General features: G+C 42.3%; 1 protein-coding gene across 1 annotated transcript; it reads right to left on the reverse strand.

The window, feature by feature from the left end:
* Positions 1–17715: 17715 nt before the first annotated feature.
* T265_04922 (hypothetical protein) lies at positions 17716–52382 on the reverse strand (the record flags this gene model as incomplete). Its single annotated transcript, XM_009169790.1, is given in 18 exon segments — positions 17716–18757; positions 19159–19276; positions 21273–21390; positions 23112–23245; positions 25924–26219; positions 29142–29355; positions 30180–30515; positions 32381–32737; positions 34781–35024; positions 35810–36207; positions 40277–40338; positions 40356–40589; positions 41647–41785; positions 43326–43430; positions 49029–49111; positions 49231–49248; positions 51935–52053; positions 52172–52382. 17 exon segments carry the CDS (start codon positions 52050–52052, stop codon positions 18729–18731), a joined length of 3003 nt encoding a protein of 1000 aa, XP_009168054.1.
* Positions 52383–65480: the final 13098 nt, after the last annotated feature.

Below are 65480 nucleotides of genomic sequence, written 5' to 3' on the forward strand. Positions count from 1 at the left end.
GATGGGCATGCATCTGTACACAAAATAGACAGATCCATTGTTTGCAACAAGGTTATCGTTCACTTTGCAATACATCACTTGACGCTGACCATCCCTTTGTGCGGGCGCGCAAGTGCGGATCGTCTCTGTAGCTCGAAAGTATCAACCTGGTGTTGTATCGTGGATGGCCGTCTATTGGTTTCGCCTTCACTGACCCCGCCAGACTACGCGATAAAGAGACAGAGAACTCGGGACACGGCTGTATTGTCACAGAGCTTCTGCGTAAATATATAGGATGACTAAATGGCCAAATATGGTCGTTCACTTGTTCGCTCTGTACAGCCAATGGCGGTGTTCCGGTCGTGAACACTTTCAGGCCCACTCCGCTGGTCGTATGTTACTAAGCCGTGTTTGGTGCGCACCGCCAACGCACCTGCTTTCCGAACGTGTCGTACCGATAGTGACTTTGAGGATGAGTCACTCTCTGCACATGTAATTTTCCATGTCTGAGTGCGTTCTGACACCTGAGTTAGGTGGAAGGATCCTAGAAACCGACAAACGGTACACTGTTAATTGTGACTTTGCCGATGACAGAAAAAAGACGAAAGAAGCCATGCTCACAACTTCTCAAAGCATCCGACCGAAGCCCCTTGCACACTTTAAGAAATCTGGATCGTGTCAAGATCGGAATCTGTGACTGATGTGTGAGAACAATTCCAACAACGACAATCATAACGGTGCACGCAGATCGCTCGAAAAGTGCAAAATAATAAAAAGCCTAATGGTTGACGCAGATCGCTTGTGAATAGGGAATGCCTGAAAGATGGAGAAGGCTCTTGTAATAGAAAGCACTCTCACTATACTCCAGCCAATGGAATCAACTGGTCTATCAACGATCTTTGGAAAGGATGGGATTTCAGTTCATTCAGACAAGCGTCCATTTGATTGGACTGAACAGCTTGAACAGCATCACCTTCGGAACAGTTTGGGCAACTTTTCGCTCTTGTCACAAAAGCTTCGTCGGGCTAAATGACTAGGTTGCGTGATTGGTCGGGATTCAAGGCGAGAGCAGAACCAATAAGCTAAGTCAGGCTAGATCTCGACCGGGGGATATTGTGTGTTAGGGAGGGCTTCTGTGAAACTTGGTCGGGTAGGGATTTCCACCCCCTGTTTTGCTAATGATAAGTGAAATGACAACCACACACAGTCACGTGTCACCTCAGCTTATCCAGGAGCGTTTCCAATACGTTCGCCAGTTCCACACCCTCGATTCTGTTCACGCTATGATACTTGGTGCTTTCCGCCGCCTTGGCTATCAGCCGCTGTGTTATGAATCGCAGCCCACATATCAAAACTTCACATTATCCAGATCTATTCTGTCCCGTGTCTAAGGCATGTACCACCATCGCTGGGCCTTTGACCAGGGTTTGGTATTCTTCCGCATTCCTTGTTCGTTTGTTTATTCTTTTTCTATACACGACAATTCTGGTATGCAATTTCCTGACAGTTTGTCGTTGCAATGGATTATATACACACACTTCCTAGTCCTTTCATCCGGGAGGGGATCTTGCAATTGCACCAAAACTGGGTGTAGCGTTTTCCCCTTCTGGAAAGCTATCTACTGTTGGCTAAGTTTAGCAGTCTTCGAATAACCTCCAACGTTCCTGCTTTATATGTAGTGACTGCCGTGCCAACCCGACAGAAGCCCTGTTACCCTGTTACACAACCATCGTAGCACCAAATCAACCACACAGACGGACGGAAATTGCGAACGAAGTTCAAGAGGGATCACCACGTGAACCGAACCAGAAGTACTAGACTTTAGGTCGAACCCAAATCCATGTAGGTTTCCCAATCGGCCCAACACTTGGTCACCCATCCTAACACACAATATCCCCCGGTCGAGATCTAGCCTGACTTAGCTTATTGGTTCTGCTCTCGCCTTGAATCCCGACCAATCACGCAACCTAGTCATTTAGCCCTTTTGTGACCGAGCGAAAAGGTGCCCAACAATAAATCTACCGATTTTCACCAAACTGTTCCGAAGATGACTACTCAACGTTTCCAAAAGTTGTTTTTACCTGATTTAACTTTGAGCAGCAGTTTAGTTGACCCCAATCAAGTCAACCTCTGGGAGAACCATATGACACAAAGTGAATATCGGCACAAGTGCCCTACTGATAGCAGCATTACAGAGTGGAATTCTATAATTTCAGTGTAACAAAGTTCTTGGTCCATTCTGAATTCTTGCTGCCGTTTCCTACTGTATGTGTTTCTTCCAATGGGCGCGCAGGTATCAGGCGGATACTCTCAGGCCTTGGTGCATTTTTAGCACTTCGTTTTTAAATTCGTAAGTGATTTCTTCAGTCTTTTTGGTTTTTTATCTTCATACAACACCTTGTGGATCCGGAGGCGTTAGTTCAAAGACGTCGAGTGCATTGAAGATGTTGCCCTTCTTGAATCAAACCCTTTAGAAATGCAATTTATTTTGAACTACATGAATTGTTCAGCTGAACGGTGCGGTATTCTTCCCACGCCTGTAAATTGTGAAATGCCACTATAACAGTGGGTGAGACAAAACTCAAATATCGCGCTTAAGGATGAACCGACCGATGCGGTTTGTAAGTTCGTTAAATTTGGTAGCTGCATGAGTCCCGGCGAACTGGCGAAAAATGGTGTCACTTAGTGAATCGGGAAGGCCATGGAAGCCTTGCCAATCTCCGACATTTGTGGCGTCGACGTGACATCGGTCTGGCTATGAGGGGTAGAGTTTAAAATGCCGCGGTCTGATCTGTTTTACTTTATAGATCTAAGACTTTACTGGTGCGTGATGAAGATTTTCGGAGCACCAGAACAGTAGGAGGGTGGTGCACCAGGCAGCCACTGCCGACGGATAAGCTCGTCATGTTTTATGGGTTACATTGACTTCCAGAGGACCGTATACCTCGTAAAGCCGTCTTCGTTCAGCCTTGTGTTGGATGAACACGACGACGAGGCGGACGAGGTGGTTAGTCCACGACTTGGCAACCAAGTGTGATAGCCCTCACCGACAAGCTTAGTCACTTTGTCAACTACCGTTACTCGGTGTGGACCCCGGAATGAAACGATGACAGGTATCGTAATGTCCCGCAGCCAACTGTGAACTTTCATCAGACCTATCACCTTTATCGCTCCTTGAAACATCGAACAAACAGAAACATGTAACATAAATTTACTGATCCACGGCCTCGAAAGCATGGCCGTTATTTCCTTAATCTCCTTATCCTCGATTAACCAGGCTATGGCTGTTGGAACCAATGTACTTCGGTAGACGTTTTGCAGCTGAATAACCCACAAAAAGGGGACTACCTGAGCAACCGACCCACAACCACCACATCGTGATCAACTCTGCTATTTAAGAGGTATGGCTGCACAAGAAGGAAATATGACAAGGATTTTTAAAAGTAGGTAGCTGGGTCGGTGGGAGGACGTATTTAGCTCGTCCGGTTGTAGCTCGAAGGGATTTAGCGTGCCACACAACCCAGATAAAACGCTCAACAGTAGTCTTATGTGGAGTAGATTGTTACGTGGATAATACAGATTGATGAATGATGAATATTTCTCTCACTCCAACCATGTGTATACAACAGAGCAGTAAAACACGACTTTACTGAGAAAGACGGATATCAATCACGCACTACTTCTAATACCTTACTTTAGTGATGCTAACTTCCTACATCCTAAACTTCATGTCAGTGAAAAACAACCCGAAATTTCTCTTATGATGCCGAATTTACGTAACTAGCGTTCTCGTCTCTACCTTGTGACTTCAAACTCTGTCAAAAAGAGTAACTTTATCAAGTTCATTATGTCTGTCAACCAAATATGCGTACGAGATGAGGTTCGTGTGTGTCAACAAAACAGATCACAAACTCACTTTAATGTTTTGTGTTAGATCATGCCAGGGTAGGTCTAGTACAACCGCAGTTAGCTCCTTCAACATTCACAGCAGTGTTCGACGCCTGAGGCTACCAAAGTCTGTGCGCTTGTCACCTGCCCTCGACTAAAACGGAAATGTCTTCGGCGGCATATGACTAAGCGCCAGAAAAGGTAGGCCACAAACTCTCCACCAAAAGTGTTGAGAATTGTGACCACATTTTATACGGTCTTCTGGACAAGTCGCACTTTGGTGCGATTGGAATGTCTAAAGGCTCAGCCAATCAGTGATTTCCTTCGGTGTATGCGTTTTCCAACCATGTATCGATTTTTAGTTGAACAAAAATCATGATGACGTCACGGTAGTACAGCTGTTTTGAGTGCTCTGGGGTTATATCGATCAGCTACTAGTTTGCTCATGAACAAGACTCATTGGATCGATCGGTTAAAATTAAACGACAATGTCAAGAGAACTGCTCGTTATTGCTGATCAAGAGTTTGGGGTACTGATGGGTGATATATTTTCATCCAAGCAACTAGAATCCAAGGGCCTGGGAAAAAGGACTGTCTGAATGACCAATCAGCTGAATAGATTGTACAGACGGTAATTGCCCCTACGTGTCCTCCGTCTGAAAAATGCAGGTGCAGTGGTTACTCGCAAGGCTGATATGGCCTTCGTTTGCTGATTACTTTGAGTTAAGAAGATTTGAGTAGAAGTTTTAATGTCCGTAATTGAGTGTGCCATTCCTACTTGGTTATCTACCAGCTGCAATAGCTCATCCTCATCCTCCTCATCATCATCATCATCACCGTCATCATCTTCATCAGTGAGAACGACATCAGCGTTCGAACACTGATGAATCTATGCTTCTCAGCTGAGTGAAACCAAGTGATTTCTTCGGTGCACTTTGGATCATTGGAAGAAAGCTGATTGCGAGTATGCCGTTACCTACTATAGGCATCTTTCTGAAGAAAGTGGATCACGATGATTAAAACTTGGGCGTTGTATTTGGTATTACTTCGGCACATTTATTATTGACACTGGAATTTTGAACAGCATTTCATAATAAAGTAACATATATTTTACTTGACACCCTCCGGTCCCACGGCTTCACTCTCATTGTGTTACGATTACGTTACTAACACGTTTTCCAAAAGACTTCCTTTAAGGTGAAACTCAAGAAAATGGTAGCTTTTGCTCAAGCTTTTGGAAGGTAAAATTTTGTAGAAAGTGGTTAGTAAAGAAATACATGATGTTGAAAATTAGTTAGCTTGCAATGTGATGCTCGATCCAAGAAGTGTAAGGAATCCTGCCATAAAGTTACTCCAAGAATCGATGTCAGATGGATGCACACATGTTGCATACTCCAGCACGTTCAATACTTCAGTAGCGTTCATAAGATAAAAATAAAAGCTTTATTCTCTAGTGCATAATGGTACTCCACATGAACAGTAAGAGATTCATCTAAGGAACAGCACGCGGCAAATTTTTTTGGGCAGACAAGAGATTGCTGTCCTTTAATCTGAAACTGGAGTCTTTCTTAGGAAGGATATCATCCGGCTCTGTTACATTTCAAACACAACAATTATGAATTTGCATTTCAGTGTGTAGCTGATGTACTTGTTGGCCAATATGGTGCACTTCCCCGATTTCAATCGATGAAGCACTTAGTCATCGATTACGCACCGGTAACCAAAGTGCGACAAATCCATAAGTGTGACTGATAGCCGAAAGACCGTGCGTCTTCTGGTGGGCCGAGAGCACAGTAGCTGAGTGATAACATATATCCCTCTGAAATTTTTATGTTTAACCGTCCATAGTTAATTTTAAAGAATAAGGGTTTTCGTCTCTTGTTTTCCATAGTATTGATTCGTTCGTTAATAGGCAGTCACATTCTCATTTCACCGCAAGTGACATTTCGGTAGAGGGTGCAGTTATTGAAACGTTAACCTTAAATAAGGTAAGAAGCACAAAATGTTTTTTGTCTGCTATTGTTCACTCAGTGTGGTAGACCGGTATATGAAGGTCCCGGAATAATTTACAGCGGTGAGCTAGCAATGTAGCATAAACAGTATAGGTATTTCGATTACACAGCGAGAACAAACATATATTACGTCAGTGTGAAATTACCTGGTGTCTTCCGGAAACGAACACCGGTCATTTAATTTAATAGAGTGAACAGAAATCCATGAAGCGCACCTGAATTTTTTTTGCACGCAGGATAATCTAAATATTACCGTGCTAAGTTCCACTTTTTTGCTCATAACGACAAAACCTTGTCTCTGGTGGAGNGTTAAGAAGCCCCTGAATCTGTTTCACCTTTATCGGGAATCACCAGCATCTGGTGGAACTCTAGAGAGTCTCGAACCAGCGCCATATGGTCATCAGAAAATCTCTAATGACTCCACGAACCTCATGCGGGACCTGATAGGTGGTGACGCATGGCAAGTGGTAACGACGCAGTGGGACTGGCTGGTATGGAAATAGCCATCCAAGACGCGTTTATACTAATTAGATCTCATCAGATGAGTAGTATTTGGTCGACCTCCTGAAGCTCACATGTTTGGCTATTTGGTAGTAGCCAGATTTCCGGCACATTTCGATGCATGAATTCACATACACCAAGGGCACGATTGCTTAGCCTCGATTTAAGGACCCTGTATTTTGATCTGAGCGATCAGCCTAAACACAACGAAACGTCTAGTGGATCGCTTTTACAGAACCGCAGTCTCCTATGCCCGAAGTCCCACCGTGATTCATCAGCATGTTAATCACTCAACAGTTTACAAAACTAATAGAGAGGGGAAAATTAAATATTTTAGTCTATCGTCTCAGTCTATCCAGGATAATTTGCCGCACATATCAACAGATGAACATAGGAGATGCACCAGAAAGAGAAATTAATTAGAAACATACGCGACGGATATTTGCTTTTGTTGGTCAGAGTGCTAGCTTCTTTGTGCATAGTCAATGTACAGTTAGTTTCCAACTCTGACTGGCAACAAATCTACTCCGCTATTCACCTACATACGAATGAGGAGTATGCAAAAAATGTAAACAGTATTTGTCCAGCACTTGATTTTCTTCATGACTTTCCTGACAGACATAAATATCTTTTTGAAAGCTTTTATGTGCCATTGTGTTTTCCATCGTTTGGCCGTTGCACTTCATTGGTGGACTGCATATCACACTGTGCGCTAGCTTTCCAAGTTGCCTAGAAAAAGAGGATCGATTTTATTTCAGTTCATTACGTCGGCGCCTATAACACCAGTGCACCAAATGCTTTGATTACTGATCCATCGATCTTCCAAAACTGGGGCTACAATCACGTGATTCTCAATAAATCCTTTACTGTTCAGTGCATCCACTGGCTGATCACACGCTGTGTAGTGGTGTTATAATTGGATGCTAGTCATGGCATGCAAAATGGAATCTGCTGCACAATACGAACAAAAATCCAATTTCTATCACTACATCAGCAATCAACTTTGCTAAATAACATTCAGGCTCACTGATACGCATACTCGCAAATATAGAATATTAACTGTGCTCTCTAACTTATGTACTTGCAACGAGGTTAGATTCAATGGTCATGAACACCACACTCCATAAAGTAGAACTAGGCTCAGACAGTACGCGACCGAGTTTTTTCTTGCGCGTAACTTATGTACAGACTGCGTTAACAGGCAAAAAGGAACACGGTCAGAATTAGCCACGAAATTTCCCACTTTCATGGTGCGGCATTCCCTAGTAATAAATGGTGTTAACAATCGTTCAGCTGTAACACTCACTGTTCAGCTGCTATGCCGTCCAGAGGAGGCACGGGGGCTGAGGTACAGTCAGGTTGTCCAAGACTAGACAGGAGCAATCGAGATACATCGGTTCGGTTCGAACTACGAACCTTCCTTTCGCACCTTGACCACTGAGCTCTATCATATCCAGCAGCCTCTTACTTAAAGATGAATGAGGGTGTTCGAAGTCACTTCCTGACTTTGGGAGTAGGTAAAATCGCGTCACCGGTAGGTCACTTGGTATGCTGAACCACGAAATGCACAAAGAATAACTCACTTTATGAAATTTGTCACAGCAGAACCGTGATTAGAAGTGGATTGCAGAGAGGGAACATTTTGAAGCAGTCTCTTTGGGCAACTTTGTAAACCTAGGGTCCTTGAAATAACCCTTTGAGTCGTTCAGATGGGTGGGAAATAAAATTCAACTCAAAGAGGCTTATTTACAAATGTAGTGTTCATTCTGGACATATACGTTCAATGCTCTTATGATTTATTCTGTTCTGCAATATTCCATAGTGAATATATAATATTCAACAATCTATTTTATTCTGGATAAATCCATGTGGACTAACATGTTATATACTTTTAAAATTCAGGTAAATATTGGAGTCAATTATGAACATTCTTCCTCAGGTCCTGCGCTGACTGTTCTAAAACATTTATCTCAACACCATAGATTCATGTTTCAAAAATTATGGTGGTGTCCGAACCAGTAAATTACAGTCATCTTTAGTGACCACTGCTTTGTAGTTCAGTTTTTAGTTCGATTTTGACTCACTCCTCACTCTGACCGGCGTGGTATTGTCATACCAGACTCTCGAAAGCAAATGTTCAAGGAAAATTGTGGGGTTTTGCAATGCACGGTCTCATGTCTCTTCAAGTTAAAGAATGTTTCACCAAGAGGGCGTTTCATTCTCAAAGCCTAACCATTTGATTGATTTCAACATACATATTTGATAGAATTTGTTTTCAACAAGGAAGAATACTAGTGAATCGTACCGTCGGAGCTTAGCTCAACACAGAGGAGTGAGGAGGTAATCTTTTTTAGACGGTTAATACTCACTGGTTTCGATCTAGCTAAGGAGCAAAGGCGGACGTTGTAGTTGACTTCTAAGCCAAACTTAAGGTCTTTTTAACTAGGTTACACACCGGTTACCCATGGCTTATAAAAATTCCCAACATATGTCAGTCGAAGGAACTCTCGAGTTGAGGGGGAAATTCTCATGGAGGTATTGAAAACCTCTGAGTAATACCGAAATGAAAAAAACTGATTTCTTCTTTAGTGAAGGTTGTGTCTCACTCTTTCATCCCTGTCACAGTTGAACTATCGGTATGCGGCACGTCTACTTAGAACAAACACTCAGGGACGGCTTTAAAGGATTCGTGTCGAATTTTTGAGGTTGTTAATTTTCAGGTTTCCGCATTGTGGTGAGATGTGGCAAGCATCCGTCAACAATTTATGACGGTGGCAGAATCTCTAGCGTCTTCAGACATTCAAACGGATAGCTCACAACTTATCAAAATGTGGAACGCCAAACGGTAATACGGGACAAAATTTCTGATCACGCTGGGTGAGATTAAGAATTAAGTACCAGAAAGTGACGTCAAATATGCCTCACCTCCATTCGACGTTTGAGATGGGGACACTCATACTGAACCGTAACTTATGAGAGGTAATGTTTTGTTTCTGCTTTTCCAGGAACAAATGACGTAGAAGTAACCGTTTTTGTTTCATACTTGGAAATACGTAGTTCTCCGGAAATGCGCTAAGGAAAAGAGATGACGATTGTTTTTAGTGGCATCTAGACCTGGGGTCCAAAATTTGCTCAGTAGATCAGTTTGCTTTTGAGCGACTTCATTAGGACTTTACTAGAAAGACTAGCTAGTAGGAGTATCTTTTCATTTAAGGAATGGGCACTTCGTGGGAGGTCGATGGTAAAAGTTACCCTTGGGTGTGATTTTAATTCATCCGTATTCACTCTATAGTCGTACTCAGAGTAAGCCCAGTGCATCCCACCAAATATCCGCAGTCGTCCGGTGTTGGAATCGAGTTTGACTCCAACTAGAACACACCAGTGGTGAAGTTCCAGCATTTGAACCCTGGATATCTAACGTGCTGCGGGCGTGTTACTACCAATCACAATTGGGTGATGTGATTGATTTGTCCGAGGTCGTAAACGGCGATTGACTGACCCGTCTGTCAGGAGTTCCCAGTCAGGTTGCCTCAGGAAGACTACTGGACAACATCTAATTATTAGTAGTGTGGGGGAATTAGGTGTTTTCCGATTGAGATTTCGCCCTGTAAGTGGGACCAGTCTATGCGAACAAGTTGAGAAGCTCTGTATAACTGTTTCACTCTTATTGAGAATTAGCAACAATTTGGACCTCACGAAACTCCATTAGGGAGTCTGGAATCCGTGACCCCCAGGATAGTGTTTGAACACTTAACCGTTAGACCACCAACGGCTGTGAATATCTGTGATCATTTCACACTCAAAGAGAATATAGTGCCGCTCATCCTTCACTGACGGAAACCGCATCACGTGATCCCGTATTGACTGGTTCCTTGGGTGACGACTTTTCAGAAGGACGTTTCGGTTATCTTATGAAACTACTCTTCCTCTGAGGTACATTAGGGACAAAGTAGTTGTTAGATGCTTCTCGGCTCAGTACAAAATCTCAGTTGATCAGTTTTGGTCAGGTATGTGTGGTTTCTGATTGGTAGAACTCAAATTCCTGTCCAGTGGGTTCCTTCTTTGATATGGGCTTACCAAAGTATTTGCGCCAAAACAGGAGGAAGACTGGCGAGAGCGAGTTGAATCTCACAACCAACTACATTCACGTGTGTGGAAAAACTGTCACTTGGTCATCGAATAGACATCCCAACAGATTCAGTGGGCAGTCTGGTTAAATCGATAAAGTCTATTCTTTCCTACTGATGGCGACCGATCAGGGTGGTTTGGTCTGAAAAAAGCTAATGACAGCGGATTTGGAAACATGCAGTTTCGGTACAGTCTAGGCGTTATCAAAAAAGTCTAGTTCCGTTTTTTTGTCTCTTAATTTGACCACTTTTGCGAAGCTAATGACAAAAATGAAAGGAGCGTAATTTCTGCCATGCAGTTTAATGACGTTTTCAACCAGTCACGTTTAAATTGATTTTATTTCCTTAGGAACAATTTGAATATGTATGCAACATTTCAGTTATTGCTGTGACCAATATATTAAAACACAGTGCAAGCAAATTTGTCCCTTCTGAAAGCTTTGAAGGGTTCTTTTTAATGCACGACATTTTTCTGTTGACGAAATTTTCATTCTGATTCAGGAGTTCAGATCATCGCACCTACGAATAACTGAGCATTTTTGTCGCATTTTGCCCCATTCATTGAATCCATCACTTTGACTTTGATGTTAAAAAAACAGGTAAGTATATCAAGAAAACAGAACACTCGGGAAGTAGGACTCAAAAGAACACTTAGTTCAACTGTTGCTTGAATAAGCAGGTGCGGAGCTTCCTCACTAGGTGTGTTGACGATTAACAAACACTGGATGCATGAAAGGCGCTATCCTGAAGGGTGGCACGCAAGCGTTTCAGGTTCTTTAGTTATTTTCACCTAGTAATTAGGCCCCACAAATAGTTTGAGCCTGGTGAAGGTGTTTCTTTATAAGTTTACCGGTAACCGAACAATACCCAACGATCGTTTTATTAAGTTGCTGGGCTAAAATCATATTACGACCGAGTCACATAGAGACGGCTCAAGAGCAAACCGACGGGAAATTATAGAAAATATATGAACGCATAATAGATTTAATGAACATATGGCTGAAAACACGCTGAAAGACTGGTTATAGGACAACTGACCTTGGGACGGCTACCTTCAAGACATCTGCATCCGGAAAATTACCCTCCTAGATATTTACCGCTCGTAACGAAACGGTTAAAAGAACATTTAACTTTGTTTTTGCCCAGACAGTTAGGCGATCACGTGTCCACTAATTAATCTCCAATTCTCGTCTCACCTTAGACCGCGTAAGTTTATTGGTTACTTCATTCGGTTTTTGGTGGAATGATACTTGTTCATCAAGCAAAGTACCTCACTCCTGTATTTAGTTGGTATTCAGACACATTGAAGGTCAGAAGCAAACCGGTGTTTCCCTCCTCCCTCAGCTAGCTGGTTTGAAAAAACCCGAAAAGCTAAATTCTTCGGCAGTTGTTTCTTCTGATATTTTGAACGATGAGCTATGGAAATATTCCCGACAGCAACAGCTGATCTAGACTGGATTTTAAAAAAATTAGGTGGATCTCTAAGTGGTTTTTCAGTACCGAAATAAAATCAAACTATAGTTTATGTCATTCGTACGGTCATTCACCTGGATAAAGTGTACGTCGCTTGTGATTTGTTGATAGTCTAATGATATTTTGAAGTTTTCAGCGGAGATTTCGTCTTTTAAGTGTAACTAACCCATCCAATAAAAATCCTGGAATCCCACACTACCAACAGTAAAAAAGTAGCTCAGAGTAAGGATGAAATTCACTCGACGAATGAAACTTCCATCTTGGGAGTCATCACTCAATGAGTTAGTCATCACCTGTGACCACGTGCTGTGAATTCCGTGAGTGAAGGATCAATGACGCTATATCCCTGCTGATCAGCCGCTCGTGGCCGAAAATCAAATCGTTCAAATTACTGGCCGGGAGGTCGCGGATTCGAGAATCCCGACTGGAGTTTGATGGGGTGTGCGTTGCTGATTATTCCCGATGAGAATGAAGCAGCTGTACAGTGCTTTTTCTTTTCCGTACGGACTGGATTCCCCTACAGGAGGAAGTGTCTACTTAAGGAAGGCTGTATTTATCAACTCACTAAAAACTCACAGTTTGTCCTAATGGAGTTGTCAAATGAATGAGTCCGACGAACACCAACCGTTAGAAACAAATAGTTCGCCATCATCCGATCACATGCGTGTAAATGAAGCCGGTGAGGGACATCATTCGAGTGACTTAGGAGCTACGAAGCTATCCTATTACCTCATTTGATGTGTGGTGGAAAACGATGATCTGCCACATCAACCTCTTATTCCAAAGTCGTGGAGGGATTGAAAAAAATAGTAGGAAAAATATCACCGAAAATAGCAGTAAAAACCAGTCAAACATAAGAATGACGGCTACCTGATGAGCCCCAAGACGGGCGGGACCGGTTGTCGAGCCGTATTCAGTAACCTTTTGCGTAGTGTGTTCCATCTTCACGAATGACGATAAGTAGGACAGTGCACAGCTAACTCTAACTTGGAGGAGATACAGGCATTGCATTTGCACTGCTTATGTGAAATGACGCGGCGCCTCCAGTCATCTCCCCTATTAGTTCCGCTGCATCTGTTGCTCTCTATCTTGCTGTGGTCTTCCTTCAGATGGAATTTCGAAGCATTTGCCTTAGTTGTGGCATCCTGTTTCACATATTCATGAAGCTAATGAAGCCATCGAAATGTTCAAAGTTAAGGGATGTCAAAGAATACCTGATACAACCGAGGATGAATTCGTAGCATATAACTCCGTAAAGACAGATATCTCTACCGCCAAACTGGGGTACACATCCTTGACTGTATTTAAGTATCTAGAGTCAATAGATAGGCATTAGTTCTATACAGAGTTGTTGCTTGTACAGATGGCTCCTTGTGTTGGTTATTTTTAGGCAGTCTGCTACTCCAGAGGACTGACACTGTACAAACGTTGTGCCTATTTCTGTTCAATGAAGGTAGTATATGCACTTCCCCATCGGAATCAAAAAGTCAGGGCGATTGCACGACTGGATAAGTCCAAATGGATTATCTTGAACAACCTAGAGTGTGTTCAATCAGGTGTGAAATACTTGGAACCGACTGAGTAGTAACCGTTTTCGAAAAAGTTTGCTGACGATCGGTAGATCTATTTAGAGTTGGCCTACAACAAGGATTCCATCGGAAGAATTTACGGATAGTGGTTTCACATGGACGAATTCGTTCGAAGTAGAATCGAATACAAATATGGCAAGCTTGACATGATTCACTTGGAATCCGTTGCTGGTTACATGCTTACACTTAGTTACTGTACGGTTTGGAGAAACATGACGACTGTTGGTACGTGGAAAGTACAACGCGCTTATGGCAGATAGCAGTAGTAGTGTATACAGGTCGATAGTCCACCAAGCATCAAAAGGCTTAGAAATTGCAGTTAAGGCCAGAGAGGCTTGAATGACCCAGCGCATATCAAAGAGACTACTTTTTCTGGAAGACGAGGATGATTTGGACTGGACTAATCCCGGATACTAAGGGATGTTCGTCTCCCTGTGACGCAGAGTGAGTTATCGCGATGAAAAACTTGCCGAGACCAAAAAGACGCGAACAGAGATTGGAACAGAAGCTATGGCGTGATTCGGGGCAAACTCAAATTCCTGGGATACTTCTCCCTAGTGAATTTTATCGAGGAAGTTTCACCCAAGCAGGCATGCAGTAAAATACTAAACTGATAAGACTGTTTGTGACGCTGACAGTCTGTGTTAGTCGTAGGTCAGCGACTGAATGACAGATTCTGGACCAACAATATCGTCCCTTGTGTGTACAAATCCACTTGCTCACCGAGCGAACTTTCTTGAGAGGGCAGCTAGGTTCACGCCCGAACTGGTTCACGGGCTTTATCCACCTTCAACTCCTGGTTGCGTGGTAAAACGGGTGCCATTGGGTGTTCGTGTCATTCTGGTCGACTCCAGCAAATAGGCGAAATCTATCATGCTTCAGGTCACAAAATCAGATATGGTTAAATATCGCGTGCCTGTGGCTTTTATTAAGTTATTATTCGGCTTGACAACTCCAAACAATGTCCACCCAAGTCTATCATGTGTTGTTCTATGTGGAAAACGTGATTCCATAGAGACGGGTCTCTCGATAGGACAGCCATACAAATTAGACAACTGACGTGCTTGTACCTATGACTAATGGCCATCCGAGCGATCCAAGGGGTTTCGAGTATCCACATTGTAGAATCCCCATTCACCACATTCTCTTGCGAACAGTCATCCTCATGGCCTGGAGCAATTATTCTAGCTAGCCCACCTCAAAGGAGGTTAGCAGTTGACCTGAGGAGCACTGTTTAAACGAAAGTCATGTGAACGTGAATTCTACAAATCTTACAGTAGTAAAAGTCGTTTGAAGCGTCCGTCGTGCCATCTAACTGACGGGTGGGTCAGTTGATCGACACTTAATCAATCAGTAGGAAAAAGTGTGGCCTGAAACATAACAGACAGATTTTCGTCTGCCTGTTGAAGTCGCCGTCGCTCTAGGCGTTGGAAGACAAGCCACATGACTCAAGCATGAACATGTTCGCCTGTTGTGATGCTTCATGTGCTTCCAGTGTGCTCGTGGAGTAGTGGTAACACGCTTGTCTCGCATGCCAATGTCCTCACACGGCCAATGATATGCACTACTGATTAGCTCCAATAAGGGCGAAACCCGGGTGTAGTATTTTGGATGTGAATTCACCAGAATCATTTAGCCAGGATAGAATGAGGACTGTTTAATCCCGTGTCGTACTTGGTCAGTAAATCAAACACCGAAAAAGGTTTACTTCTCAACATGCCAGCTGCATTCACGGTTGTCTTTCGTGTTCGTCCGATTGATTCGTCCATATTCGCATATCCTACAGACAAACATCAACACACCGGTGGGTGGTGATCGTTTTTATACTTGTGTGACGAAATTTCACGCGTGTGTAGGTACACGCAGCGTAGCTATCGGCTCTCCCGACAACGGAGCAAACTGCTCGGGTCTTGTACGGGCGTGCAATATGTGGTACTGAATTCTGCACCATTGCGTCAAGTGGAACATGAAACAAGCGACAACTTGACCGTAGAATGCGATGCCGACTGAGGCAGAGGGAACAGAGATCATTCACGCGAACGAATACGCATCAGGATATGGTTTGTCTACGTCCTGTCTGCTTCGGCATATGTATCGGGGTGGTTACCCAGAGGTGCTACGCAGTCTGGCCGTGTTCAAACACAGTAGAAGCTGAATAAACAGGTTTCTTGTTCATTCAACAGATAAAGCATGTCAGTGAGTAATCAACGGAGGTGTTGTCGCTACCTGTTTATTGTGTATTGATGGAAGTATCACCAGTCTTAGACATATGTTAGCCGTTCCCTTATGAGTAACTAGTCACTTTCTACAACGGTGCTGCAGGATATAGGAATTCAAATTCTGCAGAGGTTTCGCTTGCCCTTCGGAAGCACAAGCAATAATGTGGGGCAAGTTTCTGGATAATCTACTAAGTTGGCGCTAACTTTCCACCTAACTTTCTCCTACAGGATTGCCTCGAATATATAGAATGTGGTACTCAGTGTCATTCATTGTCTGGACCAAAGCCAATTGTCAGTGTCCTCGTCTCTTCTGCGAAGCATTTATCAGCTGTTTAAATATTCCACAAAATATTAGCAGATGGTAAATGTAAAATCTATCAGTACCATTTTGGTGTCGATAAGAAGCACACCCTCTTCAAATGGACTTATGTTTTTCAAGATATGGACAAGCGAAATCTTCACTGTTTTCACTAGTGTTGAAAATCGGTATCGACCAGTTCCTTCAGTTTTACAAAATCTGGAGCCGTTATTTCTGAGACTTGGTGAATTTTTCGGGTCAATTACATCCGCGAGCATCATTGTATTCACCAACTAACGTATACAAACCATCGTTTTGTCCCTTTGCCCATACACACACAACATCTCAGTGCATGGAATGTTCATAATGTTATCGATCGTAGACACTGAGGCTATATCTATATTTCTAACATTGGAAGAGTAGAACATGAGGTATGAGATGTTACTAGGCGTGCATATTTGTAAAATTTATGGAGTTCCTAGACACATTGTGGTTACAGCATGTCAAGGCGTCACCAAAAATCGGACCAAGATTGCCTCATTCACGGGCTGAAGTTGTTGGTCCGTCTAAAGTTATGCTCTATTCTGGCAACGAATATGCTGTAAAGGTAACGCTTATTACTCCCTTGCACGTCGATTCCCGCTCCTTTTTTGCATGTCATGACATCAGTAAATCAGTAAATCGTCCGAAAACAAGTAAATTATGGAACCAGTTTGAACTCATGCTGCCTCATTTTCACATAACCTACGAGTTGATGGGAGACTATTGGTAGTCTGAGTTATTTAATCATTTTCGATGGTGTGAGTTTTCGGGATTGCAAATTAAAGAAAACGCTAACCGTTCAGCGTTGTATGGGAGCACCTTAAGTGGAGCCACTTTCGGTAGAGCGACTTCCCTCATCCTATTCTGTTTCGGCTGTCCGAGAGATCTTACGACTGTATATTAGCATGTAGGAAACATTTTGTCTGCCTCGGTGCTCTCAGCACTGTGTGGAGTGCGTTTCGAACATACTGCCCTGAATTTTGCACGTTTAGGTGTGACTCACAAAGCAGCAGGTTTTTAAGGTTGCTAGTGAAGGTGCCTGGCATTCAAACAATCCAATTTCTTGATTTTTTGCTTCACTACTTCGTAAGTAGTGTGTGAAGCAATGAGGATCGTGCTGGCGATTAGTCTGAAGGCCTCCATGAACAGGTTATGATAATCCATGCTTTTATCCACCATGCCATCCGAGTCCCCTTTTTAACAAGAGACGCTGAAATTGCCGTAGTGCCACCATTAGAAATATGCGCAAGGGGTCTGTTTTAGGCTACGGTTCAGCAGCATCACAGTGGCCTTCACTCCTGATACCATCAGGATGCAAAACGTTTGGAATTATGATCAGTTAGTGTTCGTCATCGGGACTATAGTGGATCGCTATATATACAGACATTCCTACAAACTACTGTTTCTGGGGCTAGAACATAGTCGCAATAATGAAAAAACTGAGAAGTGTTTCGAATAGTTTGAATTTTTCTGGAGCTCATTGCGAGAAAATTCGATGAACTCCTTGCAATCAGCACCCAGTTCATTCTCAACTAAAAATCCGAAATTCGCACAACAACCATGTGATTTATCAAAGAGGCAAGACATGTTCACGATAGGGTTTTTATTTAATCCGAATTGGGAAGATCTCTGCAACCAATCGGAGAAAAGGAAAATGGAAATTCTACCCACTAGATTTCGAAATGAGGAAAGTATTTGTTTGTGAGAGTAAATTTTGTCCGGCGCCATTGTTTATCCATGGCTTGGAGTGAAGTTTTTGTACGGAGTAGTTCAACTCTTCTAACGGGTATTGTGAGCTGAGTGTGACAGAATGGATGCTTGTGTTGTGTCGACGTACAGAAAATATTGTTCACACACACGACACGGTGGTGTTATGAGCAACGTTTATTACGAGTGAGTGTTGGAAGAGAGGACGGTGAACGGCAGCCAGACAAGTCAATGGAGCTCGATTGTTTTCAGCACAACTCCGTCTCTTACAACCGTGTACTGACAGAAACCATGATCTCACAGCAGGGAGAAGAAAGCTGATATTGGAAGAAAAAACAACCCTGTTCTTGCTCAGTAACACAACAGTAGATTAATCTAGAAGCGTCTTCATTCCCGGCCTTAGGAAATATGGGCAGAAGAACAAGTTTGGTGCAAATTACAAGGCGGAAACTTTTTCGACCGACAGCAGTAGATGTTTGACCTCCAACAGTAAAATGATCCGTCAGTCTGTGGCAAGAATACTCTATACAGCTAAACTGAATGCTGCTGCCTTCACAGGCCAAGGGCAGGGGGATGATCATGGGTGAAAGTGGATAGAGGAAGTGTTTTGAATTTTGGGGAAAATGCACGAAATATGGGATGAACCAACCGGAACTGTGGGGCTGGTGCTAATAATTAAAAAACCAAGACACTATTCTTATTGTTGCGATGGGGAGTGAGACAACCTGCGAACACGAGGGACCGAAGGTGAAGGGAGGGGGTACAAAGTGTGTATGTACGGAGCAAAACTTTTAAACTCTCTATTTATACGAATAGGCTCTTTGGAGAAAGAGAAGCCGGTGATCAGGCCATGAGTAACACTAAAGTATATAATTCAAACTTGTACTCCTGCTTTACTTGACCTCCTCTCGCATCACCGGAACTGTGAAAAAAAACGAAACAGGGGAAAATTGGAACCATTAAAATGACAGTTGCGATGCTACACATATAAATATTGTTTAGTTTTCCAGCAAATTACAATAATTTCTAATGCCACGGTACCTAGTTTTTGTGCAGTTACCAACTTTCTAAAGCGTTGTTTTGGTTCTAAAACCACGGTTTTCTTAGAGGAGGAAAATGATGGGTAAATAATCACAACCATAGGCTTTCGAATGGTTTTTGGCGACCTTTTGAGTAATTCTCTTTGTGAAAATGGCAATCACGCTTTTCACACATGGACACAACTTGTTGGTAGACTAACCAACATGATCCTGGTGCACAAGTATCGTTCCAGCACAAATAGCTGAAGTTGGCAGACGCACCTTATCACAAAGTCCAACTTACCATCAGTGAATTTCCTGGCGATCAGCTTCAGTGTCTCATCAATGAGTAAGACAGGCAGTGAGATCTTGATCACCATGAACCACTCTTCCAGTGTTAAAGGTGTAATTTGAAAGACTTTCTGTAGACCGAAAAGATAATTTAGAGTGATAGAGGACCAGAACAACTGGCAAACATTGGTAGAGCACTTTTATGACATTTAGACGGTTGCATTCAGATATAGAGAAGGAAATCTTGTGTCAGAAGGGTGAGTACTTGTATTTCGAGTGGTCGTTATAGTGAACCGTTTAACAAGTCTTTTGTTGAAGTGCTTCACGGTCGGTTAAACAAAGTCCACCTTCAAATATATTTTCGTGTATCTCTTCACTGAATGAATCGACAGAATCTTTTGACTTTTCCCATAGTTTGTTTAAGCATAGTGTATACATCAAATCGTTTGAACTTGGCGTCAGTTTCGGTAGAATTCAACCTCACTTTTATTCGACTTTCACCACAAGGCTTTTCGAGTGCTGTTTGTCGACGGGAAGAACAGACGACGCCAGAAATGTTCTTGGGTAATATGTTAATGCCACACTCAGTTCTCCCGTTCAGTAAAGAAGAAGAAAGCTGATTAGCTCCTAGGATTTTTTTTCTCGACAAATTGCGTAGGTCTTTAGACCTACCTCATTACTCATAAATGAAATATTCAGCTGTATTTAGTTGGGCCTCTTGTCAAAACCAAATTTGTGTGCAAATGAGGGTATCTGTTTAACAGATATTTGTTTTCAGTAATGACCATATCGCTAAGTGATTGTAAAACTCACATGTCTGGTTAGCTGCTCCTGTTAGGCTCGTTGTGTAAGCAGCACTTGATTTCCCCCTTCTTTTTTACCTGAAGAGTTCTGAAGAAAACGTAGTCACCTCTCCTTTTAAGGCATTTCTTCTCCCCTGGATGGCTTTGCTCGTTGGAGGTATCCCGTAGGAGAGATCGGCCGGCTAGCTAATATCCCTTGCTCTAGTGGATCGGTATAGTTGGGAGAGTGCTAGGTAGGCTGGGCTACGGTACTTTCATGGATCTCAAAGACAATTTGGAATTAAGATCCATCAAGTTATTGGAATGACTCCTTCGTGAAGAACCCAAAATACGGTGGATTGTCTCCCTGTTTTTAATAGTCCACTTACTGAGAAATCAATGTTTCAAAGTGGTTACGTGATATGAACTGGATCGAAAAATTGCTTGAATTGTATTTGAGCGTGTGCGCCTTGCAGCGATTTAAGAAATGATCGACTTTCAGAGCTACGTTTTATTGGGACGAATCTGTTGTGAGATCAGTCGATTTGGTTGCAGCAAAATCTTTTTCGGACAACCCAATTCCGTAGCAGTATGGGAGAGGCTGATTTGGTAAGCTGTGCCAGCATTACTACTTTGGAGGGCACTGATTATTTGATTCACTCCATCAATAGCTTAGCTGATAAGTGATGTTTGGTGACTGAATGGTTTGGAAAACATCAGAAGATAGTAAGAAAGAAATATGAGTTAGAAGAGCGGAGGTGTGTCTGTGCAACAGGTGTACAATTACTTGTAAACCACAACTCTCACTTTTAAGATACTCTCCCGTAGATGTCAGAATCTCTTCCAATTTTCGGGATGCTGGAAGAGTGAAGTAGCTGGGCTTAGCACGGTTTATGCAGGACTTATGTGCTGGCCAACTGACTAAGGATGGACGAAGTGTTGACCTGAGAAATAGCAACCACAGTGCTCCCTAATACAGCTCTTTCGGGACAAAATTAATGGCTGATTTAGGCTATGGTCTGGACTACTAATGAGTAATGCAAAAACTCGCGTGATGGATAAGTTTAGATGCGAAGATGGGGAGTCAGACAAATTAAGCACTGGTACTCACATGTTCAATGCTTACAATAATTATATGGTTTTTATTCCTCTGCTGTAACATGAAGAACGGTCTGAACGATGTGATAAAGATGCGAAGGAAACCAGTTGAATAACTGATATATCTGCGATGAGCATGAAATGCGAGTTCAAGTTCTTTCCAACTACCTTCTCAGGAGGCCGTTTTACTAAAGCGAAAAGCTGAAATTTGTGGTATGGAAACGAATGTGAATAGAAGACAACTCACCGAGAGGAAATCGACCTCAAGAATGAGGAAGTGCAATGACATACTGAGCACCATGGCCAGCATCAACCAGGGGTTCACCCACGGAGGCATCACGAAGAGAGACTGGTTTTCAGATAAGCTAAAAACAAGAAAAGGAAGCATTCCCCAGTGCAAGGTAAACTACATGCCATAAAAACTATAAACTACTGAATTGAAACGTCTTAGGAGGCAATAAAATATAACCAGCACTTGCGATAACTGCTAAGTGACATTCACCAAAACTATTTCATTTATATTTGAAAACTACAGTTGCTGGTGGCACAAACATCAGACTTATTGCTTAGCAGTACATTCCGCAAGTTTTATGCATCTGTTCGCCTCATAATTCTATCCCAGGTTAACGTCTGGTATTCTAGCTGATCAAGGCACTGGCGTCAAGAAAGATCAGAGGTTTTCGTCAGTTTCTTGGAATTAGGTTAGGCTCGTCTTATTTAGATGGATAACAGCAAGCCCTTATGTGAATAGCTTTTGAATTCCTCTGGACTCAGTCACGGTCGCAAAGTTGTATGCGATAACCAATCACCTCCTGTTCCTGAATTCTGCTAACCTATACTTCATAGTTTTCTATGGTTGGTCGATTCGTATTGGTCTAGAAAGCTCTAATTGTGTCGATTGTGGGGAGTTTGGCATGGTTGCGATTACCGCCAGTCAGAACGCACATTCTGATTCTCACAATGAAGAAAGGACAATAAGATCCACCCACAATGCATCACTTTGACCTTCCGTAACGTCCACTTTCACAAAGCAGTTCTTGAGAGCAACGGTTGAAGCAAAATTACCCTACTACACTATATTACCGCTTAAGTTTTTCTGAATAGGCAGTGTCAATCTCAAATTACAACACTTTCTTGTGTACGGACAATCGATTTTCTACCACAATCTGGGGGCGTTCCGCTTGCTTGAGTGAGTACGTAACTTTAGACCGAATATGACAAATATGGACCAACTAGTTCTCTACACGATCTTCTCAGCAAACAAAAGAGTTACCATAAAAATCCAATCAAACATAAAGATTACGTCAGATTCAAAAAAAGGAAACCAGTAAAACATGCTAACAAACTATAAATTCATACACGCACACACGAAAGCACACACAAATCCATGCACTGAACACGATGAACCTCGTGAGTAGGCCGCCACTGGTGGAATCAACTATTTCATATTTGGTTCATTTTATTCAAGATCTTCACCTACGGAGTCACTTGGGCCTTAGAGACATCCCAAGGACATGTGTAGGGCAGACCAGGAAACTACAGGTCCGGGTTCGGGGCAAAATATTGCCCAAGCGAATTGTTTTGCATATGACAGCGCTTCTGACTGACCAGTTCAGCCGAGCAAAGGGGCTTTCATGGTTTTCGTATTTGTTCAGCTTATTTCAGTCGTCTGAATTATTATACGTTTTATGTATACAGCCCAGCGGCAGCCTACTACTGAGATCCTAAAGGGCTCCACGGGGAATGTTGCCTTGTCGGACACTACAGGCTTACCATAAACAGCTTTTGATAAAAGGCGTTAAAGATGAATGATGGATACACTTAAGCTTGCAGGCGTTTGCAGATTCTCCGATTTCAAAGCGCAATACAAATCCTTTTCGTGCCATTTATCCAGTAACAATCGGCCACATTACCCTAGGAGCCCCTTTGTTCAGCATGAAATGGGAGGTACAACAGACTGTCATAGAGAATCAGAGTGAAATTGCATCGAACCACATGCACATTATCCGATTGTTTGGTCTCAGTCGTCATGACGACAGGGGTCAAATACGAGTAGGATAGACGGTGGCGGCGGCGGCCTACTCACCTGTTCATTGCGTTCAGCATCTCGATCAGAACGAGCACTGAAAGAGCCATAGTCATGGGTTTCGGATGCGTAAATATGGCGCAATCGATTCCCTCAAAACGTGACTCCTGAGCAAGACATTGAGACTGATGTGTCTAGACAGCAGACACAGAGAGAACAGAGAAACGGATTTGAATAAATAGACAAAAAAGGGGAACGGGAAAACTTAAAGTACCTGTTGAGTGCATTGAACATTTCAATTAGCACAAGCACCGATAGTGCCATGGTCATCGGTTTGGGGTTCTCAAATATGTGACAATCAATTCCGTGGAAATTGGTCTCTTCCGCTGGACACTGCATGTGATGTGTCTGGGGTGTGAACAGACATTAATCAGGAACACAGTTACTGATAACAGTGAAAGAAGGAAAACCATTTTCGAGCCTCACCACTGTTCAACAGTGTTTACTGTAATTTAACTAGCAATTTTCCTATCAAGATTTAGTGGAAATAATTTGTTTTCGATAACCGAAAGAAATCGGTTTTTCCACTTATGTTCCCTATGGGTACCGAAAATAAATAACCTTCTAGGAGTACGACCAAAGGTCATTTGATATTTTCCGCGAGTGGTGACTCCTTGCTTGTTTCACACGGTCGAATAATCAACCAGCTCCTCGTGACCATCGGTGTGTTCACTCTCATGTCAAAGAAGAAAGTTTGCGGATCTCCCAAGGAATGTTTATGGATAATGCTTGACTTGAGACATTTTAGTCAACTTGTCGAAACTTTCAAATTGTTAGATGGTAGGGTACCTTAGTTTGACAACTGCAGCCAATACTAGGGCGATCGTTTGACGAGGTCTGCGTATACAATACCCTGTTGGAAGCGAACCTCAAAATTTTGCGTCACTTTGTGATTAATTGTACCTATAAACGCGGCAAATTTACTTAAATAAAACCACAAAAAACGAACCGGGTCAAGACATTCTGAGTCGGAAATATATATCTCCTGGGTCATAGAAAGTGGAACACATGGATAGCTGAGGTATAAAAGTACATCGGACAGAAGTGAGGGACACTTGTACCGTATGAGAAAATGTTTAAGATGTCGTTTGTTCTGATGCACTAGCAATGTCATTGAAAAAAAGTTGTATGCTTTTACAAAGACAAGTGTGTGCTTGTTAGCTTTTTGTCCATAAAGCCGATTAATAATGAATTAAATGGATTAAATAACTGACTGACTTTTGCTGTGTGTTTGTGAAAGTTCCTATAAAATCACCCCCAAACTCATGGAGGGTTTCCTTAAGAGCTAGGCACGCACTATATTTCATTCCAATGGGCTCAAATGCACGGATTATATGATTTATTCGTTGTCAGTTCAACCTTAAAGATGAGAACTCGTGGTTGGCCACCACACACGAAAAGAGTAACTGAGTTTGTACATTTGAGTAGACCACTTGTGAACTGTTTACAGCTAGTTTATTACAGCTAGTAAATTTTTCAGCAGACAACAAGACAATTAGTAATTCAACCGCTTGCTTGAGAACCCGTTCTAAACATCCATCCGAACACAGTATTGTGTCCATAGCCAACTGGGTCTAACTTTCACGGCAATTAAATCCGAGATCCCCTGTTTTAGAGAGAGAATTCGTTTCATCAAGAAGGAGCATTTTGCAGGCCGACTGTACAAAATGCACTCGCTGTACGCATGATCCTCAACTACGGGCATTCTCATGAGGATGGCTTGAGTTCCATACAGAAACTTGAGGTTGCCTGGGAAAGCAGTATGCTGACCACTTCACTGAAAGCTCTTTGTTATCAGTGTCTTGCAAAACAACGTGTTCGCTACATATTCCAGCTCTAGATTCATAGGACGGCAGTTTTAACAGATACTTCAATCGGTCATTATTAGCTGCACTTTTTTGCCCTTCCGCTCGCTTACACCTGTACACCTAAGTTAATTTCATTGTATGGTCCAAAGTAAAAATTAGCCACCATCATTATCCACCTTGCCAGGTTTATCTCTGATCTGTCCAGAGATATGATATGAACTGGCTAGCTTGATCTGCAATACTTTGATCCGACTACACTACGTAGCCAACTTCACTAAACTGCTTTTGGGATGTTCGACCTAACCAGGTATCAGTCCGTTGATAACAACTTTAAGCTTGGCACGGACGATACGGTTGGCGGTAAGGAGCAAAATTTTCCTTTACCCTTTCTCGGTTTGCTTCTTTTGATTATCAGGAAAGTGAGGGCAGATGTTCAATGAGCTGGCTTATCCCAATCGTTCGAAGTCTGCCAGACCTAACTTTGTGACACCAAGAAGAGAATTTGACGGTATTTACGCCGTCGAGTGTGAAGAATATGAAATGGGACTTCTTCGAAGTAGCCATGTGAATTGCATTGCCAAATAATGGCCCCGATAGTTGCATAGATGGTCAAATCATCCCCACGTATACACCGGTGCCTGATTATTTATGGGGTTTTTAGGGAAGGGTGTAAATATAGAGCAGTCACAAAAGATTAATCATCCAAGTTTTACACACCTATAGGTTCAGTTCTGCTCACAAAGCGTGTATCTGAATGCGGCGATTCGAGCTATTACAGCTTCGTTCATCGAGGATAGGTGAATGAAAGAATAAGTGCCACATGTTAAAGCCAGTGCCCTAAGCTGCTCAGTGGGGACAAATGGATCTGTCTGTTCATTTAGGGAGTGAAATCTGCGCAGTAAAGTTGATAGCAACCACCAGAGTATCCTACATGGAAAGATTACTTTGTCAGCATGCCTGTTTAGAAATCCAGCCATACGAATTCTGCCCAGTGTGCTACTTACCAGTTGATAGTAGTTGAGTTGAGGACCTTTAGGATACAGTGTGAACCACCATGCGGCGGCGCCAACAGTAGCGCATCCGACATAGCCTCCGACAGCCAAGTAACGGAAGAAGAGCCAGCCAGAAATAAGAGGATCCTTGATGTTGCGTGGAGGTCGATTCATGATATCCAAATCAGGTGGGTTGAAACCGAGTGCTGTCGCTGGAAGACCATCTGTGACCAAGTTGACCCAAAGTAGCTGGACAGGAATGAGTGCCTCCGGAAGACCGAGCGCCGCAGTAAGGAAAATACTGACAACTGGTATGGGGGTGAATTTATAAGGTCGAAAACAGAGTCAGATTCCCATCGAACAAACTGAAGACAGCCAAACTAGAAGTTATATTATAAAACGCAGAACAATACGATCAGGAATCTTAGAGATGTGTACGTCCCATTAACCCATAAATCCAGTTTGAAAACACTCCCAATGCCTTCGTAAGTGACACAAACGTTCACCAGTTTCGCCTGATCTATTTTCAAGTGAAGTAGCTGGTTGAGCCATTCAGCCCCCAATAATGCTCCGACAGAAACACTTAACGTTATTTGAGGCCCAGTGTCTTACACCAAAATCTAGAGCATTCAGACATCTAGTGTCCTCAGGTCTTGGCATGTGATCATACTTTCTCTACGGAATGGACCACATCTGACCAGAAGGACCTATGAATGTTTGAGAAGATAAAGGGGGTGAGTTGTCCATTTTATTAGAACAATGTATTCTCACTGTTAACATTTTGGTTGCACTCTTCTCACTCTTGATGATGGAAAATTAACCAGGTCTTTCGTAAATATAGTAATAGTTGCGTACAAATGCAAATTCCAAATAAACACCATTCCACTTAAGACGTCAAGTGGACATCTGTCAAACGTTTGACTGAGCATAGTCTGGATAGTAAATAAACTCCAGTTCTAGCAGAATTTCTATGCAAGTACTGGTGAGTTGGTAAATTAATTCCCGTTGGGCTCAAGAGGATTCAATGCATACGGCACGAACGAAATGATCGGGAGGTCAGCGGTTCAAACCGAACCGTGGCATCTCGACTGCTCCTGCCTGGGCTTGGGCGACCGGATAGTATTTCAACCGGCGTGTTTTATCGGCGGGTATGCATTGAAAGGGTGTTGCAGCTGAATTTATTATTATTATCTAGTATTATTATTATTACTACTGTATTCCCGTCATCGGTGTCCTAACAATCGAAGTTACAAAGACATAGTACAGCTACGCCACTAAATAGCCGATAATTGGTTGTGCTGGAACAGTATTCCCTATATGCGAGCATATTTTAACACTTACAAGTACGGAAGCCCACCATCAGAGTTAAACACTGATGCTGTGCAAGGAAGACAGAGTTCCATGGAACGGACCCACCTGATGAATTTCAAGCAACACAGTTCTACAGAGCTTTCATTGATCTTATGAGTTACCTTGAAATCCCAGGCCAGGATCTTAATTGATTCAGTGGCACAAACAAGGATCATAATTCTTGTTGTGCAAAATTGAAGCATTAGAGGTAAAGAACAGAGTTAAGAAACTTTTATGGTGGGTTCTCATACACTGTCAGTGGCAGTTACCAAGTTAAAAGTGGATACCCTCAGAGCAGTTCAAACAGCAACGTTGTGTTCAATAAAATACTAATCAAACGCTGCTCAAGGGCGGGAGTAATGACAAATACCTATTCTACCCGGGCCTTATCATATCACAAAAGTTTGTGATGGACCAACTTCATGTAATTGGTTTATCAGCTGAAAGTGTGTGCGGCCAGGTACGATAACCTGAATCACTATCCGTGTCATCATCTTCATTGCTAATAATAGCATCATTACCATCATCGTCGACATCACAATCATTAGAAGCATAATAGTCGACTAACAACACACCAGTATTAAGTACAGGAGTGTCGCAGCACGGGGAAAGAATGCTCGAGTAATGAGGGAAAAGATATCAGTAGAGAATGGAAAATAGTCTAGCAAAGACAGGGTTAAAGTGCTTTACACGCTACATTGTTTCATCGCAATTGCCAGAGGAACTGGTTATGTAAGTCAAGTGGTCATTTCACATTCTTTTTATATACGGTAGCCACATTCTCTTGGGAGAAAAGGCAAGCAACATATCAGACAACGCAATTTTTACATCAGGCTGACGGAATTTCTTATCACTGACAGGCAGAAAAGCATGAGGGAGGGGAGCAAAGTAACAGGAATAGTAGCTCTTATTAGGTAATGTGGTTTATCCTTGTTCTGATGTTTGACCTGTTATAACTTCATCTTAGATTTTTCCACCAGCTGATACGTGGATGATGTTAAAAATGCGTCTTTCCCCAGAAACATGGCTCCCATTTGTACTCATCAGTTGATTGTTCACAGAAGGGAACAGGTGGTTTTCGGCTTGAGGAGACACCGTGGAATAAATAAACAGCACCTTACGTGAAATATCGTAGTCTTTCTCAGTGGCTCTGAATAATAACAAGCAGAAACACCTTGATATTGACCAGATCTAGGACAAACAATACCAGACATTTTCTTTCCGCGAATAGTGGGAAAATGCTTTTCAACTAGTCCTCTTAAGATTTATACTTCCGAATTGTCACAAGTCAACTATCAAGGAACGCATATTGAGAAACAAAAAGTTGACAACTGTTCCTCTTAGCATGGAGCATAAAAAGCTCTGGTTGGTATTCAGAGGTCTGACAGAGCTGAAAATTTCTGCACGAAGGACACTATTCTGCTTCTCGACGGCATCCATCATCCAGATGCAAGCGCTGACATTGTTGGTGGATAATAGGAAACAAAATGATTGCAAGTTTTGTTTCTGACATTGACGATTGGGGGTCAGTATTCAAACAGACAAGTGACTTCCTTATCACGCAAGGCAAGCGGAGTGGTAGGGACACCAGATGTTTCACAGCTGCCGGATTATAAAAAAGCATGCCGCCTTGAGATCAGAGAAGGTACTTGTTTATTTGTGAAATAACCAGCGAGGTTAGACAAGTCTCATAATCCTTTTAAATTTCCTCGGGGTTTTTGTTTACATTAGAAGTGCTGTTCGAACAATAAATTCGGAACGATTCAGCAACGAGTCGCATCCTATCAATGCCTGTAGTTCTAATCTTCAAAAATTAGTGCGTATCGTAAAGCGATATGCTTTAGTAAAATGCGACGGGGGAAATGTTTAATGGAACCTACCCTCGCCAATGTTGGACGAGATCAGATATCGAATGAACTGTTTCATGTTGTTGTAGATGGCGCGACCCTCCTCTACGGCAAGTACAATGGAGCGGAAGTTGTCGTCAGCCAAGACCATGTCGGCAGCAGACTTTGCCACGGCCGTCCCGCTACCCATGGCAATACCGATTTCCGCCTTCTTCAGTGCAGGAGCATCGTTCACACCATCACCGGTCTAGGGGAGTCAAGAAGAAGTTGAGTTGAGAAATATCATCTGTTAGCCTCAATCAGTGGCCGCATTATTTGTGCTTCTGTACCCACCAGCAAACAGAAATTCGCTTCACATAACCACATGCAATCGCAAAAGGACCAAAAGGTACTTCCACCAAAAACAATTGTGTAACGACCCCTGGGGAAAATGCCTCATTAAACAAAAAGGAAATGGCATTTGAAGCTTCTCGGAAAAAGTCCACTGTGGCAGTAGAGAATATATTTTCCGTAGGCATATGATAGAATTATCCTTCGAGTTGGAAGTCACGAATATTCTTGAAGATTTACGCTCCAATCACAGATGTTTAAGACTAGTCCGTCTGAGTCACAGTGGATGGGGTAGTTGTACCGCATGAGTTGAGAGACTCAGAAGTTCCATATGGAGATAATGAAAGTGATCCCACCAACAAGGGCGTTTATGCAAGAAAAAGTCACTTTACTATTCGCACGTAAATTTGATGCAGCCAAAGCTATCCAGCAGTTGTGTCGAAATTCCGGATGTGATGCCAAATTTTGGCACAAAATGTCCTAATACATGATGGTTCACTTTTGTAATTTTGGACAGCTTATTTAAGGAATCTTAAATATTTCGCGTCAGGACAGTCCAGCTGATCACCGATCATCTGTCCAAATGAATCACGGTGTGGGAGCGGCAGAATGATGATGATCAGTGCTAGGCTGTTTTTTGTTAATACAGTGCGAAAAATGTTCATCACCCTTAAGGTATCATGGAAAGCGAATCCATGCTCAATTCGAGGTTTTCACACACAAATTTTAGGTGAGACTAACCATGGCGGATACTTCTCCATCCTCTTGCAAGAACTCCACAATCTTGCTCTTGTGTGCTGGCTCTACACGTGCAAATAGTCGAGCACGTCTGCATGCCTCTCGTTGCTCTTCAATCGGAAGTGAATCGAATTCTCTGCCAGTGAATGATTTCCCGCTCGTTGGTTCATCTTCACCGAAGATTCCAATACGCCGGCAAATGGCTTCAGCAGTCGCCTTGTTGTCACCAGTGATCATGATGACCCGGATGCCAGATTTTCGGCACTTGATGACACTGTCCAGTACTTCCATACGAGGTGGATCCAACATGCCCACGACACCGACGAAAGTTAGGTTTTGCTGAAAAGTAAAGAAGCGGAATGCAGCTACATTTTCAGACCACTGCAGGTATAGGAAAGAACGAGTTCATAAGTGTATGTGTAGGCCATTAGGAATCTGTGGTGGTATTCAGATGACCCCACTTCCTTGTTACAGACTCATATAAGGTTATACAGTGATTGGAATTGTGACTATAAATCAGAACTACTTGGATCTACCGATCGCACGTTTGCAGATACATAACCGCGGATGACACCGGGTCTACCATATTTACTATGCTAAAATGACTGGATGGTATTCTGGCTTTTTCTTCGTCAGTGACCTCGTGAGTATTTGGTAGATCAGGAATTCAAACCGAATGTTTTAGCTGATGTGGCCGAATCCAGATGGATTTGACCACGACATGCCTTCTGTTGATATTGTGACCCATCACTTGGGTGTGAAGGGACTGACGACCTGAGCTTTTTGGTTAGCACTTTGAAGTTTTTGACCACAGGGTCATGTGTTTGCGTAGACACTTATAGTTTTGAGCTTGACTATGGAACTTTAGCTCTAAGTGCCTCAGTTTTGCGGTTACCGGACATATTTACCTCCAGGCCACCTTGGTGGCTAACAAAATACTCGTGACTTTTCAATTCATCCGCTCCACACTTCTTCACATTTCCAACTCGGAGCCATTCAAGGTTGCTGAACTTCAGTCATTTCGGAGAATATTTTGTTAGGATACTGTTGGTTGCTTGAAGCAATAAAAATGTTCGAACGATATGATATCTCGGTCTACTGCTAAGCAGCCTGATTTTCTGTGTTGCACCTGTTCTTCTAGCTTACCCACTACAAATTTCGGCTGGTGATTTTTACGACGACGAGTAAACTGCTTGCTCATATTTCGCAATCGTCGCTACCGAATATTCACGTGTGTTCATCTCCGTTTGTTTCTTTCCAATGTAGCTGAGTACACTCTGCAGGAATTCACGCTCGATTTCAGGTCGCACCTATCTGGCTATGATTCACGTGATGGAGGTCGCTCCACTTTGCACGTGCTCCAGGTTATTCTGCTCAGGTTGTGCCCAGTCTGCATGTGATTCCTTCTCTATTGGCCCCGGTCTCTGTAGCTGATTGTAGTACAGTACTACGGGTGTGATAATACGCGAAGTGGACTATACTTGGAACTGTGACTTTTTGCTTCACTTTATGTGTCTGCTGCCAACCGTTCGCGTGTAACGTTACCTTTTGTTTGGTATGGTTACGTTCATTTGTAACCTTCCAGTTGCCTGATGGACTTTACTGGCTTTTCCATCCTCCGCTTTCTCTGTGTACCGTTTGGCCTGTCCCAGAAGCCCATTTAATGTACTGACGAGCTCGGTTGTCATCTAGAGGCCATGTGGACTTATAAATGTCCCCTATAGCCCCCTGAATTGCTCTCGCTTGCTGTAACGTCCCAAGGGCCCGGCGACTTCTTTCCAGACCTCGGATCCGCGGATGTTCGAAAAGCAGCGAGGCCCGGCTCCGTGGGATACAGGCCCCAGAATCCCACAACGACTGAACAGAGTTTGTTAGTGCCAAGTTTCATCCTGATAGCTTTCTGGTTGCTCAGATGCCTTCGTACATATGACGTCCTATTTGGTCACAGTTACGCTATTGCTCCCAGCAACCTATGTTAGATAATCTCTCCAAGAAATGAGTCACACTAAATATGGTTCTGTCAATCTGACTGAAGATTGGGTGCATCCTGATGGGTTATTACCACGGATCAACCAATAGGGATATACTTGGGCCGGTGCGCTTGTAATCATTCTCAAAAAACGCATTCATAACCTACTCCAGATCCAAGGTTTCTACCAAAACACACATGCAGAAAGTAGCCCTTAAATCGAATGAATATTTACTTCGTAGTTGACAAACTTGGAGGAGTCTTCGAGGTTCATTTGGCCCTTGGCTGGTGGGCTGTCAGAAGTAGCGAGGGCCAAACAACGTAGAGTATCTCTGCCTGTTCCATAGGCAGCGACATGCTTAACTATTTCTGCTTTCAGCGTTGGGGTCATTGGAACCTTTTTGCCTTCTACACGAACGAATGCGCAGCGATCCAGCACTCCTTCTGGAGCTCCCTTCACGAACATTCGTGGGCCAGTTTCAGAGCCGGTGTTGGGGATCTTTGAGGCCGAATTTGGTTTGGGCAACAAGTAGACTGACATAGACTTGCGGTCACGGGAGAATTCTAGGGTGAACTCTTTGGTCCACAAATTCTAAAGTACGAAATATGTGATGGGGATTAACAAACTGATATGTAAACAAAACAATATTGTCTTCTTATTTCCAGGTAGGAAGCTAGGAGATTTTGGTTACGTGTGAACAAACCCTTTATTCAGTAAAACGAAAACCGTGTTTACCACTACTTACGAAATATTTTACAGTAGAATGTACTAAGAAAAATCCGGAGTCACGCCATACATGCATGGTGAACATCAAAAGCTTATCGCCGAAGTAAGGTATTAATGTTTGAAGACATCCGGGCAAATCAAAGGCTAAATAAGAACTTTTAGGAGAATTGGCGATGATGAATGAAATGCAACAACGAACAAAACAATTCGATGGCTTTTGCTGCTCACACTTTGGGCCCATCAGGGCTGCTAGCTCATATTTTGAGCTGGATATACGCGTATTTGTGAAAGCGACAGACTCCACCAATGACCACTTTGAGGCTTTTGGCCTGTTTGACGGAAATATTACAATTTGTTTTTAACTGAGACTTTATATTCGTTCAGCGTGGACGTGAACCCGTATCGCTAGGACATTCATCAGCTCTCCTTTCTTTGTTGTTTCGAATTGGATACTACACGTTGTCTACCGACGGCACAGTGTTCAGGTTTTTCTGCGCCTGAACAACTGGTAAGTTGAAATCCCGTGGAGAAGCGTTACACACGACCTAATGATCTTCCCCAAACTTGTTTAGTTTGGAATACATTAATTCTGTGGATACAATAAATTGACGCAAAAATGTGGTGGCTTCAGAAGATTAAGGACAATGTGCACATGTGGTGTTCATGGTTTGGTGATACGCTTCATTTTTATTCTGACGCAATGTGGGATCACCCATCACTGGACAAACACAAAATTTCTGTGGCTTTATGGCTCAATGGTTAACTATTTTCCGTAGGAAGACTAACGTCTATCATGAATTGTCCTCGTTACATGCAAATTGTTCATCCTCAATTAGTTGCGCACTAGTCATGACGCCCAAAAAGGATAACCCAGCTTTGCAAGGCTGCCCGGCTTGTTAACATTTAAGGACCTTATTTCTGGGAGGACGCACAACTCAACCCCCAAGATCTCCTAGGTACGTGCAATCGTAACGAGACCATGGCCAGAAATCTAACAAGACGATGATGTTTGCTGCGGTTAGGTATTTGCAGAAACAGACGAACCTCGCGTACAAATTGCTTAAACTGCGAAACCACCACTTCGTGAGATGGTGAAGAACAGTGCATTTTAAACGCGCACACAGGTGAAATTCACCCACGTTTAGATCATTGCGTGCCTGAAGTTCATAAGCAGTTACTCAAGATCCTGATGGCAGCGAATCATTGTGCTATCGGCTCACAAGTAAAGTATTGGTTTTCTAATAAGCAATCAGTTTATTTCGCTCTGTTCCACAACCTTCCAATAACCGTAGCAATGATAAGCAACATCTCTCCTTAATCATGGTTATGGAGCAGTTGGTCACACTTGTTATTTGATACTATGGAAAATGTATGGGATATCCGTCAGCATATCTCGTCATAAAAAGTAAATGCCCCCCCTGAGGTCTCCATAACGAAGTAATTTGTGATTTTGATTGAGGCTTCACTGCATTGCTACTGCTATCCATTATCTGAATGTATGCCAACTAAACACTAGTTTATTTCCAAAGTGACCTAATCAAGTGCAAACACTGGGATACTGATGCTTCACGGGTAACCTAATGAACCATCAATCATGCGAACGCTATTTATCTTGAGAGTCAAGTGTGTGACTTTTATAGCAACATATTTCGTGACAAGATTTGGGATTGAATAATAGGGGGATTCAGATTTCTTGAACTTTTCGCCGTGGTGTTTATATCTGATGACTGGAACACCTGCGGCCCACAATAAACCATGATACACATACAAATGATAAGAGCGGAACGATCGGTTCCCTTTGTCCCACTTATTTCGGTACCTGAAATAAGTCGAAAGATACAAGAACAGACTATCAAAGAAGTAACCACAAAGAAGCTTAAGTTACTGGATGGTCCCAAGCAAGCTTACTTGGATCTGGTGATTGCAGACCATGCTCAAATCCTTTTTCGACAGGCCAGACTTGGGCGTTTTGTACACATTCATCTTCTCCACTAAGCAGCACAAAGCAGTCTCTGTGGCTTCACCAACCTTCTCATACACATGCTTGCTGTCGTTGTAATCGATTGCGGAATCGTTGCACATTGCACAAATGTTAGCGATTTCGATTAGACCATCATATTCCCCAGATTCGACACGTTGGCCATTCAGGAAACTAAGGTAGGAAACAATTGATAAATTCACAACCACAGAAAGATTTATTGTAGAAAACGAGTGTACCTAATTGTTCAGGTCGCCAAATATACCATGGCATTTTTGAATCAACCTATTAGGGACCAGTTGAACACGAATTACTTGGTGCGATTGGGAGGAATAAATCAAACCGTGATTTGCTCTATTGAGCTCACTTTAGTTCAGCTTTTATTTAACTTGTAAACTAGATCTAATTGAGGGGCTTCTGTTGTCCGCTTGAAGACTTCAGTTGAAGCTGAGGCAATTTTTCAACTCAGAAGACTGCGCTCTTTTTGAGAAATAACGTTGCATTTTGCACTGTGCACTGGAAAAGTTGGGTCTTGTTGCATAAAGTATCATCCTTCTTCAATACGGCTCTCAGCCACCATATATGAGTAGTGTTGGGTGAGTAGATCTCATTGATATTTATGCAAAGTTCGAATCCGCCTTCAGGCAACCATTCCTCGGATTTCTGTTTGTGAATATTGCTCCACAAATCCAAGTCACTTTCACTGTTTTACTGCTAACTGATTTAGCTTCGCCGAGTGAGATCCGAAAAAAGAGACCTGTGGTTTACTAGACTAATTCCGCAAACTGGACGAGTTAGATCTCCCTCCATTCCCAGTTACTCACTAAATGAATAGGGACAAGCGTTTTAAGTATCGTGTATTTTTAGCGAATAAGTGGAGGGTTCCGCCTTCCAGTCACTAAACCTAAACTTCAGGGAAGAGGCTTCAAAAACTTATTTGTACTAAATTATTGACTCACACTTCGCCTTCCGGGGCGTACTTGGATCCAGTAATTTCAAAATGATGTACTTCGGGAGCGCGGTCATCTGTCTTGGAGAAGATGAACATTCGGCAAACGCTCATTTGATTTGTTGTCAGTGTGCCAGTCTTATCCGAACAGATGACGCTAGTGCAACCCAGTGTTTCGACAGATGGAAGGGAACGAACAATGGCATTTTTCGCCGCCATCCGACGTGTACCCAAGGCCAGACAAGTAGTAATGACGGCCGGTAGACCCTCTGGGATAGCAGCTACAGCCAGAGCGACAGCGATCTTGAAGTAGTAGATGGCGCCTTTGAGCCATGATCCGCCATGAGCGGGGTCATTGAAATGCCCAATGTTAATGGCCCATACAGCGACGCAAATGATTGAAATGACCTGAAACGATGGAAAAACTGGTGATGTTTGGAGAAGGGACAGCTTATCAGCAGGTTAACCGTAAAAGCTGTGCGATAGGCGGATACTTCAAGAGATAGAGGATCGCAATATGTGGTGGGAAATGAGTAAGAATAGCGCGGATCACGAAGACTTAAAACATCGTTGTCTGACAGGGACCGACAAATTTAATCCCATCGGTGTCCATCAACCGCTGTGTTAATTTTAAAGAGGGCAAAGCTAAAATTTGAAGAGTTTGGATTGGAGTGGTGTTTGTGGCACTCAGAGTCCATGAAATCCTTGTCAGCGCATGTAACATTTATGCTTTCTCGATTAGCAACCAAAAGAAAAAATCATTAACAACCGGTTGTTGGATCAACACCTCCTGGGAAATATAGTAATCTGAATTTTGTGTAGCCTCAACAGTTGAGTTAATATGTTTACATCCCCAACTCAGGCAAGACGAAGTTTGCTGTCATCATTTTCAATAATACCATCGCTCTTCGCCTTCTACAAATGTCCCTCAAAACCCTTCAATCATTACACAAGTCGGATGTCTATTCTTATCCTGATGGTAGGTATGCCGTAGCAGTTCTGTGTTGTCACATGTAACTGCCAATACCGTACCAGTCCCAGGGCAGCTTCTGCTAGCGACCGTTTGGGTGCTGCTGAGAGATGTGCTGAATCTCTCAGTTCACTGGTCAGTCGGTGTCCAGAGGTAACCTTTTAACCATACCGGTTGGAACATGTGGCCTGACCCTGGTTAACTCAGGTGGGTTGATATGCGAGTTGACTTACGCTAACATACATGCAAGCCACGACCATTCTCACACTAGCGTGAAGATAACCGATTGTGGCTTTGTACATGATCACTACCAAGGATTGGTATCAATCGATGGCAGTCAGATAATTCGTTGTCGCTGGTGGTCAGGAAGAACAGGCTATAAACATTCACTTCATGTAGTTCTGTGACCAACATTAGTCTTTATTGCAAGGTTGAATCTTGAAGACAGCCTTGTTTCCTGGATGAACGCTGCTCATAGGGTTGCTAAAGACTCTACGGCAACCCGTAACCGGTTTCGCTGATCTTGAAGCTCAGTGGGTATGCACAGTCTTTGCGTTTCCTTTGAACCCAAATTATACGAAGTTCGCGCACACCGATTTAGTTTTTGTGAAACTCGTGAAAATCAAGCAGGAAGTTGCCCTCCTTCCGTATGACTTCCACATGGTCGATCACAATGGGAAGAGGATACGTTGAAAGGGTTGAGGTTGAGGCAAACGACAGCAAAGATCCCTTTGCTACTTTCATTAAGGGCATATAGTTAACATTTCTCAAGTATTTAGTTGGGAGAAATACACTGGAATGGATGCAGCAGTGAGGGTCGAAAGTGATATTCCAGATAAAATCCCTAAGATGGATGATGAAAACCACGGTGAACTAGAGGCACTGTAGACAGCTAAAATTGAATCAAGCAAAAAATTGCCGAACTAATGCTTTCTTCTTCTAGTGCTTACGACATGGTATCAAGAAGAACCGCAAGCACAAAAAAAAGTGTTTGCTACATTTCTTAGGCACATGACATGGCCGATAAGATATTTTCACGTCGTATAAGTGCCATAAGTGGAAAAATACAACGCTATTATGACTAATGAACTTATTTTGAAGAGCTTGTTGGATGTTTTCTGCTCGGTTCGTGGTTCCTTTACATCAGGATTTCGAACTACTATCAAACCTAGCCTGGTGGGCCGAGTCCCAAGCAGAGCATAGTTCAATATATAGCGAAGACAATAGGACGATCGTTAAATGAAAGTGATCAGCATATATGCTAACAGACAGGTATTGTTGAGTATATATCTGGCCGTTCAAACATACATGATGTCATCAACTAGTTCCCGTGGTTCACTGGTAGGTGAGTTTAAAAAAGGTAATACTTTTGGAAAAGAAACGCACTGAAGTGGGGCCAGATATTTTGTCATTTTCTCTGGTGATACGGACCTCAGATCAATCTGACTGTCGGGTGTTAAAAATCAAATCTACCACCTAATTACAGAAAAGCCGAAGCACTTTTGTTGTCGGAAATTTCACTAATTCTGAACATAATTTCTTCACAACTGAAGTGTAGTACTGGCAAGTAACCTGCTTCAACATCGTTATATGCTAGAGAAACTTGCCTACACGAAAGGTCGCAAATTACTCAATCGATGGGAGCACGCACATGAACCGGGTCTCTCGAAGAGAACGGTTTATGTGCGTCCGTCTCACAATGCCTGAATCTAGTGGAAAACACAAAGATATCCTTTAGAATCGTAATCAGTTTATCATAATCAAACCGAGAATTATCTTACTGAGTTAACCAGTTCTCTGGATTGTATTGTATTATCACAGTCTGGTTGTATTTGGTTACCTTGCTTTAACCGAACGCATCATCTTTTTGTTGCTTCCACAGTGAATAATGTCGTCCCCAAACGGGCGGTAACATATATTGGTTTCCGGTTTTCGAGTATTGGAAGAGGCAGATTAGTCTCAATAATACTACATTTCCAGTCTATATATGGAATATCCATTCAAGGTCTAAAATACACTGAGTGGTAGCCTACATAGATAGGAACACAACTCCAGTTACCACTCTCTTCAAAATCACGCGAGCGAGGCATTGATCAATTCGGCTTGTCGGCCTGCATAATCGAACTGGGAATGGGAATCGATCGGCAATATTCTACTGATGTCAATCAAGTGTACTGAGGGAGTGCGCAGCCAGTTGCATCCATAGTTTTGGAGGAAATGCAGTTCTGAAGGTCACCTTCATCGCACACTGCCTATGAACACGCAGGCAAGTAAGGCTTGCGGGACGCACGGTACATGGTGCACCTTTGTGACCGCGCACCGCAGACAAACACATGTGCATCGGTTTCCTTAAGCACACACGCATTTGTATGCTGTTGTCGTTACGGGAACACATACACTTACTGTAAGTCTGTGGTAGGTTTGCCACCTCCGTTAAAACACTACGTTGTGCCGTTCACTAAAACATGCAGACGCAAAATTCACTTAGTGCTGAGGTGCCATCACTGACACCATCATCCACGTGAGGACGACAATCCCGTAAAGGTACATTCTTAAAAACAGTCCATTCCCGTACACTTGTGTGGTTGTGTGCGTACAGTGATGCTATTAGGCGCTCGATGGAGTCAGTGAACACTTCAGGAACTGAAGACCAACCGATAAAGGCTGGTTGGGACGGCCTCTGACACTGTCACCATTTCCTATTAGCGCCACTACCACCCGGTCGAAAAACGTTTTGTTGTCGTTCGTTTTTGTGGCCTTTTATTTTATCTCACTTTATCATTCTGCCAATGACGTTTTCTAGGGTAGAGAAAAACCGGCCCTGGGAATGGACTATCAGTAGATGATATAGGATGAAGATGGGCAGGGTGTTCATAATGACGGAACTGTGGCTTACTTTGTGTTCCCATCACTGATCCGGTCACGTGACGAAACAGCCTACGATAATGCAGTACACCGAAGTGAAATAGTTGTTTCGGAGCCGCTCATTGTCATATTCATCTAGATGAATATTGTAAGAGACTGCACCGGATGATGTTGAGGCGATCACTATTCGTGGGTCTGCTGGCGACAAATGCTGTCATTGGCAGTTACTCAGGAACTGTCGATGGTCCTAACTGGACATATTGGAAGGCAAGTAACAGGCAAGGCTAACAAGCTCGAGTGACGCTCGAAATCTCCTCCAACTCGCCTTTTGATGTATAAGCACAAAAAGTGACTGAAGACAGGCAAGTTAAATGTGATAGCTGAGGCCACAGCTACCTAATCGCCAGTGTCCCGTTTAACATACAATTCTAGCATTAAATGACTTCTGTAGATAAGTAAACTGGGTCCAGACTACGAGGACTTAGTGCATGGGGTTTCGTGCTTTCAAGACTATTTGTTCTTTGGTTTAAAGTATACTTCCCTGGGTATGCAGCGTATGATCGTCTACAGCAGTACAGCCTAGAATATGAGTGTGCTATTAGTAAACAGTGGTATGGCTCATGTGAACTTGCCTTTGACAACTGTTGGCCAAATTCGTCCAGCTTTTGCTGCAATGGTGTCTTGTCCTGTTCGGTGTCCATCATCTGGTTACGGATCTTACCGATTTCAGTCATTAGACCTGTGCAGACAACGACGCCACGTGCCTTACCGGCTGCAATATTAGTGCCACTGAATAGCATGTTCTTCTTATCTTGATTCACAGCCCTTGGGTCAGGTACGGCTTCCGTGAACTTGATCACAGACACAGATTCACCGGTCAGGATGGACTGATCCACTCGTAAGGTGGTACTCATGATTTTAGTGATGCGCATATCAGCTGGTACTTTGTCGCCAACTAAAATCCAACAAGGAAATGAGATGAGACGATAAATCGCATTTTCTACTGGTTGTGTCATCCGAGAGCAAATACCCGAGAATTTCTACAGCGAAAGTTATTGGGGTTAACTTTTTAAACCATGAGATGAGGTTAGTCAAATTTAAATCAAGGGTAATCATGTTGTTGACCTCTAAAGACTGTCACTTAAGACCTATGTAACCCGCCCAATGCGAATATGCACGTTAGATTTCTAATAACGATAGCATGCGAAATATTAAATTACAAAATAACGCTAGGAAAAGAAGGTTTCCATGTGTGAATTGGGCTACCAAAGTGTCTACTGGGATTATAAACCCGGGTATTCACAGGCAGCCAAGTTGTTTAGTGGCCCAACCAAGTCAAAGACTACAGCAAAATCAGCACTTGTAGAACTGAGCTGAACTTTCTCAAGTTTCGAAGGATCAAGTAGTCTTACTCAGTCAGCTAAGTTAATGAGCCTAACGAAAGCCCCCTTAGGTACACTTTTTTTCGGAACCAATAAAGTTCTACCCAAGTTAAACGGCCAGACTGTAGCACTCGAATATATGCTACCGATGGACACCGAAGTCAATCACAGTTGCAGGACAAATAGAAAATCTGGTTTGACGGAACGTCATGGTGAGGTTTTTAGAGCGAAGCATAATTTACGGAAGAACAGACAGAAGGCGAACTTCAGAAGAAGCAAACTAGAACAACTTCCGACATTCTATATCGATGAATGGATTAGTCACTTCCAAACAGTCTGGTCGACAAAATAAAAACATTCCGCCATTCGTTTGGGTCTGGGGAGCGAGACCACGGAACTGCAGGTATATATCCTTAAATGAGAACGAGTTGTCACAGGAAGTCACCAAATGGAGGGGGTATTGTATCACATGAGGGATTTTTGAAGCCGATCTGTGGGCCTTCAAAAGCCCAGCAGTCAGTTTCCGATTACTTTCCTTTCATTTGCAGCAACCAGCTCCGATCTCCTGTCATTTAGTCAAATGCACAGACTCATTTGTCTTTATTATCCAATTCAACCAAAAATACTTACCGGAGACCTCAACAATATCACCAGGGACCAGTTCACGTGCCTTGATTCTTTGAATGCCGTGATGGTTTTTTCGAAAGACTTTGGCAATTTCCGGTTCGTACTCTTTTAAGGCTTCAATAGCCGATTCAGCGTTTCGTTCCTGTGGATAGCATGAAGTGAAGCAATATGTTCTATGCACTGAGGCTAACAATAAGTTATTTTTCTTGAAACAACACAGTAGTGATGAGGTTCCCGAAGACTAGCTGACAACCTGTGCATCGATTTCGCCTTTTTGGGCATCGTTCCCCAGATTGTAAGTACATTATGTGTATGTTTTTATTTCATTCCCAGAGGCTACGATGCGAAGCGATGGGAGCAGATATACGTATTGGGCTGATATGGCTTCATTAAAACTAGCTTTAATTTAATAGTTCGTGTGGACACAACAGGCTACACGCATTCGTCCGTAGTACGCCAATAAAATGAAGGTGAGACTGGGCATATGCCGCGTGAAGTCTTTCAACTTTTCTTCAAGCATCTACTACTGACGGTAAGAAGACTATAGCCTGTGTTGTTGGACTACATATACCAGCTGTGTTCTCTGAAAGCAAATCAAATGGAAAACACATCTATCAAAGCAAAAATGAATTGACATGCTGCGCCTCTGGTTAATATGGGAAATTCAGTCCAGGTTGAGTAGTGTACAGGTGAACTATTGTGTGAACATAGATCAGTATTCAGCGACTCTATGGTAAAAGTGCCTAGTAGTTGCTTTGAGCTAATCTGTTTCGAAACATCAAACTTCCATAAATCTGATAAAATTTTGAGCACTCATTTCATATCCGAGTTGCATGTTGGTGTATAATAATTCCTCCCGTGATTAGATGACCAGTTAGACGGGTTGTGAGTAAATACTTGGAAATTTCTGTGCTCAGGGGTGGTTGTGTGCCCAAATGTTCTGCTGTTAGAATACGCCTATCGGAAGCGTGAAATGTCGCACTTGTTCCTTCCAATTACCTCGATGTCCCATGCATCAGAGTTGACTATCCATGTAACTATGTAAGAAAACAACAGTGCTTCAGTGAAGTTCATCCTGGAGCATTCAAACCGGGTTTTACATAAGACATTATCTTGTTTAAGATTTGGTCAAAGAGCGAAGAAGCAAATCACACAAAGCTATTCTAGCTACTGAAAAGTTATCTTGAAACTGGAGAAACTGCTATCTGCTGTAGTAGTTGAGCAGCGTCTACGATCCATTCCACCCTAGAGATTACAACATTTATTCATCACCACTCAAAACCCACTTTACTCCTGGCTATGCGTAATATCTGACTTCAAATGTCCTCCCTGTGTCCTTCCTCCTTTACCAAGGCATCGACAGGATCCTTGAGGGTGGGTGGAGACAAATGACCTCGTGAAGTGGCCCAGAAGGGCGCCATGGTTGAATGGCACTACATCACAAATGGTTGTATGTCATTATTTGAACGGATTAAATTAGCATGCATTTCAAATTTAATGTCACGCACCAAGGTGCCAACTATCGGTACGGTTGTTAACTGGTTTGAGCCAGAGCGAGCGGAAATTTCCAAAGAATGTGAATCACAAAAATGTATCCCTTAAGGGGTTTCTTAGGGAGCATTTTATAAACAAGTAATGCTATACTGCCTAGCAATCACTGCAACCGTAAAGGATTCACTTACCTGCCACACACCAATTACGGCATTGGCGATGAGGATGAGTAAAATGACGAAAGGTTCAACAAACGCACTGATCGTTTCTTCTGATTCTTCGAATAAGGCGAGCACCTTAGAATCAAAGCAAGTTAATGACAAGTTGAAGAAAACGTAAACACGAATGTTCACTTCTTTTCTAAAAATAAACGAGCAGGCATATTTATGTATTCCTTTGCTCCTGGGAAATCATTCTACTCCTGTGCAGCCGACAATGGGCGGTGAAGTTGCAACTGAGCTTTTTGCTACTTTATATATTCCTTGAAGTCTGGAGTGAACGACTGCGGTGTGTATCAAAATCTAGGGGTGAAACTGCTGGTGGTGCTATGGATAATATATTTGAAAGAACTGTTTGACGCTTCGATCAATGGGATCGGTCTTTTCAAAGAATAGCTAACAAAGATTGGAACAGTACCACTGTGGAAAGCCAGAAAGTGGTGATCATTCAAGGAGTGGTGCATTCGATAAAAAAATCAAAGAAAAAATATTCACTAATACGCCAGACCGTAAGGCTCAAGGAGGACTTGTTTGAAATCTACTTAGCAAAGTTGTCGCCTACCTATTTTATCTAAGAACCCAAAGGAGTATCATAATTGTGAAGGGCCTGACGTTCAAACTGAACTATTGACAGATTTGGAGGCTAGGTAGCTCAGTGGTTAGGGCGTGAATCTAATGACCGGAAGGTCCGTGGTTTGAACCCGATCTCTGCATCTCGACTACCCCTGTCTAGGCTTAGACAAACTAGCAGTATCCCAACCTGCATGACAGTTAGGCACCGAAAGGGACAGATCTGCTATAACTCTGAAATCTCAAAACCAGTTCCTTTGGTCTGTTGAAAATCTGATCTTTGCATACAGTACATCTTTGCCTAGCTCCAGGCCTTCACTTAGTTTCTGTAAAGAAAGGGGACTAAGCTTTTCAAAATAGCTTCCTATTTCACACAGTTCGTATTTCCCGGAATACATCAGCGACAGGAACATTAACCTACACCGAAAACTATGTCAAACCCAAATGTATCACACGGTTATCAGGTGGTGGATTATTGTTCTAACAAAATCACGAGAATTTCTGGTTTGACTCAACCAGCTTAAGTGGTATTATATCAGTATAATTTCAAATTGTTTGACTGAGTGTTCTTATAGGGGTCGGTATTTTGCTGCACAACTACCCGTACTTTCAACATAAACAAGAAAAACTGTGGCGATTAAACTTCCAATTTATTCTTTGTTCAAAAAACCTCGTAAAAATTCGAAGTCGAAAACTTGTTACTGGATTTGTTTCCCCATGAGTTAGTCCGGGAAGGAAATTTGGAATTAAATACACCTTATCGGTGGTCTTGTACAATAGGTTAGCGGTTAACAGACATAAAAATGTTTCTATCCCAAACTATAATGAGGCTGTTTTAGTCATGAATGCGTCAAGGGACGTGGGCTAATCCTATGGAAATTTGCAGTTGCCCGTAGCGGTTTCTATTTGTTTAGGTCTTAAAGCCCATCCGACTTCCATTGGTTGTCCTGAACACGATAACCCAAAAGAAAGGTACAATATTTATACAGACTGCACGTGATTTGCTGCGTTCATATATAGACACATCCTTACCTTCCCATTTCATTGACGAATGAAAAGATAGTTAAGTGGAGCGAATAATGGAGTAATTGTGGTGAACTCTTGCTCTCATTTCTCCTAAGAATGAGGGGCCTCGGATTTCAAAAGCTCAGCATACCGGTGAAGTAATTTCTGCATTCGTGTACCGAATTTCGTCATTCTGATGCTAGCGTGTAGGAGCGCAACCATTAGTAAAAAATCTCAGCTGGTTCACATGGTTAAACTGCATGGGAGTTCACACCTGGGTAGGGAGGTCACACAAGTCACGTCTGTTGCATTTGTCAACTGTTGCAACCGTACACCGGACCATCAAAACGTCAGAAAATAAAGTTAAAACGACGTGCAAAACGGAGACAGGCTTGACTGACCGACGCCACATAAAACTGCATGTACAAGGTTTTCACATGTCTCTCAGTCTGAGTCGGAAGGATAGTGAAATGCATTGAAAAGTAAGTTTATTTCAATATTCAGATTTCCAGTGAGCAGAGCATTTCTTCTTGAGTAGTTGTATTATGGTAAACTTGAGTAAAGACACACTGCACGATGGATGTGCAAATTATATTTGTCTTTGGTGTCAGTGCGTATCATATAAGGACGTCGGCATGATTTCTAACGAACAGAGATCAAACCTGGTGCAGAATATATCAAGATATAGGTTTACGTGCTTCTTTGGCTGGCAGTTTACAATTGCCAGCAGACTGGTCTGCATTAGTATACAGTTTAGCAATTTCTTCCCTAGGCAAAATTAACTGAAGGAAATCTGCTTTATTGGGGTACTGGGATTAGGTGGAACGTAGAAGTCATCTGTTTGGAATTTGCTCGGTTGGTTCCTAAAATCAGCACTCGTTTTGGATTATCCTGCCCATGCTGCGTATTTCCTTTTGATTGCTTGTCACATCGTCTGCAATAAAAAATATCCATCAAGGACAGCTTTTTTCTTGTTCTTCTTTCTTGTTTTATTTGCAGTACTCCGTGATTTCCTGTTGCTCACTTTTGCAAAAAACAGTGATCTCGATTCACTGAAAACACATATAATAAGGCGGTTTGGTTGAAAGAAACCTGTCCACTGCACTACTGTCAGAGGATAGCATTGAACAAACCATCGGTGCCAAGTCGACTGCATCAGGTTTGTATTGTTTCGTACCACAGAACCACACCTATTAGTTAACTATTACAGTAACATAGTGTATGTTGTGTAAGCTTTGTCCGCTACATAAATTTAACCCACAAAAGAAGCTCCCTGATGACAGGTTACATATTTGGCACCAAACACCCATTTAATATATTTTACTCTTCTAAGAATTCGAAAATACCCCTTCTTCTGGTGTTCCATTTTCAGGCGGATCATTGATTCTTCTTCCGGGAGTGATATATCAGTCTATTGGGTCAAACTATGATCGCATCATCCTGCGTACCCAGTTTCCATTTTTGACTCCATCCAGTTATGTTGCCACAACACATCAAAATCGGTTATCCTCAACTTTTTAGCACTTCAAATTTTTCGTTCCTGGGGATAGTTCACGTAAGCGATCTCATTGCAGCTGTTATATCATAGTTGACGGTGACCATATTAACATTGTTTGACAGGTTAATTAGCAGTTGTTGAATTGGTGCATGTACAAACTGCACTATGGAGGGGCATCACGTTTCTCAGGTTAGTGGTGAGAATGTCGTTTTCCTTCTCGGTAATAGATGCAATCCTGGGAAAAATTCAAGGGTCAACGTGCTTGCCGTTTGTTTCGAAGTGAAGAGCGCATACTACCCTCGCAAATAATGCAATGAATTTGTTCAGTGGTTACGGTATGATGCTTTGTCTGCTGAAGTATACCGCAGGGATATTGCTTCCAGTGAAACCACGTAAAAGATGCAATTGAACCTGTAATTAACCAAGGAAATTGTGAACTTGATCATTCTATTAAGTCTTCATGGAGTAGAATTTTTCAGGCTAGGGGTTTTCATTCTGATAGCGTTCAGTTTTCCCAGACTAAAGAAATATGGATCGTATTCAAAAAATACGGCTAACTAGATTACACCATTGTTCTCCGTTTTTTAACTTAATAGGCTGCGCTGTAAACCATGTTTGCTAAAAAAAAGATGCTTTTATATTTTAAACAGCTGGTTAGAGTAGAAAAGTTATCACTCCGTCTGGAGTGGTGCAGATTCATTTGATATCACATAGATTAGCCGCATCATTTTATGTGCCCTAGTTTAATGGATATTATCAGAATAGCATCATGAATATCTTAGGGCTAGTAAGTATTGGGAAAGGACCCTTTTCTCATTGATTATAAGTGCACCTGTTTCAAGTAGCTTAGCAGTTAGGAAAACTGGTTACTGGTTAACAACCAGGTAGTTATTCCAAATGTTTTACGATTCTTAAGAAGGACATGATAATTACCGGGCGAATATTACGTGGAAGCGCTTGGACCTTAAAAGGGATCACATTTAGTCCCCTATTTGAATCATTAGAACGGACATAAATAGGCAGCCTGTTAAAAATCTAACAGACCGTGGCAATATTTACCGCTTCTGTTATACGCGTACAGGTTGCAAAGGTCTCAAACTCACAGCTTGGTACTTCTCCGGTATTACTCGAGAATTCTGAGAAATTAGAACAGTTCTGACTACAGAGCACTGACTATTTTTCCAATCCTGCGTAATCCTTTGAGGTCTGGGACCCTATATCCTTGAGGTTTCAAGCTTCAGGCTGAGGTTTCGGCCTTCAGGTTTCCGCTCTGTCCATGTGGTGGGCGAATCGAAAAGTGGTTCGCTCTCCCAAGACCACCGGGTATGTTCTTCACTCTTCACTTACACTGGGAAGCGTTTTGTAAACAGAGAACATTTGTCGCGCCCTATCCGGACGAAGCTGTATTGTGCATAACTTACGCGTCCACAATAACCTGGACGATGAAATCTACCTTATCATTTCACAGGCACATGCGTCAAATTGCACAGTGAATTAATTAGTCACTCGAGGTAAAGTTGGATTTTAACTTTGCAAAGCTCAGAACAGCATGATTTCCGCCTAAAGGACCGTCATTATCAAGCTGAGGCATTTGGCTGTGCCAAAAATGCTTTTCTTGGGCGGAATGTAGCATGCCAAAAGAACCCGGCACCACTGTGCAAAGTATATATCTCGAACCAACCTTGGTTGGGAGTGACGTGAAGACTCAAAACAAGTCCCCCGAACCCCAAACATGAAAGTGAATCTTCTCAATGAGAGCAGCCATCAAGGAGCTAATGGAAACATAGATAAGTGGATTGTTAAAAACATAACTCTTAATGTCACCATTTTACACGTCTAGAAAGCTGCTTTTCTGATTGCCATCTGAAAATATTTATGATTCTCATCGAACCTGTCCCAAAACGTGAGGGGAAAATAGTGAAACGTTTCATCAGTTGTTTAGTGAAATGATTCGAAGCTTTGCTGTCAGCACCGGTAAAATCAAAGCTGCTCAGTTTTTTCTCTTGGCCTATTTATTCTGCTTAAAGCGGTTGGTTTAACCAAGGACGATGTGGAAAATAGGAAGAAAAAACAGTTGTGGAGATTTCGTCCTGTAAGTGAAGCCATCTATCTAAGTGTGAGTTAATCACAGTGCTGATCAGCCACTCGTGGTCGAACGGTTGTGTTCAAACTACTAGCCGGGAGGTTGCGGGTTCGAGACTCTCCGAAGTTTCGTGAGATGCGCACTGCTGATGATTCCCAATAAGGATGAAACAGCTGTACAGTGCTTCTCGGCTTTTCAGCATAGATTGACTTCACTTACAGGACGAAATCTCTACAAAAATCCCAAATTTCCTCACCACCAACGAAAAACAGTTCCTAATGGCAATGAGTAGACAGAACTTACGAAGGAAATTATGGCTGCTAGAAGCAGAATCTTGACAAGAAGGTCGTCAAACTGTTCCAGAACCAGTTCCCACAGGGCCTTAGCTGAAAGCGTTGAATAGAATTTTACGTTAGAAAAGAATCGTAGAAATACATCGGAATTGATATGAGCAAAAATCCCAATTTCCTCACCACCAACGAAAAACAGTTCCTAATGGCAATGAGTAGACAGAACTTACGAAGGAAATTATGGCTGCTAGAAGCAGAATCTTGACAAGAAGGTCGTCAAACTGTTCCAGAACCAGTTCCCACAGGGCCTTAGCTGAAAGCGTTGAATAGAATTTTACGTTAGAAAAGAATCGTAGAAATACATCGGAATTGATATGAGAATTATACCGTCAACTTCACAGGCAACAACGTCTATTTTAGTGGTAAACTCACCTTCCTCAGCTGGGAGCTCTGAAATGAATTGACAAAGAAAAGACCTGATTAAATGTGTCAAGCTGAGGCTTTTCTGTACAGCTAAGACCAAATTATACTCGAAGAAAAAGTTAACCTCAACGTTTTCGTCACTGCATGTTTGTGCACTAGGGTTTCTTGGGCTAAAATGTACTCTTACATGTCTGGTTAACTGACAACAGAGGATGAAGAGTGATGCAGTGGTCCGATGAAAGCACACATTCGATGCTGATAAAACATGATGATCAGTCCCAATTTACTTTAAACCTAACCCCATTCCTTGGCTGGGTAAAATTTCAAGATCAATTATTCACAGGAAAGAGCCGAAACTCAAGGTAGTGCAACCGTAACCATGAGAAACGCTTAAAACTACTCATTTCCTACTGGGAGAATAGATCAGGAACTCAAAAATAGTCCATTTTATAAGGAGGAGAGCTATCCGTTAAAAGAAAACTAAATGAGCGTCGACTAAATAGATACTCTGTCGATCGAAAAAAAATTTACCATCCGGTGCCTTTTGTAGAATTCAGCCTTGAAACGTACTTCCTTGTTGTGCTCATTGATTCCTAGATGTCTCACGGCATATTTGGGAATGCACTTCAACTATTGCTCATAGCATCTTAGTAGCACTGTCTCTAAACTCAAATCACTGTGGAATATTGCGGGAAGATTATTCGCATGGGATTTTACAAAAGCTTGCATAAACGATGAAGCTTGTGGAAAAACGCTCATGGATTTCACTCTAAGAGTTTGAACTTCTTTCCAGAGGCAGTGCCTTAATAGAGAAACGTCAATAATCCCTTGCGAAAGCCTATCCCTCCTAGGTTGAATCTAAGAGTATAGAGCGAAGTAAGATTCACAGTACGAAGCTATAGTGGACCTATTTGAAAAACGGTTTTCTCTCGTGGGTTGTGAGAAGGGAGCAATGTTGGTTGTTTCTTAGTACAGAGAACAACCAAGTGGAAACACTATGCTGTTTGTGAGAAGCCTTCGGATAAAAGCAATTTTCATGTTGTGACGGTACTCACAAGGTGCGTGAAAATCTTCGTTGGCCGAATATTGATTTTATTCTCCCGTGATTTCATCATATGTGCTTGGCCCTCGAGTTTCCAACACTTTTATTTCGTACTCGGACAAAATTTTACGTGGGTATATATATATATGGATTAAAACGAGGATAGGTGGATACTTGGCCAAATCTCAGCCGAATCTCAACTCTTGTGAAGGAAAGTGCCTGTGGATCACCATTGCGACCAAAACATGAGGCAACAAATTCGGTTAAAGGTTTGATTGGAATACAGCTGACTCTCCGGTTATTCTAAAGTCGATTTGCAGATATGTGAATAATAATGTATTATCTTCAAATAAGCAGTCAACTATTCTGCTACTGAATGCGCAGGCACTGCACAGCCAAATTTTCGCTTAAAAAACTAATGCTAATAAATGCACTTGTAAGTGTGTTGTAGCGATCCACTTCCAGCACCCCTTGCTTAGTTTGTCATGATCTGTGCCCTGTTACATTTTCCGAGTTTCCAGCCAATTATTAAGAACTTCATGCATTGTAGACAATTCACTCCACATAATTCGTTATTTCCACAGTGCCGACAAGCAACCGAATGATCCAGCTTTGTATTGCGATAATTGCTGATTTCATAAGGTGAGATCTGTATTCGCAGGAAATGAATGGAGAACAAACCACTATGTTCTCTAATTGTATACAATATAAGGGGAGATACGTTCACTTCAAAGTCGGGGATCCAGTACCAGTAACCCAGATGGCATGAACGTAGGCTTCGTTCCCGTATTTACTCGTTCACAAAGCGTTGACAGATTGCTTATTCGGGACCATGTATATTTGGAATACAGTAGATTTCGAAACAGTATGAACTTCTTTGTACTTATATTATTCACATCTCAATGTGGACTTCAAGATTAATCCTAATGAGGATTGAGTATTCTCAATCGAATATCCTTCACCTTTCCCTTTGGTGGGTAATATATAGTGACAAGTTCAACGTCCAGTTTAGGGACCGGGTGTGAATGTAAGCATAAGGAAAGATAAGGTGATAGTTACCAAACACATGATCCCTCCAGAAAAACAATTTATTGGGATAATAATCTTTCCACAGAATGTATTTTGGTCCATCTGGGCAATGGCCCAGATTTTACTGAAATTAGCCTACTTACTGATCATTTTATGCACTCATTGAAAAGCGTCGGAACATGTGCAATCGCAGAAGTACGCATGCATTTAGCACATCACAGAAGGCTTAGTAACGACAAAGCATAGTTTGATATCACGATAGTTTCGGATTATCGGTGCGCCTCTAACGATGGTTCAAAAATTGACTATACACCCCGAACACTGTACTACCTGCAACCTTTGCATGAAACAGACTAGTTGGCACCTAAATAGAGAAATTTTTGAGTGAGTTATGGAAGAAAGCCTGAGCAAACTCAGCTGATATTATGCACGATTCCGCTAGGTAACTTATTTTTCAGAATTCACTAAAAATAGATGGGCTTAGTAAGGATGAAAGATTTTTTTGACTGCGCCCGCGGTTAGAAGAATTAACAAACACAAAAGTATGTTAAATATGCTATCTGAACTGGAAATGACGCAATAATTTGAAAAATACGGCAGGCGAATAGAACGGAACGTAGGGTGGATGTTCAGATGACTTACCATTTGGGCCATATTTGGCTTCCGACTTTTTGACTTGGTCGTCACTCAATCCCGTTTCTTCATCCACATCGAAGTGGGCCAACACTTCCTTTATTTCCTTACTAAATGCATTCTCCATGCTGGAAAAGACAGCGCAGAAGACAATTATAGGTGATCCAGCTGGTTTTTCATGGTGTAATAATGATTACTTAGTCAGATTAAAGGAGTTAATTGTGCCTGACTCTTTGTTTTGCGTACCTTTCCCAGGACAATGAGACCCGTTCCCAGGTTTTCGATGAACGTTAAACAGGTCTCTGGATGTTAGTTCTTCTACTTAGGCCGACCGGAATAAACTGTTGGTCACAAATATAGGCTTTCAACTTCGTTGGTAAATCTGTCCGCGTACCAGTGTAGTACAAAACGGAGAGAGATAGTACACCCGCGTGATCCAATATGTAGCACTTCTTTCTTGCTTAAGGAAGGATCGTGTAACTTACTTCGGTCACTTCGTGTGTTTCTATCCATGTGTGTAGGTGTGCCCGTGCTGTTCATTGCTTCGTCTTGGGCACTTTGGTGCACATCCTTATTCGACCAAGCCCTACGGGAACGAGCACCAACGCAAACAGGACGTGGTGCTATTAGGTTACCGCTATCCGTACGCTTGTAAACAGACCCACCCACTCACACAAGGAAGCGCAGGGAGAAGAGGCGACTGTGTCCTTGGAACAGTACAGCACAGAATAACATGAAGAGTGATGTTGTGCCTGTCCTTGGTATGTCAGCCGTAAACGGCAAACTAAATAGTGGTTGCGGCCTGACAGAAACTGGGAACGCGTGTTTCTTAGATCACTACAACTGACTGACAATCCGGTGACATTGTAACCTCGTTTGCTCCAGTTATAGCACTTATTATAAAAAAAAGGAAACAAACAGGTAGCCCCATGGGGAATTAGGCGCTGCTCGTTAGTGTAAACCAGCTTAAGCAGGAAGATCCCAGGTGAAGCGCAGTGACTCGACTAAGCTAGCAAGGAACCGGTTCCATCAATTGGGTTAGTAAAAGTTGCTTCAGCCATACTACACCAAAAAGTAGTCCTACTCCACACAAATCATTGTGCTGGACATCCAAGTTCAGAGAATACAGTGAGTATAACCGAACTTCTCTTGAAAGTATTTTCAATACATCCTACAAATTTGTGATGTGCAACTCATTCGCGGAGGACAAAAACGCGCGAGGTTTCTGCACACCTCACTCTCAAGATTTTTGCACCATGATTCACCTTTATAGTGCAATTTAACCCCCTGAATTAATTTGAATAAATCATTCTCATCAAAGAATAGGCGTAAAATAGACCGCACATATCCACCATTTTTAGCTAGGAAGACCAAATATGGTACCCATGTGTGTAACAGTCAAACTAGATCGAGCTAGTTTCGACAACAATGAACTCTTCATTTCCAAAATCAAGCTGAGTTATTTTTTTTCAAATTTAAGAACCAATAGGTGCCGAGAAACCAAACATGAAAATAACGAAGGCGAAATCAAAACTCAGAAGGTAACAATTAGAACATAAGGTTGACGGAAACCCGGGGACTGCGCCTACCTGATGAGCCCCAAGAAGGGCGAAACCGGTCGTGGGCTGTCGATGGATTTTCGGCAACCTTATGAGAAGTACATTACAAAGATAAACATAGTGAATTTTTGGCATGGTCTATAACTACCATGAATATCGGATCAGCTAATTTTTGAGGGAAGAAAAGTACCAAGGAATCATCCAGAAAATCTAGCAACTGGTCTTTTATTTCACTAGTACAACGGCTATTTGTAATCAATAGGTTATCAATAGGATCTCGTTCAAAGTGCCAAGTGGAACGGCCCGTAGCATTCAATTATGAAGATGTTAACTTGTTTAAAAATTACTATCGACGTTTGCTCAGCGAGCGCTGGTGGAGCAGTGGTGACACTTTCTTCCCACATATCAAAAGTCTGGCGTCCCTGATCTGTAATGACTATACATAATGGGGACAATGAAACAGGCGTCCAGTATTTTCGGATCCGACCGTTTCGGTCGTGCCAGGTCAGAATTCTTACTGGTTTTACGGGCTATTTGTGTGTATTAGATGTGAGTGAATATGTCAGAAGCTGTAACTGTCTAGAAGGATCCATTTAACGAAAAATCATGTACCGTGCACTGATGTCTGCATGGAACCATCTGGCTTGAGTGTACCAAGGGCTCTATGTGGAAACTAATTACAGAATTCAACAACAGAATCTAATACCTCATGTGTCGAAGTATGAGTAGGTTTTGGAGGCAGTGTGCACCAGGCCTTATGTTCCTATCTGTTTGTGAAAAATGAACATGTTATCATCCGTCGCTAGGTCCTACGATGTTGATATTAATTTCAGCGCTGAAACGTTGCGTGAATGGACCGTCTACTATGTCTTATGCATTTTACAACAGCGAACTTGTAATTTTCCACCCAAAGGTCATAATCGCTTGTGACCTGCACACTGCAGTCTAATCTTTTGATTGATTGTATTGCCCGTCAAAATCCACTTACTTGTCTCAGTTTATTGGTCATCTTCTGAAACGGGAAGACTAATGCGACTGGTGAGTTGCGTACACTGTGGCGAATATCCAGTGCACCTGAATGCATTAGGTCGCTGGGTAAGCGGATGAATGCGTGGAGCTCAGTGAATTTCACCTTCAGACCAGAAACAGACTGTACTGGGGAGTTCACGAAATGGAAGGCGCATCCGGTTAGTCCACTATGTCATCTGCAGCAGCAGGTGGCACTATTTCGCTGTAGATAATTTTTGTATTGCCACGATACAACCCTAAATAGAAAACCGCAGCTAGACAGCTCGACAAAAATGTGTGCACTAGCGTGCTTTCAAAGAGCCGACTGATACAGATGCTTGATGGCAGTTTAGATCCCCACGTCCTCCGGGTCGTCAAGGACGGGACCAGTCTTCAGTGAATGTACAATTTTGGTTGTGTAACAAAAAACGCACTTGAACATGCGAGCTAGAAAGGGATACATCTTTACTTAACCGAGCTGCACAAAGTCACTTGGACGAACATCATATAAAAGACCTTTTTTGATCGTCAAATGGATTGTTCCGTCCTTGGAATATCCAGTATTTTATCCCGATATGTTTCGTCGAAATAACACTGAGAGTAAAAAATCATGGCAAAACGGCTGATCACATGATCTGTTCTACAACCGTCTGGATGTTTGTTTTCCAGAGATATGATAGGTGCATTTTTGGTTCAAATCAAGACCTAACAAAAAATTGGAAGACAGTTCACATTTTGCGTTTTTACGTCACAAAACCAGATAAAAATGCCGTCGTTTTGCTGTTTTGAGTTGTGTGTGACAGACGTAAACTTTGAAGACAGGCTGACAAAGGACGCGGCATGTTGCCTCAGCGATAATCTTCCTAAATTTCACCACAACCGGTTGACGGGTTGACACCCGATTGTAAGTGATTACCATCCATTTCCGTCAGTTTACCTATAAATTATTTGGGAGGGTTGGTTTCATTTGTTTGCAAAGACCAACAGCATTAGGAAGTCATGGGATTGGCAACAACAGCCATGAAACTATATAAATGTTACACCCTTGTAGGACTTCCAAATAGACGATTATCCATAGCTAAACCGTAGAGGAAACCATTGACGTGTGCTCGCGGAGGCGATTAAAGCCAACCGGTTTCAAAAGAGATTTTGAAGTTGTAACCTTTCAAACTATGTTCTCCGAGTTTCGGGCATAAATGCGTAAGTCAGCAAACCAAACAGTTAAATCTGTCAGCTATGTGCCATAGGCACATTGGTTCCAGCTGCTACAGTTTCGATCATCGGAAAGTGGGAAAGTGTAACATACAACCAAGCCTTGAAGGGGAAGACAGAACGCATCAACCCACAAAGCAGTTGCCATCAACCAGGTTTAGGAAGAGCGGTTTTAGATTTGGGACCTATAACTGGCATACGTAGCTGGTTGCGCGCTCATCACCTGCGTACTTGCAAGTTCTCTTTGGCCTCCACACGTGAGGGGTCAATGGCTAGTCAGTGCCAAACCGATCACACTAAGCTAGCAGGACATGAGATCTCCTCTGGACAAGCTCAAGTTATCTGAAAGAATTCGCAGTGAGATGTTAGGACTCAGAAGAGAATTCGTCAAATCTCAAAATGACACATCCATATACACGGGACATGAACATGAACACCCGGGGACGGACTCGGACCGCCAAACTCCAGTTTAACGCACGGACGCTCTGATATATGAACTGCCTGTACTTTCCAGCTGGCTCTCCACGTCACCATGTAATGGGGCGAAATCTGATATCTCTCAGTATGTTTCTTCCACAGTGACTTTCACAGTGAACTAGGAGTTGATGTCGTCTGAACAGCCAGATGATATCGCTGTGAGCTGTTAAAAAGTAATACAGTATACGATCTGGTGCTGATGAGTGGGAGGTCTTTGGTTCAAGACTAACTCCAGGCCTGTAAACTCGGGCCTCTCAATTTAATATAATAATAACTTTTTCAGTTAGCTGGAATTTGGCTTATGAGCTTCCGATAACAGATCACTTTTGGTAGGGACGAAATACCTTTTTCACTGTTGTGATTTTACTATCGGGATTATTGCGATCATTGGTTAATGCATTCTTCTGCCACATGCACTTAAAAGCCAGTGGAGGTAGCCTTGTTTTCTCCATAGTTTCTGCATAGTTTGTTGCGATAGAACCGCTATTTCTACGTGGACTGTTCTTCGGTTTTAAGCCTTTACTTTCAGAAAGCGGGATTTTTATGTACCTATATCCTACAAGAAAGACTATTACGTAAAAATAGAAACAAGGACTCCAGTTTTAGGGACCGAAATCTAGATTGCGACAGGAAAAGGCATTCTGTAGTTAATTTTATTCAGTGAGGTAGTTCCTCCAAGGAGGAGGGAAACTTTACTTTATTCAACTGTTGTCAAAGTTTAGTATAATTTAATGACCCCTTCTCTATCGCTGCAAATAAGTAAAATCTGCACGCGAATTCCTCCCATTGGGTCGAATCTTTACCTGGACCACGAGATCCGTTTAGCAGTAGTGTTAAACTTCTAAAATTCCAAAATTGTATGCTGCGGAAAGTTTGTCTCCATCATCCGTCAACTGTTCACTAGAAGATGAAAGAAGTTGATGAACCATCACGTTAACTGTACGAACGCTATACTTCCAATCCGCAACAAATCGATCCGCAATGTTGTGTGCCACCACATGTTTTGAATTTGGCATTTGTGACAGAAGCAGACTAGTAATTTTCAGTCTGAACAGCAAACAAAATGGCGACTCTGAAAAAATACTTGAATGCCTGCTGCGAGAATCTTCTCTGGCGCCGTCAGTTCTGAAGACGCGAGGCTTTTGGCCGGTCGAAAAAAGAGGAATTCTTTCTATTTCCTGGGAAAAGTGCTATATTTCTGGTAGTTAGGTAGGTTTTTAGGTAACCAGCTTTTTAAGCAGACGAGCAGGCCAGTGCATCCTTACGCCAGTAGGCGCTTCAGTGCACCAGTTATCAGATGAAGTGTTGACCCAGGGTTTAACTAGTTATTACCAAATGTGTATCTAGACTAAACTAAACGACATTCTGAATCATACTTAAAATCTGTTAGAATCCGGAGGAGCTTGTCAAAACAAATTGTGCTTTTGTCTACTGATACACCAACATAAACCGGTGAAGCAGTGTATTTCTGAACTCATCTGCTCACTGATGGGACTTTCTTTGCATCTTTTATTGTGTACTTCAGGTTTATAGTCATTAACTGAAAGCCTAAGTGATGGAAGAATCAGTGATTGGAGACCGCCGTTATCGTCAGACTACGTTCGAAAAAATGGTCGCATACATTTTAGAATCATAATCAACCATGCATGAAGGGCCATTACCGGTCAAGCTTTTACTCACCTGACTAGCAGTCAGCATGGTAACTTTGTGAATGAAGCTTTTTGCTTCAGGTGGTAGTTTGTGTAGGCGAACACAGCTTATAAAAACTCAAGGGGGCCGTACCCGCGGAAGCATTTTAGGCTAGCAAGAAGTCATTTAGCGTTGAGTTTGTCGGACGGTCCTCGCACCAGACCAAAAATATCCGAGCTGTAGCATTTCAATAACATTATCTTTCTTTCAAACAACTTCTGAACGGATCAAGTGTCACTGACTAAAACTTCTATGCCGAAGGAACTTCTTTGTTTCCATTAAGAAACTGTATGTGATAGAGGCTGCCTAGAAGCAAGGAAAAACATGGGATCACGCCATTGGGTTCCACCGACAGGTTTCTTAGTACTCATAATCCACAGAATTCCCAAAATGAACCTTTCCTCATGTGATTAGAGTTTTTACTTGTTTTATTTAGTATCTCCATTCTGTATGGGTCCCTTCAAGGACAAAACTAAGAATTATTAATTTCGAAAATGATGGAAGCTTTCAGATAAATGTGTGACTTTGCATAGTTAAAATTTGGCATTCAAGTGGGGAGACCGATAGACGAAAATTTAGGAGTTTAGCCTACCTTCTGAACCTTAAAATGAATGAAACTCTTATAGGACTGCCGAAGAATTCCTACCAACCCCTTAAAGATCGTTATATCAAGAAACTTGCCTCTATTCGGTTGAAGGGATGAGTAATTTCACCCAGAGCCGGTTCAAACAAAGCATTTTATTTGTTTATGAATTGGGCTCGTTGACTGAAACAGGATGCCCGTAGAGCATCGACTCACGTGTTAAATCAGCATGACTAATTCAGTTACATTTGACCATTTCTTCCTGAAGACAGGTTACTTATATCACAGTCAGCTTTGTGTACTGTATCACTTCAAATAAATCCAGCTACACAAATACAAACGTATTATCTATTTAAGATGTTGCAATCAGATGCATTCAGTATGTTCTGTTTGGGCCATTTTACTAAAATTGTTTGACCTGTCAGACTATGGCAACTTGGATCGCCGAAACAGCTGAGGATCTGTAGTTTGATAAACTAGAACAAGGGAAAAGCTGGTGATGCAGTCAAGTCAGTGGAGCCACATCGAGGTGGATATGAATGAGAATGTACGCTGTTTGCAACGGTGACGTTTGACGTCAATCCATGATTCAAACCGCCAACAACAAATAGAAAATCAGCTGGTCTACCCTCAGTTGGTGTCTGTATTTGAGTGCTGTCCATACAAACGTTCTGCCCAGATGATAGATTGACAACGCCTAAATCTTGACCACATTGTAACCTAATCACTTTTAACCTGACGACGTTTTCGTGTCAAAAGCGAAGCGTTGCCCACCAATTGATTGTTTCCCACCCTTTTCTCAAAAATTAACAACGCCTGTTAGTACACCTCTCTATCTTTATAAGTGTTACCCAAACGAATTTTGCAGACCGTTTTTTATCAGTTTCGTAGTTTCAATGACGTGTTCAATCAGGCTGCACAAATGCATATTTTGTTCAGTTGATCATCCACACTGATAAGACTTGCAGTAAGCAATTTTTTTCGAGGCACGCCCGAAATAAATCACTGAACAAGATACGATTACATCACTAATGCTGAAGTATGTGGATATGGGAAACATAAAAGCACTATTTGTAATCTACAGCAACTGTCATCCATACACAAAGCAACGTGATGGATTGGGATTTCCCATAACTTTTGAATCTATAAAAGGGTGCTAAATTTCTTAGACATCAACTGGTTATTCTACAGTTTGTAAACTTCTGTTCAAAGGCATCTCGGTAGCTCGATGAGCGTACGAAATATCACATAATGCACCTAATTATAACTACGTCAATCCACACTATCAAATTTCATACACTGCCACATTGTTCTAGCCTTGAAGTATCGGGCTGTATGGCGTGCAATCGGACATCTCTTTTACGATACCAGTTTAAACAAGGAACCCTTGTACTGACTTTCCATTCCACGCAGGTTGAACAGCAACATAACTGGTTCGCGATTATCTGTCAACGTAGGACCGAATGAGAATGATTGGTTCCCTGACTGCCTTAAAAACCCAATCAACCTACTTACTTACTCACTTGGCCTTGGCTTTTTGTGTCAAAAGCGAAACGTTGCCCAGCAATAAATCCACCGATTGTTTACCAAACCCCTCTGAAACGATGAATTCCCAATCGGTCCCAAACATTTTCCAATTGATCGAATGATAATTAATTATTGATTACCATTTTTAGCTCTGGCTGGCAAACATGTTTTCTAGCTTCAAAACCAGTGTGGTGACACAGGAAGACTGAGAACTAGAGAAAGCTTATTGGTTATCGCGTGAACTTGCTGATCAAAAGGTCCGCGGTTCACATCCAATCCTGATTTCCCTCCAGCCTGAGCTTGGACAACTTGACGGTATCCTAGCCTTCTGACTTCATTCGTATTGCGCGGCAGCTAGACACTAAGCGTGGTACACTTACTTATGTATTTTTTGGCTAATCAAAACTTGACGCGTGTTAACGTGTCACAGTGCTTGCATAAAGGATCAGTACATCATTACAGTACAGGGTCATCCCTGGCTAACTGGGAAGCAGTAGCAATTTGGAATTAGATGTAAATATTTCGTTTCCCAAGATAAGATTCCAAACGCCATCAAAATTACAGATTGAGACGTGTGCCTCTCTGGAGAATGGTCAGCATCCGGATGACACTTTTGCGGGTCACGCGTACATGAATCGTATTTACTGCGCAACTGGAGGCGCCGTTTGGATATTAAATATCAAAATTCTGTATCTTGGCAATGCTGACCAAAAAAGCTTTTTTTCGGTCTCATGACGGTCATAAAAATTTCCGGAATATGCGTGTAATAAAGTGGCTTCTGATGAACATTTAGTATTTCCCAGACACCCGAAAACCGAATAACAGAATGATGTGACATCAATCGGACCGATAACAGTGAATTCCGTCGAGGATCAGCAACCCCATTACTTTACCATTGGTTGACTCAAGTTTGCATACGGTTCATACGCTGCACCGAGCTATACTTTCAGAGAGGTTTGGTAAACACTCGATGGATTCAGATGGACGCAGCACACTACTCGTAAGGTTGGTGAGATTTCTCCAACAGCCTACGACTGGTTTCGCCCTTAGGTAGGCAGGCGCAGCCCTTGAGCCTTCATTAACCTTAAGTGCTACCCGAACTTTGATTGCGACATTGGTGAAACACACTAATTTACTTCGCAGCCATGAACCTTCGGCAAATGTTTGAAAGCCATCTACATAAAACAATCATTTGTCAGCCAAGCATTTTACCCTTTCATCCATACATCACGCTCACCATCTACCCTAGGTTTCTAAAAATACTGACAAGTAATTCGCCATTCAAAGCAATAGTTGCATGTTGAAGCTTTGCGATGCCTTGACTCAGCCATTAACATATTTATTTTCAACCTTAAAAGGTTAAAGACAGAAACACAGAAATTGTTCCATGCACCACCGCGAGTGAACTCCACCAACGGTAATCTATTGCACCAAGATTATGGAAATAAATTTGGGGAGAAGGCTGACTTATAAAACGAAAATGGCACGCATTTGGTAAATGAGATTAGTCGTTACGGTATAATACACTAATGAGCTCAGTTCTTTTTCATTCATTCGAATTGGCAAAAGCGGTTAATCATAATCAAACACTGACGCATATTGTTCCAGTACACTGAACGTATGGTTTTGTTGCTGAAGATTTTGTTAACTTGTTGGCTTGATCGAGACCTGGCTTTCCAGCTCAGCGAACAAACCAGTGATCAACACAGAAATTTTTAGATTGGCATTCGGACACGAACTGCAACACAATTCTAGGCTAAACCATGTAGACTATTTGCAAGAGTAAGGCTCATCCACGTGAAGAGTGAATTTTGGTGTTAAATTTAAGTGGAGATTTATTTGTTGACGCCAAACTACTAGTTTGACTGTTTCCCAGGGGCGATCAAGCGGACGTGAGACAGTAATCTAGTCTTCATTATATTGTGCTTCATTAAGTAAGGGCGCATCACGACGATTCTAACTCAGTCATTTGGAAAAAAAATTTTGGAACTGATTGAGATGTCATCGTTTTAGAAGGGCTTGGTTTATAACTTCTACTAGTATTAACTCTCCAACGTGAACCCGAGTAGCGTCGAGAATAAACTTGAAGTAGAATAAGACAAGCAGAATCGGACACACTTAACCATATTCCATTAGCTGCGCGAATATGTGCATTTAGGAGACAGAATGGACGAAAATCTGTACAGCGGCTCTGGTGACAGCTCCACCTGTTCGTGGTGCCAAGCGATCGGGATTTTCAAAGCCTAGGTTTTTCTGCAGTTAGTGCAAGAGAAGTTTAAACAGCACTTCAAACATTGGGAACTCTGAAGATAGAGCGTTTTGTCTAGGAAATTAAAGCACAAGATACAAGTTGCGAAACATTTCCCTCTTGTCATATAGGGTGAACCAAACAAACTGACTGATTGGTTTTTACTATGCATATCTAGAATATAGCTGCTACCTTATCGACTTTTGACGCTCTATTCATCACACTTGAGTTTAGTTCCTTAAGTTTGAACCGTACCATCAGGTTTGCTGATGGGCAGCATGACGAAGAGCAGCAAGCTGCATTAAGAGGCGGTCCGGGGACAATAGTATTGTGTTTACCAGTACAGGAGTCTGACGATATCATTCACCAGTCAACCGTAATCCCATATTCATGGAACCATCGGCTATGCTTTCCTCAAGGAAGGGACTAATTGTGCAGGGTTGACTCTAATGTCATTTAATTCGGTCGCCCAGTGGTTGACCGTGACTTCTGCCGGTAATGTCGAAAGACTTGAAAATCAGGAATCTGTTGCTTCTCAACGAAGTTCAAGCTTCCTTGATTTTCTCAGCACGTTTGTGTTATTCTAGTTTCCTACAGCCTCTCTGGCCTGGCCTGCCTTAGAGACGCGGATTGGATGCCCAATGTAAGGACAATTCTCCATCGTTATCAGCGATGAACTTTGACCTCGCTGCACATGACGCGGCCTGTAATAAGAAGCAAGGCGTCTTCTATGGCTGGAATGTGAAGCGAGGACTTTCCTGTGTAAGGTTGGGGGAAACAAGACTTAAAGCAGCATGCTGCTGTTGAAAAAGGGTTTAAATGGTATGGGATGGAAATCGCCGTACTCAGTGAAATCCACCTGGCTAACCAATGGAAGTTACGAGTGGTTGGTTTCCGTTACACTGCCTACCAGAGTGGGACAACACAAAGAAGGCCGACATGGTTTCCGTGTCAGATCTTCTTACGAAGGAGGTTTGAGCAGTTTTCAGCTACCTTATAGTTTGTTGTATACATCTGGGTAATGTACTGCGATATCTCGAATATCGTAACAAATTAACCAGCAGGCGAACATGTGCAGCGCATTTAGTTGAAAACGAACACTGTAGACGAGAGATGGGGTCTGCCGTTAAAACCAGGCAAATAAAAATATTTGGGAGACCCTCAGTAATGTCTCAAAAGTTTTAGCCAATGAAGAGTTCACAGAAAAAACACCCATAGACGAGCGGAAGTGCTAGAACGGACATAAAAAGTGCCTATAGTACGACCTCACAGGAACGAGTGTGGATGCGTGTTACACCGGAATTATTTTAAAAAGTCGGGAAATATATGTCGGGTGGATAAAAGTTTCGCATTCAATGGCAAGACAACTCGGGTGCGTGGTTGGTGTGATTATGTTTTTCATTCCTAGGAATGTGATGAATGCTAATTTGGGTCAAGTGTACTCACCTCCAGATGTGAGGGTACACCAAAGAATGGCCCAAGAATACTTAAGCTTTACGGCCTTAAGTTCAAAAACTTCGGGCTCTTGAAAATAGCTAAATATTTGAAAAATTCATTATCTCCATTTCGAGCATTATTTTGTTTATTTCTATAATTCCGTCCAGAACATGTCCGGCTTGCTCCTCATCGGCCTCGCCATACTGCAAGACGATATTGGCCGAAGTTCATCATTAGCTTTTACGTTCCATCGTAAGAATGCAAGGGGCATCGGGCAACAATTATAATTAGAACCTAGACGGAACTTTCGTTCGTGTTGGATGACGAGATGCATTTCCAGTTGACATTTCTGCTACGTGCTGTTGCTCAGAAAAGGGTATTTCCAATGGATCTACGTAGCGTTCAAATCACAATTCTTTCTAGACAGCTGGTTGTTTCCGAAATGCCATGGCTAACGAAATATTACCCTACAAACTTAGTAAAATAACCACCCAACAAGCCTGCCATCTTCAACCAGACAACGTTCAACTCGAAAAACCAGTTCACTATCCTGTGCATTCTTAGAGTGGTTTAGCAAAGACGATTTCAGAGGCTCCCCTTTGTCGGATTCGCGTTCTAGTGAAAGTTGGAATCAAACCACTCACTAATTACATTTTCACATCATTCGTTAATCCAGTCGCAGGTGTTTTCGTTACTTCATTGCAAAGGTTGCTGAGTTTTTAAAATGTAAGTTCCCTCTGCGGAATACACCATTCCCCATGGGAGAATATGATAAACTGACATTTACTAACTCGGTAGAGGTTAAGGGCTTCGAGAACGTATAAAAGGATTTAAGTGAAGTAGCCTAATAGCAAGTTACTCGGCTCATTCGCAAGGTCTGTTTTGTTGATATTTTGGACTCCCGCATGTACTCTAGATATCGCTGTTACCGAAACGCCCCTGGCAGTGCAAGCTGCAAGAAGCATCACCTTAGTGACCAGACATACGTAACGGTTAAAGTCAACAGGTTCCTGAATACTAAGATTGGTCAGCATGGTACCTACAAATCTTCAGTGCGTCTGTGACGTGCTTCAGGAAAGAAAATCAATGAGCTTTTTCTACACAGTTACGTGCGGCAGTTTGCTTGGTGGTGATGAATACATATAAAGTAAAAATTGCTCCCGCTTGTTTGCACATAAATCGCTGTACATCGTTCCCAGTCGTACGCTACCGTGCAAGTTAAAATTGCGAACGAGATTGCTTTGAGGATGAGGTTTGACTTCATTCAGCGCTCGTCATATAAAGAACCTGTTCGAACCCACCACAAAAGATCGGATTTCCTCCGGAGTGAAACAAGATTTCAACAGCCGATTTCAATTTTCCTAACAGGTCAATATCCGATAAATACACAGGTTCTGTTCATTACTTTTAGGAAGAAAGAGTTATTGACAAATTTCCTTAACCCTACGCTTAAGGTCACAGATGGATTTCGCTCGCATTGTTGTCACACCTCCCTGCGGTATCGGAGGGAGATTCTAAAGATGATCAGGCTCTCTTCAGTTTTTCTACCAACTTCTATTGGCTGCTTGAAACAATGTGGAATGTAATAAGGATATACAAAATCAGGAAAATCCCGAAAACAGAATAAAAAGCTGGTGGGTGAGCTGGTATTCTTGGAGTAAATAAGTGGGTAAATCAATAAATAAATAGGTCAATAAGTAGGTAGCCAGATAGCTAAATGGATAGATAGATAGATATATGATAGGTAGATAGATAGATAGATAAATAGATAGATAGATAGATAGATAGATAGATAGATAGATAGATAGATAGATA

The sequence above is a fragment of the Opisthorchis viverrini genome (assembly GCF_000715545.1).
Source record: "Opisthorchis viverrini unplaced genomic scaffold opera_v5_90, whole genome shotgun sequence".
Classification (NCBI taxonomy): domain Eukaryota; kingdom Metazoa; phylum Platyhelminthes; class Trematoda; order Opisthorchiida; family Opisthorchiidae; genus Opisthorchis; species Opisthorchis viverrini.